Genomic DNA, 72089 nt, shown 5'->3' with positions numbered 1-72089 from the left:
GCCATATCTAACTAACAAAGAATTGTAATTACTGTACATCCAAATTACCTGCAAAATGACATAGTAGCCTTTCTTATGCATTGTATAGATACAAGTGTGCACCTGAAGATTCAGTTTGGATCCAAAAAAGCATGTTTGTGTCATATACAAGTAGTTCTCAACTTACAACTGTTCAGTTAGTACAATGGCACTGAAATAAGTGACCGGTGACCATTTTCCACACTTACAACCATTGCGGCATCCCCATGGTCACATGATCAAAGTTCAACGCTTGGCAACTTGCCCATATTTATGACGGTTGCAGTGTCCCAGCATCATGTAATCACCTTTTGGGACCTTCTGACAAGCAAAGTCAATGGGGAAGCCAGATTGACTTGACAACCAGGTTACTAACTTAACAAATGCAGTGATTCATTTAACAACTGTAGAAGAAAAGGTTGTAAATTGAGCAAAACTCACTTAACAAATGTCTTGCTTAGCAATGGAAATTTTGGGCTTATGTAGTTGTAAGTTGAGGATTTCCTGTACTGTATCAGACTGAATTTCTTCTAGTACTTTTATATTTTGATTTGAGGGAGATGGGCAGTTCAGAAATGTAATGTAATGAAATGTAAATGTAAATAAATAAAATTTCACTGTCATTTAGGATTTCTAGATTCCACATATCTAATGTGGAATGTAAATAGGGCAATTGCCCCTCAGAAAAGAAAGAAGTTACTTCATTATTTGAAAAAAAACCTGGATAAAATTTGTCTATAAGAAAAACATATAAGATTTTTTTAAAAAAATATTTATGAAACTTTGGGGACAAGAATTTATATTTGGCAGAATCAACTAGAAAAAATAGAGTTGTTTTATATGTAAACCCACATTTACAATCAAAATTGTTAATGAATGATGACCATGGCAGATATATAGGGATTGAAATCAGTTATGTATTACATGTGGCAGATGATAAAAATGAATATCCTTTAAGGGACTAATGGAAAAATTGATAGAATTGTCTTATGAAAATTGTTTTTGGGGAGGAGATTGGAATGGTGTGGTTTGCTGACAAAAAAGATAGAATCTCTGTGAAAAGAATTAAATCAACACAAAGTAAATTGTCATTCCCCCCCCAAATTATAAACAACTTTGAGTTTATTTATTTATTTATTTATTTATTTATTTATTTATTTATTTATTTATTTATTTATAGATATACAGTTTATAGATATACAGAGATATATAAATGGTTGGTGATTCTAAAGAATATATGCATTTTTTCTGAATGGCACGGATCTTTCTCAAGCATAGATAGTTTTGGATTTCTAAGAAACTCACTACCTGTACTAATTAAGTGGATATATTACCAAAATATATTTTTCAGATCATAGACTGGTGACTTTAGTATAGAAACCTCACTGCAAAACAGTGGTTTTGCTTTTGTCCAATCTCCTGCCCTTAAAATTTTAAATGTGAACAGTTGATCTTGAGGAAAAGAAGGAAACTTTTTAAAACATCTTTCTTCCCTTTTTGTCATTTGGTTAGCTTGCATGGTAGCTTCATTGCTTTATCCAGTGTAATGGCCCTTGTTAGACAGAAGGGTGCTGTTTCTTCAATAGAATTTTAAAAAGTCCATAAAGAGCCTGTCTGACTGGAAGAATTACTCACCTGAAGCAACTGCCACAGATGGAGCAGACTGCCAGCTGAGTAAAACAGCAGGGGGACCTGCTGTTGGCCAGATTTGACTGTATCGGTGCAGGTGTCACTGCAGTTAATAAGAATTACTATTTTGGCTTGTTTTTAGCAATTTTAGAGACGAGAGTAGCACAGAGGAAATCTTATAAGCCATAAATATAGAGGAAGGGACACTTTTTAAGTCGCAAAGAAAGACATTGGTATGACACACACTTTTATTATCATTTGTGTTTTTCTTTGGCATTTCGGAACTCTAAACACCACAGTAGGAAGATGAATTGTGCCAGAGTAGCGATTTCATTTCTACTCCAGCAATGGAGAAATAGCAAGAAAAATAAAGAAACTTAAGAAAACTCAGACATGGCAGACATGCAACATTTGGTCTGAATCCTTGTAAAGAAGGTGTAGCTTGATTGTTTTAAACTCTGAGTGCAATGGCTTTAGACAACTGGATAATACTGCCGTCAAAAATTGGAATATTTCTAATGTGTGAATAAGGCACATTTTCCTTGGATGTAAACATTTAGGAAAGTATCAAATAGTTTTCACAATACATATTCACATTGAGCATCTGTAACCATGTATATGACCAAATAGCCTATCCCTGACTATAAAATTCTTTGAACAATTAGAAAACAGGATGTTGCAGTAATAAGCATCAGTCTTCCTAACCCTAACAGCCTCATGCTAGCTTCAAGGTTTGATTTGTTGGTGGTTAGTCATTTGCTGTTCTCTGGTCATTTGGGAATACTCCAGTCTTGAGGCTGTCCCTGAAATCCAGCCATAATAGCATGATTGCCTATAAAGCTACTGGTGTATTTTATAGATCACTAAGAAGATTATTTCTCTATAATAACTTATGAAGTGGAGCTGTAAAAAATGAGGATAATGTCGAGCTCTGGACTGAATATATGAATTTTTCCACCAACAGTTCAATGTTTTGTTTTCTATCTAGAGCTTATTTAGAAATTTTAGGAAGACTATCTGTTTTCATGAGAATCTGAATGGATATTATGGCCATTCTGCATAGCCTTTACTGTTTACATTACCAAACACAAAGTCTGTCCAAGAAATGCTGCATTTTTATTCATTATTATCATGGACTATATTAATACAAAACATTGACTTTGCAGCTAAGGAAAATGCAGGTTTTGGAACTACTGCAGCTTTGGGTAAAGAACATATGTGGATTTTGTGTTTGATTCCAACAGACATAATGATTTGATTTTCAAAAGGCTCAAGCACTTCACTTTTTTCTTAAAAAGAATGTTTTATATACATTACATTCCTTCTGCTTGAACCATTCCAAGAAATTCCACAAGTTCTTGGAATGCATTAAGAAAGGATCATGTTTGTTTGTTTATTTATTTCTCCCCTTTATTTTTATAAATAACTCAAGGCAGTGAGCATATCAAATACTCCTTCCTCTTCCTATTTTTCCCACAACAACCCTGTGATGTGCATTGGGTTGATAGAGTGACTGGCTCAAAAGTCACCCAGCTGACTTTCATGCCTAAGGTAGGACTAGAAGTCATGGTTTCCTGGTTCCAGGCTTAGTGCTTTAAACTGGTTCTTTGCATACATTTGAATAGGATTCCCAAAAGCAAAATAAGATAAGTTGTTGTGGCTGAAAAAAAGTAGTTCAGATGGTGGCATGCAATGGATTTCAAGTGGCATTATACGAAAGTGTATTTATTTTAAACCCTGAAAATGTTCCTGTGTTCTGAATGTTTTAGTTGCATATATGGGAAGCATTCATGAAAGTCTGTTCTTATGGTATAAATTCTATCAAAGGTTAATGTCTTAATCACATAAGAACAAATTTAAACTTCTGAAATCCTCCCAAACCAGATTAGATACTTCATATGGCACAGCCTTTAAAGACTATTTGGAGTCAGAACATTACAAACATATGAATTGTGTCAATAAATCTCAAGCCTAGTGTAGAACATCTAATATCATATTCCAAGCTTTTGGATTTCTCTTCACAGGGAAGCCAGTGTGTGTATGTCTGCCATCTAACGCAGCCTAATTAACTCCATAGTTTGTATGATTGTCTTTAGGATAGCCTGTCATAGATTAGATCTTAGTCTTCAGATTCCAAACCATTGGGATTTTGCTTAGAAGATCCTGCTTGAGTGTCTATATATCTATATTTATCATCTATTATCTTTGTCCTCTTATCTTTATCCTTATCTTTATCTTTATCTTATCCTTATCTACAGGATAAGATATTGCTATTCTTAATGTATTATTTATTTCTTCAAATTGTATTTATACAGTAGTAACCAAAGTAGCATTGTTAAAGTTGAACTGTACAATGATACCTCGGTACTCATTGGTAATTGGTTTTGGGGGTTCAAAGAGTACTAAAAATGACCATGTGACTTACCACATGACCCTTTTTTTTGGCCAGGAAGAACTTCCTGCCGGTCCTTTTTCTTATGTCAGCAACCTTCCTGGCATGTCCGACTTCTTGTCTGTTCTCCACAGCTATCTCCCTATTTCTATCACAGTATATCAAATACCAAACAAATGATGAATACTGGGGCAAAATTTTCACATCAAAATGCATTTAGTACCAAATTTGATGAGTTTTAATGTAGTCAAGTACTAAAGTACTATTGTATCAGGTAATATACACATTGAAGGGATGGGGTGGCTCAGTGGGTTAGGATGCTGAGCTTGTCGATCAGGAGATCGGCAGTTTGGCGGGTTGAATCCTGAGTGCCGCATAGCAGAGTGAGTGCCTGTTACTTGTCTCAGCTTCTGCCAACCTAGCAGTTCTAAAGCACGTAAAAATGCAAGTAGAAAAATAGGGACCACTATGGTGGGAAGGTAACAGTGTTCCGTGTGCCTTTGGCATCTAGTCATGCCAGCCACATGACCACGGAGACGTCCTCGGACAAGCGCTGGCTCTTCGGCTTTGAAACGGAGATGAGCACCGGCCCCTAGAGTCGGAAACGACTAGCACGCATGTGCGGAGGAACCTTTACCTTTACCTTTAATATACACATAAATTCACTTCTAGTTGATCTCTTCTAGTCCTTTACCATGCTTTTTTAAAGAAAAATTTACAAAAATGAGCATTTTGGGACAGCTACTATTAGTTATTTGGAAAATATTGTATTGATATAGGACATTTTATGGATTTTTAATTTTAAAATTTTATGTACATTACATAATCTGCATTAAGAAATTTATTTATTGTATCATTTGTAGAATATTAGTAGTAAAAGTTATAGTTTTATTTTACAGACATGTCTGCACTGAATATTCTTGTCTGCACTGAATATTCTTGAGAGGAACAATTAGTGAAAAATCCTTAATGACAATATCGGTGTCATTTGTAGGAATGGTACAAGGGTATCTGGATTCCATTATCAGCAGGAATGTTCACAGGTTCTGATCAAAATAGCCAGTATGGCAATCACAATGGTACAATTGAAACTCTACTGTTTAAAAAAATGTCCATTACATTTTTTTTTACCAGACTCTGTGGATACTACAATGAACATCTTTTGTAGAAAGAGTAATAATACTTCTAATATGTACAGTCTTTCCTGGTCCAAATGATTTAACTCCATTTATAGAATAATTTAGTAAAACTAGATGGAATGGGAGTGGAGATGAGACAGAGGAATTCAGCAAAGCAAAAATAGGATACAGTTCATATTTCCTTTGAGGGCCTTTTTCGGAGGGGAACTTTCAATTCCTATTACTTTCAATTAGTGGGACTAGATAAGAGAAATAACTTACTCTTGTTTATTTTAAAAGAAAATTTAAAAAATCATTCATCTTGATGCTAACTATTAGCTAGAATAGTTTTTTTAAATTGTGTTCTGTGAAAATCTATAGTTCTTCAAGAACTCAGTGAGGTTCTGTGAGAGATTAAGGGCAAAAAGGACAGGGGGGGAAAAAAATTCACTCAAAAGCAGCCAATTTTCTAATGCAGAGCTTGCCTGTTGATTACACATTCCATATATTTTTTAGCTAACAGGCACCATAATTTGAAAAAAAAAATGAAAAACACTGAGATACAACACAAATATACATATTTACCCATCACACTACTAAATGTCACGCTCAGAAAAGGATTAAGAAATAATCAGTGATATGAAGCCGAGCTAGCTAATCTGAAGCAGAAGAGCACCCCTGCCATGTATTTCCAAGTAGAAAATGTAATGTATTTAGGAAAAACTCACAAGGCAAAATCTTGCTGCACCTAAAATCTCTGTGGTGACAAATGTTCCTTTAGAAGCATTTTGCAATGCATATATCTCTTGAAGATTAAAGATGGATCAACTGGGAATTCTAGGATCCTATCTGTAACATGGTTTTAGTTGCATTGTGTTCTTGATGTCTGGAGTTTTTCCAATAGCTAAATGCTTATGTTAGAAACATAGCCGATGCATTGATGGATGAATTGATCAAAACTATACAAGCTGTGAATTCTTCTGCTAGGGGAGTTTCTTGAAGAGAAGAGAAATGTAATTAAATTATTCCTTGGTTTTTTGGGGTTGGGGGGGGGGAGCTAGCCACATATTCTGCGGCTGGTCTTCCGTTTTGCCACCCCCCGCCGTGGGTGTGTGGAACCAGTTAGATGGTACCGCCCCAGACGCTTAATGGATTCCGCGAGATTCCAGGCAGCGCTGGGGTCCCCACCTGCCTCCCCCACTCACAGCTCGGCAGATGCCTTAGTGGAAGCCTGGGAAAGGGCAGCCACTGAGGCTCTTGACCGAGTTGTACCCTTGCGGCCCCTGACCCGATGCAGATCCCGTCGAGCTCCATGGTTCTCCGCGGAGCTCCGGGAGATGAAGCGCCGGAGACGGGGCCTAGAGAGCGGTTGGAGGTCCAGCCGATCCGAATCCGACCGATTGCGACTAAGAACCCATATTAGGTCTTATCTCGCTGCGATAAGGGTGGCGAGGTCTAATCACTTCGCTACCCTTATCGCGTCCGCAGATAATCGCCCGGCCGCTCTGTTTAGGGTGACTCGCTCCCTCCTTAATCAGGAGGTGAGGGAGGAACCCTTGCAGGGTCGTGCCGAGGAGTTTAACAATTATCTGTCGGACAAAATCACTCGGATTCGGACCGGTCTGGACTCCGACTGGGCAGAGTCTGGCGATCAGGACGCGGGTGGTCTTGTCGATATCACTTGGGAGGAGTTTGATTCTGTGACTCCGGAGGAAGTGGACAGGATTATGGGGAGACTGAGCTCCACCACATGTTTATTGGACCCGTGCCCTTCCTGGCTGATTTATGCAGCCCGGGAGAGGACACGCAGCTGGTTCCAGGCAGTTATATCAGCTTCTTTGAGTGAGGGTAGCTTCCCTGCCGTCTTGAAAGAGGCGGTGGTGAGGCCCCTCCTCAAGAAGCCTGCCTTGGACCCAGCTGTATTGAACAACTTTCGTCCGGTCTCCAACCTTCGCTTTCTTGCGAAGGTTGTTGAGAGTGTGGTGGCGCATCAGCTCCCTTTGGTCCTGGATGAAGCGGATTATCTAGACCCGTACCAATCGGGTTTCAGGCCCGGGCACAGCACGGAGACGGCATTGGTCGCGCTGGTGAATGATCTCTGGAGGGCTCGGGACAGGGGTCATTCCTCTGTTCTAGTCCTATTGGACCTCTCAGCGGCTTTCGATACCATCGACCATGGTATCCTGCTGCGGCGTCTCAGGGGATTGGGAGTGGGAGGCACGGTTTTACAGTGGTTCTCCTCCTATCTCCAGGGACGTTCGCAGTCGGTGTTGACAGGAGGGCAGAGGTCGACCGCGAGGTCTCTCGTTTGTGGAGTTCCTCAGGGGTCGGTCCTCTCGCCTCTCCTGTTCAACATCTATATGAAACCGCTGGGCGAGATCATTCGTGGCTTTGGAGTTGGGTATCATCAGTACGCTGATGATACCCAGCTTTTCCTTTCTACCCCAAACCACCCCAGTGATGCCCTCAACGTGATGTCCCGTTGCCTGGAGGCGGTTCGGGTCTGGATGGGGAGGAACAGACTTCAACTCAACCCCGACAAGACCGAGTGGCTCTGCATACCTTCATCCCGGGTCTATTCGGATATTCCATCTCTTTCTATGGGGGGTGAATTATTACCCCCCGTAGATAGGGCTCGCAACTTGGGAGTCCTCCTAGATTCGCGGCTTACCTTGGAAGATCACATGGTGGCCGTGACTAGGGGGGCTTTCGCCCAGGTTCGCCTGGTGCGCCAGTTGCGGCCCTATCTAAGCCGGGATGATTTATGCACGGTCACTCACGCGCTCGTGACCTCTCGTCTAGACTACTGCAACGCTCTCTACATGGGGCTTCCCTTGAGGACCACCCGGAGGCTCCAACTGGTACAGAATGCAGCCGCGAGAGTTGTGTTGGGAGTTTCCCGATACTCCCACGTGACACCTCTGCTCCGTGAGCTGCATTGGTTGCCAGTTGTCTTCCGGGTGAGATTCAAGGTGCTAGTAATGGTGTTCAAAGCCCTCCATGGCATGGGGCCGGAGTACCTCAGGGAACATCTGCTGCCGGCATCAAGCTCCCTGCGCCCTGTGCGTTCCCACAGAGAGGGCCTCCTCAGGGTGCCACCGGTCAGAGAATGCCGTCTGGTGGCCCCCAGGGGGAGATCCTTCTCTGTGGGCGCCCCGGAGCTGTGGAACCAGTTACCGGTTGAGCTCCGGACGGCGCCCGATCTGCGCTCCTTTCGCCGCGATCTGAAAACATACTTGTTTGAGCAAGCCGGCCTGGCCTGAGGGGGGATTGGTGGGGGTTTTTTTATCATTCTTATTGGGTTTTTTTACTATGTATCAATTGTATTTTAATCGGGCATGCATTTAATTATCTTTTAATTTTTGTAAATTTTTGTGTTTTATTCTTGCCCTGTACACCGCCCTGAGTCCTTCGGGAGAAGGGCGGTATAGAAATGATAATAAATTAAATTAAATATTAGAAAAACCCAAAGACTTTAGTAGAAAGACAGACAGACCGGTTGTAATGTTTCTAAGATAAAAAGCAGAAAGGAGAACAAAAACACTGTAACCTTAAATGGTCTTAATATGGAGAAAGCAGGACCAAATAAAGTTTATTATTTGCTTCCAAATAAACTAGTAAAGTTGGATGGTTTAAAAAAGCATACTTTTTAGTAGAAGAATCAGGATCAATTACAATTCTTCAAACTGCCTAAGCTTCTGATGAATCTCATTTATTCATGCTAATTCTGTTGAAGAAACTATGATGACACAACTTCCAGGAAATCAAGTAAATACATCATGTGTGGAAGCATTACAGTGGGAATTTCTAGAATACTTTTCAGACACAGCCTTTCTTAAAAAATGAATGCTGCTGATTTTAATTTTGTAAAAGTTATTTAGGTTTACAAACTGTACCTGCTTATGGATATTATACCACAAACTGTCTAAAAATGCTCTTGAACTAGCACATATTTCCCAATTTGCTTCCTCCAAATGTCTTGGGATCTACATTAGTTCAAACCTTTCTTCCATTTCATTTGAAAATGCAGTTCCCTAAAGCCATTCTGGCTTGTCCAGGTTAACAATAGGACTGTCCCAACAGTTTGAAAGAACTGCTTTGTGACAACATCAGAAGATTTCAGAAGTTATTGTTTGCAGGATTGTTTGCTAGCTATTAAAACCAGAGCAATAGCATTGGAAGAAACTTTGTTATCTGGTACACTCAATCCTCTATGATTGATGGTAACATGGTGAAAAGAATATCCTTGGAATATTATAAACAGTGATGTCTTGAAAGATATCATATACGCTCCAGGAAATTAGTCAGTACTTATGATTATGTTTGCAATCCAGGAGAATGTATTCTACCTTTAAGTAAAATTAAGATATTCTACTAACAGGATTGACATTTGTACAATTTCCAAATGGTCCTAAATTTTTTGGAGACCTCTGGCAAACCCTAGCCTGTCCTTCTGAATTTTTATAGCATTCTATTCTAGTTCCATAAGAGAGACTTAAATTGAAAAGAACAAGTACAATGAAGAATTGTTGGAAGGATTTCATTGGATGTGTGCAATTAGATGTTTCCATATTTTTCCCAACATGTAAAAGAGCATAAACAGTAGAAATCAGTGATTGAAAAATTGATTTAAAATGTCTGAAAGCTCAATAGTTGCTTGTCTCAAGAGCAGCAAGCAAAGCTTTGTTACAGAAAGAAAGAAATCCATGGTTTTCATTATGTAATATCGGTTATTCTGATATTATTAGCTGAGGGACATTATACAGCAACGTTTTGCATTGCCGGAACTGGGGTGGGTGAGGCCTCAACATGATCCAACCGGCCCGCAGGCCGGCAGTGTGACACCCCTGTCACACAAAAAGAGCCTTGGTGGAGCAGTGGGCTAATGCCTCCTTAAGTAACACCAGCTGCTTGCAATTAGTGCTGGTTCGCATCCCACCAGGCTCAAGGTTGACTCAGCCTTCCATCCTTCTGAGGTAGGTAAAATGAGGACCCAGATTGTTGGGGGCAATAAGCTGACTTTGTAATAATGCCGCTTGGGGTGTGTGAAAGCCCTAATAAGCAGGCATATACATAGAATGAAGGCTACTGCTAAGTTTGTAAAGCCGCCCTGAGTCTTCGGAGAAGGGCGGGATATAAATGGAATTAAAATAAATAAAATAAAAAAATAAATACATCCATGAAACATCAAATGCATTACTGTGGAAGTAAATGTAAAAGTATCAGATTTTGAGATGTGCTGCTTTCTGTTTCATAGTAGATATTTTAAAAGAGGGATGCTGTGTAAATGAGTGTTATTTTATTTTTGTACACTTTTCATACATTTTATAGATGTGAGATTGAATTGTTAAGGAAAATTGTTATATTCTTCCAGTATGAATATTTAAATGAGTATATTGGCAAAAACTTCGGTGGGAGTCCATAAAGCTATAGTTTGCTTTCCTTTTCGGGTGGCATAATAGTAGGCTAGGCATGAGGTCTGCTAAGTCTCTTTTTCTGACCTTTTAAAATTGTAACAAGCAAATCTTACATGTAATTCACAAAATAATGTAAAAAGGAGATATGGGTAATATGATGGTTTAATCTGCATGCATGAATCGTCTGTTCATTTATTTCATATATCTGCAGAAGCAACCCATTATTTCTGATACCAATATTTCCAAAGGTTATATATTCCCAGGCTTGTATATTTTGAATAAACCTATCTTTTCCCTCCAGGGAATTTTTAAGGCAGCCTAAATACATGAATGAAGAATGGCACTTACAACGCTTCATACTCTGTGTCCAAAATGAAAGACATTGAACTTTTGATTTTCTTGTGTCAACTTCTTGAACTTCTTGTTGTAACACTTTTGAGCATCCAAGAGCAATGTGGGATATTTAGGAAACATGAACAGAATACCTGGCCTGTCTCACCCATTTCTTTTGTTTTCTGAGGTGTTTTGGTCCAAAAGGATTACAGAAAGTAATTTGCCATACACATTTACTGTGGATAAGGTTTTATTTATCTTAGAAGTTTAAAACTGATACGGGATTCCATTCAAAGGGTTTCATGTTTCACATATCGCAGCATAGGGTGGTGTTATTATTAGACATACCCTTTTCAGATGCTGGGAGCATGGTGAAGATGAAAGGTAAGTTTGCCTAAGGCTACCTGTTGCATGCATGGTTAAGATGAGATTTTAAAGTAGGGGCCCACTGTCTTGTAGCCATTGCACAACAGGAGCCCTCTAATAACAGCACAGTGGCAAAATATCTATAGGCCACGATACAAAACATGTAAGACAGTGCTCTCTGTTTTCCTGCTCCAGCTTCCTGTGAAATGAAATATTGCATTTCATATGAAACATAGTTTATACATGGAGTGGCATTTTGGCGAGGTCTCCCATGAAACATGAGGGGACCTCCACCAGAAGAGAAAGTAGCCCTTTTGTTGCAAGCTAAGCTACAAGAAATTTATTCTATCCAAGAAGAAAGAAGCTTCTAATACTTGTCCTATCTTTGGATGAAACTTCTCAGAATCTCTTTTTCACTTCACTTAGGAAGAAGAAACCATTGGCCTTTCTGCTGTTAAAGAATTATAACTCTCTGTGTCCTTAAGCATTGGTCAAGTTGATTCATGAAAGCCCCAGCCTGGATGAGAATTTAAGAGTTATAAAACAAAAACCTCTGAAAAGTACGACATTGGGAAAAAATGTTTAAGAAATGTAAATAAATGTTGAAAAATTACTTCTTTACATCAATGTTAGAATTAGAAAAATTGATGAGGCCAGCAGTGCTTTACCAGCATAAGTCATAGGTCAGGCATGTCAAACTTGCGATGTCACATGATGTTGTGTGACATATCGGGACTTTTTCCCCATTGCCAGCAATGGGGTGGGCGCGGTTTCAGCATGACGCATCCAGCCCACGCCGGCAGTTTGACATGCCTTTCATAGATAATTCAAAGTTGTAAACTTTCCTACATAAATTTGAATATCTTTGCACAGATTCTGCAAAGCACAGTTCCATAATCCCAGATATAGATATAGATAGATATAGATATTCATCAAAGACTATTTAGTTTGAAGGTGAATTTACATAAGTTTAAATGTTCTTTCCCAATTAAGTAAAAAAACCTGATTGGATTCTTAACATCTGTTTAATATGGTTGATATCATTCCCTTTAGGCTTCAAAAGGCATGAATTTTTTTAGATCTCTCTCTTTCTCTCTGTGCGCGTGTGCATTATGAGATTAAAAAGTACACTATTAATATCAACCAAAAGTGGAGTTGGAAGGGTTAATCCTTTACCAGCAATTACATGTAAAACAATCAGCAACAAAGAAAGAAAGTATAGGTTCCACTATCTCCTTTCAGATTTCCATGAGCAAATACATGTGTGTAAACATTGTCCCTAAGATCCATTCTCTCCTTTAGCAAATTGAGTCCATTGCTTTGCCTGCTGCTGTAAATTGCTTCTGAGGACACCAAATGTGTCAGGTCTGTCTATGTCCTTTCTATTTTCAACAGTCTCCTTTGGGCATATTGAAGGATAATAGGATGAAATTGAGCAAAGAAACATGTGGACTAAACGATGTGGACATTTTCCTAACAGTAAGATATATAGGATGGAGAATGGATCTCCAGAATGTGTAGCTAAGCACCCTATTGCGTGAACAATTTCAATAGGACAGAGCATGCTAAGAAATGTAGTAATACAGCAAAACAGAATCAAAGGAAAACTAACTTGAACCAGACAGGGATTCTGTATGTTCTACAATCCTTTACTAGGCTCACTTTTTGTTCTAGAACAATTAATTAGAAATATTGTTTTGGGTTCCAACATCTTGCTATGGTATCCATATTTCTATTGCTTCTCTTTCATAATTTTTGCTTCAAAACCTGTGCAACACTTCTATGTGATGCTTATTTGTGTTTTTCTACATATTGCTTATTTAGTTAAGGCATGTAGATACCTTTGTGGGATATGCATTAAATTTGTAGAATTCATTTCCATGGCAGAAGAAACATTTCGCTTTTGAGGAATCTTGTGGCTTAATTATGCCCCCAAATTTGTTAAGCATTCTTTCCACAATTCTCATTCAATCTTTTCTCCATTTTCCCAAAGAAGAAGAAAATATCAATGTGTTGTGTATTAAGTTGGGGACTGGAAACTTTTCAAACAATGTAGCCTTCAATGGGCAAAAGATGTCAATTGCATAGAATGTGTCCTAAATGCTTCCCTTATTTTGCTTGGTTAAGAAAGAGGAAAGAATTTCAAATGCATTGTGTTGCAGAAGAAGATCCATTTTGAGAGATTCCAGATGACAAAAGAAAAGAAGACATTTGTACTGATGATAGCTTTCAATCTACGAGGAAGCACACTTGATTTTCTTATAAAGGGGGCTATTTGGACGAGAACAAGAAGCATTGCAAAAGAGTTCTTGGCAGCCCTCAATATTCCATACATTTGATTAAGATGTTATTGGCTGATCATTCCTTGGGATATACTGTAAAGCTATACTTCTTGCTTACTTTCAAATCAATGTTATAGGACAATTATCCACCTAACACATGTAGATTACATCATGGCATTCATTGTTCATAATAGCTTGCTTCCAATCAGCTCAGAATCAGTCATTTCCTCCTGCCAGTGAAGATTTTTAGTTGATTTTTTTCAGATAACTTTTAATTCCAAGTAACACAAGCATGTTCATTAGGGTTTTTTTCCCCCAATGACAATTTATTTCTGGAGAAACCCATCGTATTATAAAGAGGGTGCAGATAATTTGTACTTACTTTTGCTATATGGTGCCTTCCAAGCTTTCTATGATTCAATTAATTCCAAAGGAAGGTTTATGAGTGAGTTCATCCCCATACCCTTCTTGCTCCATTTGTTAAGAACATGTCCTCATGGTGGAACCTCCATCAAAGTGCCAGACAACCATTGAGGCAGACTGAAGTCAATCAAGGACAAAACTAGTGTTTTTCATTGGAAAGAAGGAATATGCCCTCCCTGTATGATCATTCTATGTTGTATGGAAGAGAGGCCTGAGGAAATATTGCAATCTGTAGTGTTTCAGCTGGCCCACTACAAAACCACACTCTCCCGTCTGACTATGTGACACTGTGCCACAATGATTATTTCTATTTTGTCTGCTGGAGGAACAGAACCTCACTTACCAAGGTTGTTGTTATTGTTTTGTCGGAACATTATTAACTTTGTGGAACATTTTCCTGGAGATTGATATTCCCATTAGTATGTACGTGTGTACATGTGTATATGTGCAAATATGCCACAAAAGAAATTCTAGAAAAAATCTACAAATAAGGGAATTAGGGGAAAAAAACTCATCATCTATCTCAGTGTTAATTATTTTCATTGGCTTCATATCACCGAAGAAATGGTTATGTTGCACCATAGTTCTCATAATGTATACAATATTTACATATAAAAACACAATGATACAATTAACATGTTGTTCAGTCTTCAGTTTTGAAATCAGAGCTACAATTAAAGAAGTGTTTAAAAAAGACTTTTCTGCTGTATATTTTGATGCTTTTAAGTTCTGGATTTTGAGGTGACCCTTTTTATCAATTTCTTTAGTAAATTTAAATGATAGCTTGTTTATGTCCTTGTTAATCATTTGATACCATGGCATTTTAACATGTTTCCTCTTAGACCAGTTATTTCTATATGATACCATCAAACATTGATGGACTACAGTTGTTATCACCATTAGATTGATAGGATGCATTATTCAACATATCAAAAAGAAATGCCTCACATATATAGTTAGCCCTTTTCTGTTCAAACTCAGAATAGGAACTGAAAAAACCTTCAAACCATTTTCTTTACAGAGAAGGAGGAAAAAGAACTCCCAGGTTGAATTTATAGTCAGTTCAGTTCAGTTTGGTGTATTCAAATTGTTTTGTGGTATTCACTTAATTATGGCAACATATCTCATGCTCTGAAATCATACATAAAAGACTGAAGCTCAAGAAGCTGAAGACAGTTCTGATAATGAGTCCCTGACAGATGCATGATGTGACATGGAAATACATATTGAATCAGAGACAGAGGGCATTCATTACCACAAGTATTTAACCTTCAACATAAATATGGGCTACCCTACATTTATTCAGCGATTATTGCTGCATTGGCAGCTAATTATCTTAAAGCATCTTGGCCTTAGGTTAGAGATGAGTGATTCCTAACAATCCATAGAATGAGCAAAAGGGGCTTGGATTATCCCTTTGTTAAGTACATGACATTACCTTGGCAACATACCAAGTAGAACAGTAGACTATCATACAGTTAATGTCTTCTTCTTCTTCTTCTTCTTCTTCTTCTTCTTCTTCTTCTTCTTCTTCTTCTTCTTCTTCTTCTTCTTCTTCCTCCTCCTCCTCCTCCTCCCCCTCCTCCTTCTTTTTCAAATCTGCCAATTACAGTCTTGAAAATCTCCCCATTTTCTATTCATGAGAAACCTAGGAGTCCAAATTGATGATACACTTTTCATTAAAAGAAATGCTATTCTCTTTTAATGAATGTTCACAGAGTTCCTCACTACCAAGATGGTCAGCCTCTTAGTTCATGCCAGGTTGTGTGCCTGAATAATTGCAGCAGTTGGTTGATCAGATAACTGAAACATCACCCAGCCTCTTGCTTGTTTTTATCTAGAGTCGGAAACGACTAGCACGGGGGAACCTTTACCTTTACCTATTATTTTTGTAATATTAAAAAGATCCCATTACAAATCATTAGTGTTGACATATTGCATCTTGCATATGTACAGTGAAGAAGATTCTTTCCCAAAGATCATGTAAATTTATAATAGAACCCTCTGTTATCCAATATATACAGTTAGTTACTAAAACATTTGTTTATGCATAGTATTTTTCCCCAAAGCAAAAAATGAAGAAATATAATGACAACACTATTCATTACAGATGGAACCAAAGGTCAACTAATGCAAACCCACTTGCTTGTTTGTGACTTATCCAAACAGGCAAAGTATAGGATAGATGCCCAATCAGTAACAGGAGACCTGTGAAGGCAATTTGTCTTGTTTTGAAGTAATCCATCCAGGATCACTCCATGTGTTGAAATACTCTTTAAAAAAATCACAAGCACAAGACTTTGCATTTATGGAATATATTGTACATGAGGCAAATATAGTGGTATATAGGCAAAAAATAGTGGTTTCAAGAGTGAAGAATTTAAACGAAACATTAATTATTTGCTGCAGTGTTTTGCATCCTATTGTTCTGACATTATTAATGTTCTGCAAAAATATTGCAAGTGTTACCTGATGTTTGGGGATATTACTGAAATTTCAGGAGATCATTAAAACACACATCTTTTTGGTGTTCTTATTCAAAATCTCACATATATTCATTTGAAAACACCAAAATCACATGAGATTTGTTACTCTAAGAAGATTTTTGCCACTTTGACTTTTTCAAAAAAATGTAATTAGGTCCCATGAATATCATCCTGCAGGTACCACATCATTGACCTTTGGTTTATGTAATACTCTTGAAAGTTTTTTGATGTTACAGTGCTCTCTATAAAGGAAACTGGTGGGAACTGCTGTACTATACTTCATAACTCATAGGAATGAACTACATGTATAAATATAAACATATACTGGAATCTTTTTAGTTAGAGATTCATGCAGGAGGGGGATTTTAGGTTAAATCTTTGTAACAGAAAATGGAATAAACTTTTGTTGATGATTTGTTAAATAATTTGTTGATCTACCATAAGTTAATCAGTGATACTAAACATCAATAATTCCCAATTTATCATACATACTCCATTGCATTCAGTCAGCTAATGTGGGATATTGGCAGATCCATAGATTTTCACTATCAATGCAATGTAAATAAGTTTTGGGGCAAAGATTGAAGAAGAGGAAGCATCAGGATGCACATACGGTATTTGTAAATGAATTTCACTACAGCTGAGATAGATCTTTTTTCAGCTTCCCTACTTAGAAAATATTTTCACATTACCTCTCACCTTACTTTTGTCCAAATCAAGGGCAACAGAGCCATGTTTGGATACTTATTTCTAGATGAGATAAGATGAGATAAAATAAAGCTTTTGTGTCTAAATTTGCTTCTACATCCTTGCAATACTGGTATTACAGTATTTGAAAAGAACAAAGAAGTTTTGAATCATGCTTTGTACATCTAATTTCTGAACAATCTGAGTTCATAAACCAATTTCAAACTGTGGTTTAATATAGAGCTACTAATCATAGTTCCTTGGTTCAAATTCCATAGTGTATCACTCAGCACCAAATTTGCATTCAATTTGATAACTGAGATATTAGTTTAAAAATTCATTCAACAGAGAATTTCAAAAATATTACTGAATACATTGAATAATGTTTTTGTACTTACTTAGTAAGTAGCCAAGCAGTGTGTATGAAACTCTTGACTTCTATCATAGAATCAACTCTGCAATCATCTGTGGCCTCCCTGGCATTTTATTCTGATTCTATTGAATCCAAAGGAAAAATATCATGAATTTCTCCCTGACCGCTTTTTAATTGCATTGCTATTATCATTGTCAAGGAGATTCTTATCATTCAGAAATTGTTATAAAAGGTTTCCTTCCCTGGAGAAGTTCATAGAAATAATCTCTTCTCGATTTTGATGGAGAATTTGTAAAGGTCATTTTTGTCCAACTCTAATTTATAGATACATAGATCAAATGTAGACAGCCATGTACCACACACCTATGAAAAACTATTTTCTCCTTTGGGGATTCTCTGAATTTTTGCCAGTGAATATTATCCAACTCCATGTGGTTCCTATTCCTGATTAAACAAATAGTGCCAAAATCTGATTCTTATTTTTTTAATACTTTTCTAGAAAGTCATCACTTTTTCCTGAGCTAAAACAGCTTGCTACAGAGGAATGACTAAAATCCCTAAACTGGAATATGAGAGATGGGAACCAATTGCAATTATTGTATCTCAACTTGTTATTAAATCCAAGGATGCAATAACTTTTTTGATACGTAATCATCACTTTGTTTATATAACAAATAAACAAACCAATAATAATAATAATAATAATAATAATAATAATAATAATAATAATAATAATAATAATAATAATAATAATAATAATAATAATAATAATAATAATAAATAATGTTGGAAGGGACCTTGGAGGTCATCTAGTCCAACCCCCTGCTCAGGCAGGAAACCCTATACCATTTCAGGCAAATGGCTGTCCAGTCTCTTCTTAAAAACCTCCAGTGTTGGAGCATTCACCACCTCTGGAGGCAGGTTGTTCCACTGGTTAATTGTTCTAACTGTCAGGAAGTTTCTCCTTAGTTCTAGGTTGCTTCTCTCCTTGACTAGTTTCCATTCATTGCTTCTTGTCCTGCTTTCAGGTGCTTTGTAGAATAGCTTGACTCCCTCTTCTTTGTGGCAGCCCCTGAGATATTGGAACACTGCTATCATGTCACCCCTCACTCTTCTCTTCGTTAAATTACACATACCCAATTCCAGCAACCGTTCCCTATATGTTTTAGCCTCCAGTCCCCCAATCATCTTTGTTGCTCTTCTCTGTACCCTTTCTAGAGTCTCGACATCTTTTTTACATCGTGGTGACCAAAACTGGATGCAGTATTCCAGGTGTGGCCTTACCAAGCCATTGTAAAGTGGTATTAGTACTTCACTTGATCTTGATTCTATCCCTCTGTTAATGCAGCCTAGCACTGTGTTGGCTTTTTTGGCAGCTGCAGCACACTGCTGGCTCATATTGAAGTGATTGTCTACTAGGACTCCAAGATCCCTCTCACAGTTACTACTATTGAGCAAGGTACCACCTATACTATACCTGTGCATTTGATTTTTCCTGCCTAAATGTAGAACCTTACTTTTTTCACCATTGAATTTCATTTTGTTAGATAGCGCCCAGTGTTCGAGTCTGTCCAGATCCTCCTGTATTTTAAGCCTATCTTCTGGAGTATTGGCTATTCCTGCCAGCTTGGTGTCGTCTGCAAATTTGATGAGTTCCCCATCTATCCCCTTATCCAAATCGTTAATGAAGATATTGAAGAGAACTGGGCCCAGAACAGAGCCCTGGGGCACCCCACTACACACTTCCTTCCATGTAGATGCAGTTCCATTGAGGACCACACGCTGAGTACGGCCTGTCAGCCAGCTACAAATCCATCTGGTGGTGATGCTATCTAACCCACATTTTTCTATCTTATCAAGTAGTAGGTTGTGATCTACTTTATCAAATGCCTTACTGAAGTCCAAGTAAATTATATCTACAGCATTCCACTGGTCCACTAATTTTGTCACTTGGTCAAAGAATGTGATAAGATTTGTCTGGCATGATCTGTTTTTGACAAACCCATGTTGACTTTTAGTGATGACTTTGTTTGCATCTAGGTGTTTGCTGATTTGTTGTTTGATTATCTTTTCCAGAATCTTCCCAAGTATTGAGGTCAGGCTGATAGGTCTGTAGTTTCCAGGATCTACGAAGTAGACAAATAATTTTTCACAACATTGTATATCGATTCTTTATTGTACTAATTTCAATATTCTTATAGCACTTAACAGTCCAGGTTGCCTCTGTAATTCTATAGAATTATCATCTTTAAACTCCTCTTAGCTTCGTTTTACCTTTTTTGTCCTGTTAATTTCATCTGCAGCATGAAGTTACAATAAATAGAAAAAGCAATTAATATGTTAAGCAGAAGGATTCTAATGAGATTCATGTACAGACTTGACTTACTCACATTGCAACAGCATGTCTGGAACAGAATATGCAATTTTGTGGCTTATTCTAGCAGGCAACAGAGTCCCTTGACCTCTCCTATGCTCAAGATACACATAGTCTTCTTTTAATGGCTGAAATGAATCTGAGGCTTTCCCAGTAGAACCAATTTTCACCCTCTGTGAATTGAAGCCTCAGCATCTCTGCAGAGCTTAGTTTGGTGAGAAGCCAGCATAAGAATAAACCTGTGACCTTTTGCTCCAAATGGTATGGTTTTTCACTTCCTGATGAGTGGATCTGCACTTCCAAGAAATTTGGCATCAATGCACATCCTGAACTAATAAAGGCTGATGGGATATTTTGTCAGTGAGAAAAGATGCATCTACTCACAGCTTGTCACCCTGTTGCTGTCTTCTCAAGACTTTCACTGAAAATTTCTTTAAGGAAATCACAAGCATTACAATTCCAGACCATTATTGAAAACACCATCCTGGAAACTCTTGGGCTGAAATATATTTTTGTGTAGCTCTTCTGATCTCCTGCAGAAAGAATCATCATGGATTTAGCCAACTAATATTGCGAACAAGAGTGAACAACCTGTATGGAATTGAAATGTAGTTTAAGTTAAGTTAAAGTAATACTGTACAACTCAACATACATTACACTCTAAGGCTTTTCCAGGTATCTCAGTGGAAAGAGCCCTAATTATGTCTTGCCTGATGTGGTTTTACCAGCCTATAAATAATAGTACAGTATGATCAGTACTTAGAATTTGAAATTGACCTGGCTTTTGTTAGAGAAAAACACCTGGGACTTAAATGCGGAATTGCCTTTAATAATCACCAGGAAATTAAACCAAGCAGCATTCCACTTTTATAAAATGGGCTTCTTCACTTCCACAGGAGAAAGCATTATAAAGGACTCACACAAATGGGATGGGAAATAATAAACATCTCCAAAACAACCGTATCCAATATAATCAGTAAACAGACCCGAGTCTGCTGCTATTCCAATAGCTCTGAATAAATAATTAATAGCCACTGACAAGGTAACATATATAGCACTAGTCAGTTCTTTACTTCTTGTTTTGTACTCTGGGCCTTGATCTTTTCATTTCCATTAGCTGTGGCAGAAAGAAAAATGGGAAGGGAGTGTAGGGACCTTTGCTACTTAATACTAAACGTCCTTGTTTGGGAAGTCATTCTTTAAAAGTGACTCTTGATATGGATTAAAATATCTCCATGATATAATACAGAGTGGCACAAACTAAGTAACTGTTGAACCAGCTGATTAACTACTAACCAAGTTCTTTATCCTGGCAAGGATTGGATTCTTTATGGTGCAATATATTTACCTGGTAAAGCAGTGTAATAAAGGAAGCCTGCAGCTATCTAAAAAGAGAGGGCATGTGTTGGCATGTAACAAAGAGGGACCTGGGAGGGCATTGGACCTTGGCCTTGACATTTATGGGGATCAGGCAACTTGCATTTTAATTTAGCTACTCATAGGAAGAAGACAGACAAGAGAAAATGTACGGAGGACTACGTAGTCTTCATAATTTAATAGTGTTGTTATCCCTTCAGATAAGGCCTGATATTAGATTACTCCCATAGAAGCATAGGGTTTTCATCGTAACTAAACTGGGTAGGCAATTCAAAGGTAAAACTATTCTGTCAGTGGTGAGCATAAACTTCTACTCCGTAATGCTTTGCTTTGGTCAAAGCTGTTGAATAGGAACGGAAGAGGTTTGGGGAATAATTTCCTTGGGAAGGATTAGTGTGAGCAGGTTGACTCCCTACTTCTTCCCTATGAAAAACAAAGCACTCGTGGCCTGCTGTGCTGAATTTTCCTTCCGCAGCTCAAGTCACGGTGCCCCTGGTAATGGTCTGCCATCCAAACGACTGTCACATGTGTTTGTGAGTGTGTGCTGGTTTCTTTCTTTTTGAAATATGACAGTTCCCAAGTGAAAGGACTCTTCCACTCCAATAAAAACTTTCTTTCTATTGTCTGAGTTCTGTTTGTTTTCTGGCAACGCCCTCACTGCCTGTGCATTGTGCGCAGTTGTACATTTCCCACTTCTGTGCGCTGTGGCCAACTTGAATCTTTGGAGGCTTCTCTGTAGCATTGCCTGAAGCAAATGCCACAGCTCAATAGCAATTTAATATTGTAATCAGGGAGCAAACTGTGCAGTTTGGGCACATGGTGATAATTATTAACTAGCTCTATTAGTCTTCAGATTCTAGTAACTAATATTTACAAAAGGTTTTCTGTGAAGGGGAGAAGGGTTCTCATCAGCATTTGACATATTCCTGAGTGATTGTCAGTGGACCTTCAAGTCTCTTTTGGGCTTACAGTTTAAAGATGAAACATCAATAGAGCAAAATCGCACTTCAAAAGCACTATTTCATGAATAATAAATTCTCAAGATGTAAAACTATAACAGGCATCAGAGCATTTTATGAATTTATGAAAAATATATCTATGGAAAAAATATCTGAAATGATTATATATATAGGCAAATCTGTTTATGCACATGCGTGCGCATGCACACACACACACAGACACACACACCAAGTACATACACTAATTTGCTCTTTGCACATTTTTTTCCATGCTTCCAAATAGCATGTAATTCCAATCTCTTAATTTCATAGCTCAGAGATCACAGAGAAGAATAGGCCATGCAACCAAACTGTATTCTCCAACTAACATACTTTTTAAAATACAGAGGCTTTTGAACAATTAAACAATACTACTTTAGATTTTTCTGCCACCTTCCCCCCATTCCTTTTCATCATTTAAGATATCCTGAGGGATATCAGTGCTCTCTGATAAATGAAATATAAAGAAACAGGCACAAATCACTCATGTGTGTGTGTTTGTGTTTAGATGAAGCTTGTAATTACTCGTTCACCAGGTAGGCAGGTAGCAAAAAATCCAGCCAACCAAGTCAATATCTGCTAGGTGGAAATGGAGTTCTTGTTCTTCCCCACCTTCATTAAATCCATATTCTACAAATGACACATGAGAACATATGTGCAGTCATTTATGACAAATATGCAGTTTGTAGCATTAAATAAGTATGACATAGCTTTGTTTATTATTTCATAACTATGAACTACTCCTATTTCCTAGCTGAGTTTTAGGACTAAGGACTCTAAAATATTCTTTACTACTACTGGATTTTTGTATTTAACTCAAAATATTGAAAATTTTCAGGGAAAAAAATCTTGTGGTATATAGATTTTAGTGGCCTGACATGGCCACATTTGTGTTGGTGTGCGTAATGTATTGGGGGTTTTACTTGTACTGATTCACGTGTCTGTTTAAATGCTGCTTAAAGGTTGCTCAGTGGTGTGACTGTGTAATGGTTACTGACTAAGCCAGACTTGTCTCCAAGAAGATCATTGGTAGATTTGGAGCGGGAATGGTTTCCTTTTGGCCGCCTCCTAGTGGCCAACCATATAAGTATCTGTGCAGCAGCCATTGTTTCAGTTCTGTTCTACTTGACTCTAATAAAGCATGTTCCTGTTTGCAACCTTCCGTCTTGCTTATTGCCTGCAAAGAACTGGCTACACAACAGTGTGAGTCAGCAAATGGAGAGAGAACAGAGGGGAAGAGCTCAGCTCTGGTCTTGAAGGGCTGCTGTACTGTGATGACAATTGCTGAGCTGACTGTTAGTCAGGGCTGCTTTTGGAAGATGCCAAGACAGCAGTCCCTTAGTAATTGAGAACTTATTGTGGTGTGACCCAAAATTGAAAAGAGAAAGAGAGAAGAAGGAGAAAAAAAATCCTGAGCAAAATAAAGTGTCTGGAGAGAAAGGTTGAAGAGTGAAGTTACTTGAATGTGTGGAACAGTTGACAGTTTCTGGTCAGAGATGGAGAAGAAAGGTCCATGAGTGGCTCCCCTGGAGGTAGGGAAATGAATCCCAGAAAGATGGCATCTTCATGCATGACCCAAGGTGAGAAGGAGAAGATTGGCTATTGTTGGTAAAGCCCTGGTCTCTGGGGAACAACAAAGCCGAAGACCCAATACAGAGTCTTCCCCCAACAGCAGAAATTGTTTAGCTGAGCAGATCTGTGTTAAGCTGTCCTGAGCACATTACTGTTAATCTAGCCCATTCCTTTCTTTTCACTCTCTATTGTTAAGCCTTAGAAAAAGTTTATGGAGAGGGAATGAAAGGGGCAGGAAGCAGGAATGCTAGAAGGAATAGTCTCTGGAGAGAGATATAGAAGGAAACCTGATGCTGGGCAAATGCTGGAATTGTATATTGCTGTTACAAATACCTGTTGTAAATAGCTTTGCTGTATAGTAAGAAGAAAACATATACACCTCCACTGTCTTGTTCCCTGTGTCAGTTGTCATCCCTGCAAATCAAAATACACAATCAATTCAAAAAGAACACAATCACATTGTGACAAATCTAAAGATTGAAACCAGAATCCACTAATGCTGGATTTTTCCCTAGTAAGAAAATGAGCTATGAATTGATATACCTATCTCCATGCAGCAATTTTTGTGTGTGAAATTCACACAAAAAGCATGCTCAAATTATCAAAGATATATCACTTCTGTAAGATACACTGTTTTCTTTGAGCTATGGAACAACTTATATCATTAGCTTCTAAAGCAAGCTAAGGCCCGGAAAGCATAATCATTTGTTAGTATTCTTAGGAAATTAAATGAAAAAGTGACTAGCAATATTTATTATCTTGGAGCTCCACCAGTGGTGGAATTCAGCCAGTTCACACCAGTTCAGCAGAACCAGCAGCTAATTTTTTGTTTTCCAGGCCCAGAATGGACTTCCGGAAACAGCATCCACACAGAGAACCAGTTGTTCACATATTTGAATCCTACCACTGAGCTCTACCAATTTGTACCTGAGAACAATGTTTCTAAAATTGTTAACAAAAAATATTTGTGATAAAGCATAGATGATATAAAGCACAGGAAGGCACAGGAGGATCCACTATTTTGTCTTTACACTAACCATTAAGGAAAACCTAGGTGAAAAAGGTAGAAAAAAATCAGAAATATTATAGGAAACTGACCACCTAATGCTGTACTTGTAGATTTTAAGGAACATTTAAATTTCAGAAAGTGAATTTTAATAAGCATAGAGCAATGACAGGAGAAATTCATGACTCCAGGATGGTTTTGGAATTGGCAGCCTTCTAAATCAAATCAGTCAATCAATCAAACAATAAAGGGAAAGCGAGCTCAAGGGAGATATTAAAAACACAATTACAAGTAATTCCTATGAGGGGGAAAATGGAGGATAGCAAAAGAAGCCAATAGAATTACATAAAAAGCCAGGTGAAATCAGAAAACAATAAAGGATGTTTATAAGAAATAGACAGCAAAGAAGAATATTCTCTGGTACTCTAAAATATAAATTGTAGAAATGTGCCAAAAGAGTTAAAGCTCACAATGAGCTATAAAAATCATTGTCAGGACTTCTTTAGACGTTTCAAAGTGAAAGAAAAGTAAAGATGGTGAAATGCTAATCAGTAACAAAGAAAAGGTAGAACAACGTAACTTATTTTGGTCAGTTTTCACTAACTGGATAGCTTGTGTTCCAACAGGAAATCACTATCAAAATGGTGAGGTAGGAAGTTTCAGATTCATAGAAGCTTAATTAGTGAATACCTATCTACTATAAATAATTTTAAATCTCCGTGTCTGAATACTGTAAATTGCACTCTAGGATCTGGATGAACTTTTATTATAACCTTTAAGAAATCCTAAAGAATTAACAAGATTAGCCAGACAATTAGAAGAGAGGAAATGTCTTCAAAAATGACGATCTAGACAATTTGACATTGATATCTGAGATTCTAAAGCAGATCGTAAAGTAATTAATGTTGAAAAATCTTGATAAGAAATGTGGCAGTTACATATCTTGTCAGAATAACTGTAGTTCATGTTTTGTTAATTAAGTGTAGGTAGCATAGCAGTGGCTGTTCAGCATGGGGAACACAGCATGGGCTGTGTTGGATAGCACATGGCTGAGCATTTTCCTATATGCCTTTTGACACCTACATAAAATGGTTAAGAAAAGTAATCCATTGGCTGAGATAAAATGTCTCAATATGCTGTTGCTGCCAAATTATATATTCTGGGCCACATCTGGGACCAGTGGACATCCTTAACTGTAATCTGGAGGCTGTGAGGGACTGTCTGGTTCAAAACAAGCTTAAAACTCACTTCATCTGAAGGAGCAGGTTAATGACTTAGAGATATTCCTAGACTGGTGAATGGAAGCCAGCATCAACAAACCCTTTGTTCAGCTTCAGATGGTATCCCACTTGTACTCTTTTTCTGGATCAGGAATCCCTAGTGACAGTGACTCATGGCTTTCTTAGCCTTGAGAACTGAAGTTGGGATAAAGTTGCAATTGACTGATAGTAATTTTGCCAATGCCAATGCTGTTCATACTTACAATGTATGCCAAAACTACATCAGCATTATAAATTCTGCAGCCCTAATCAAAATATTATGTTTTAAGTATTCAGGGTCCTTTCCAAGGAGAAGTAAATAAAATGCTGAGAAATGTTATGTTTACATTTAGGATTATTTTGCTTCTAGTATAGGATTTAGATTTATGAAATATCAGCCTTCAGATTGTATTTTTAACCCTGATAGGAAACACCCATATATGGGTTTATTTCAAATATATCCTGGATTAGAAAAGGAAATGGAAATAAGAGGCCACCATTTTGGAGACCTGATAAATCTTAATTTTGGTGGCAACACTGTGTAGGTTATAAGGCTATCTGGGTTATTTGGCTGTCCACTTGTAAGGCTAAAGTGCAACCATAGGGGTCAGTTGTTTTTAAAGTAGGATCACCAGTCAGGCTTAAGAGAACATGTTTGTCCAATAAATTCTAAATAGGAAGTCTGACTATGAATCATCCTTGCCATTAGATTCTAAATAAGGCATTACTGGTGGACATCTTGTTCAAAAATACTAATTTTACTATTGTTGCTTGTTTTGAAATGTAGCATCCTGGTATGCAATTAAGATGGAAAGAACTGAAGATTTGAAAAATGTAATGTAAAAATGTTAGTAATGAAAAGTTAAAGCAAATATTTATTGGCCATTACTTGGGCCATTGATAGAATGATTAAAGAAAGAATAGAAATAATTTGCATAGATTTTAGTAAATTAAATCTGAGGCTACACTTTAAATAGCTAATTATGCTTAATCATGCAAATTGATGGTGAAGACATTAATTTTAGTGTGATGTGCAGCCCCTCAGTAGACAATTCAGAGTAATTAGTAATTAATTATGATTATTGTTTACAGTCACAATTAAATAGGAGTTGCATATTCACCTTTGCTCTATGTGAAGTGCTCCCACATAGGTTGCTAAACATAATAAAGTAACAAAGCTGTTTTACAATGCCACCATAAAATGTGGTATCATGCTAAACCATGTCCTTTTCACTGATGGGAATAACATATTAGGAAAGTAGTAGTTTTCAAAGAAAGAGATATCTAAGACACCTTTGTTTCCATTTTTTAAAGTGAGTTTGAGATGTCAAGTGAATGAATCACCATTGCTTGTCTTTAAACTGAATGCATTTCTGCCTTAAGATCAGAGTGATCATGCTGGAATGCAATAGTAAAACAAAATTTTTAGAATGAGCCACAATGAGTTATCAGCTTACCGTACTGCCTTATTTGGAGAGGAAGAAGCCAGAGCTTCAGTTTTCATATAATGGTAAACTCACGAGGATTGAAATTTTATGATTTATTGGACAATCCTACTAGAAAAAAGATTGTACTAGGAATGAGATTCAGATGAGAATGAGGAAGTAACATAGAATAGCATGCTGTTTATATATATATATATGTTTTCTGAGGTTTTCGCGGGTGTTTGTATGTGGATCTTTGGTTATTCGGGTTTTTCCCCACGTAGAATTGAAGGTGTAAAAGCAACGTTTCTACGAAATCCCATCCGTCATCATCAGGCTGGTGGCTTCAGCTGAAACGTTGCTTTTACACCTTCAATTCTACGTGGGGAAAAACCCGAATAACCAAAGATCCATATATATATATATATATATATATATACCGGTATATATATATATATATATATATATATATATATATATATATATATATATATATATACATACTTGTTAACTATTTAGATTACCTTGCTAGGCCCCAAACATGGGGCAAATCTTTATTTCCTGTTTCAGCCTATCTTGAAGGCCATCGAACAGGCAGTAGTCACACCGGTGACAGCTCATATATTTATGTAAATTAGATAGGCTGTGGTATCATTATATATATATAATGATACCACATTTTATGGTGGCATTGTAAAACAGCACTGTTACTTTATTATGTTTAGCAACCTATTATCCAAATTTATATATATATATATATATATATATATATATATATATATATATATATATGTGTGTGTGTGTGTGTGTGTGTGTGTGTGTGTGTGTGTGTGTAAATATTTTAGATTGCTAACAAAGAATTAAAGGGAGACTGATATGCATTTCAAACTTATTTGTTTTCAAATAAGTGTGTGTGTGTGTGTGTGTGTGTATAAATTTGGATTGCCAACAAAGAGTTAAAGGGAGACTCTTTGTTGGCAATCCAAATTTAACATAAAAATGATGTCCAGTAGCGACTGCTGCCTGGGGACAGCCCTAGATTGGGGCTGATACAGGCAAAAGCTTTCTTCCCATATTTGGGCTGACCGGGTGCATAAAAAAAAACACCACACACACACACACACACCTTCATACATACATATAATCGTTTTGACATGATCACCATTCAAACTGAGGCCTTTGGCATAACGTCTTACAAGGTTTGAAATTCCTTAGTAATAGTCATTTGGCACCAAATCTGGGCTATGGGGGCCGGTGATCAAATACACCCCAACGGAACTGCTTCAAAAGTTCTTGGGTGCGTCTAGCGATGTGTGGGTGAGCAATATTGTGAACCAACACCATACCGGAAGTCAGCATGCCCTAACGCTTGCTATGGATGGCTCGTCTGATTTTTCATAATGTTTCACAGTAGACTTCTGAATTGATGGTCGAACCACGCTCCATGAACTTCACTAGCACTACTCCTTTGGCATCGTCCCATTTGGCGAGATTTTCTATGGCATCATTTCTGGTGTGGTGTTGGTTCATGATAATGCTTTTGATCAACCCTCCCCTCCCCCGATAGCCCAGATTTGTTGCTGAGTGACTGCTACTAAGGAATTTCAAACTTTGTAAGATGTTATGACAAGTGCCTCAATTTTAATGGCGATTTTGTCAAAAAGTAATGTACTGTTTTAGTTTTCTAATGTGTATATAATGAAAGTTTTGTATCTGCGAGTGTCTGTTAATGATAACCAAACGGACTTTTTTTTCCGAATTGCCCTCGGACTTTATGGTTAATAGATCAGAAAGTTAGTTTTCTTGCTAAAGGAAACAATAGAGGCAGATTCATTAAATATATCTCACAGCCAATTTTACCCACTTGCTCTGCTTTTGCCCAAGTCATTTTTTTGTCTGTCCGTGTGTGTTTTCCAGATTAGGCCAGACGAGATGGCGAGAGACCAGCTCCTCCAAAGTAAATGGTAGAGAGGGCAGGTATGCCTTTTTCAGACTGGGTGAACAGAGTTTATCTGCCTACCAGCTTGCCCAGAATGACAAGATGGTTCATTTCTTTCTTTTGCTTTCCCTATCATTTCCATGATAATCATGACCTATATCACTTTGCCTCAGTATATATTTGTTCCTTCTGGGACATGCTGAAATAAGTTTTAACAAGTTCTGCTCATCATTATATTCTGCTTTCATTGTGGTTTAGCCTGACAGACTGTCCTTTGTGAAGGACTGCAAGCTTCGTAGTGCTGAAAGCTGCAGCAGATCAGGAGTTGGTGCTGAGACACAGGCCCTCAGTCTAAATGATCCCTTTCTCTAATGGATAACCTATAGTTCTACAGAAAAAATACATCTATCATCCATGCAAAGGTGAAAGCAAACCACAAGCATGACATAGATAAAATATTATTTGAGCCACTCACCCTTTCTTATTAAATAAGCCAATACATGGGGTATAGAAATAGAATTTGGACAATTTCTATACAAAGGAAAAGGCTCATGGTGGGAAAATGATATGGAGTAACAGTGGGAAGACATAAAATGGACCATGTCCCATGTGGATTTTCCATTTTTCTGGCTTGGAGGTTATGTGGGATTTTTCTTTCTTTTTCATTCCAAACCTGTCTTGTACTTTAAACAATTATTTTATTGAGAGCTAGAATGCAGCCCTGGGAGCAGAGGTTGCATTCCTCTTCTAAAGGTCTAAAACAAGCTATATGCTTAAAGTATCTTAGAATATGAAAATTTTGTGACTAAAGCATTAAGAGTCCAATTTGTACACTTAATAAAAAATAGAAAATTATCTTCAATAATACAAAACCATTTGCTATATGTATTTTTAATTGAAAGTTAAGAAAGAAATAAACCCTACTTTTTCTTCATCTGCTTCTATCAGAAAAACTTCTATCTGCTTCTATCAAAAGTTTCCAAGGCTCATTATACTCTCTTAAAATGCATGGAATCGAGGCAAGTACATTTTTTTCTAAGTTAAACAAGAACCAATATGACAGATGAGTGCTCCCAAACCAAGATAATCTTTTTACCTGCCACCTTGATAGCTACTGGTTAATTGGCTATAATAATCAATGATGAGAAATGGCTGTAATTTCACATGGTAACATAAGTAAGTTAGAATGACATTTATTGTATAGAAAAATACATTTCAGAACTGGGTTTAGATTTTTAATCTCATCCCTTTTAAAACAGGACATAGCATAATTAAAGAAAAGCACCTACTCAAACACTCTTTATCATTTGGTTGCAGTCTACATGTCGTTGCCCTTGAAAAATAGAAGGAAGCTTCAGCTGATGCAGAATGCAGCAGTGCAGGCAGTTTTGTGTGCCCTTAAAACAGCAAATATTACAATTCTGCTCCACGAGCTGCATTGGTTGCCAGTTTGCTTCCAGTTGCAATTCAGATTGCTGGTTTTGACCTTTCATGGCATGAGACCCAGTTATCTGAGGGATCATCATTCCCCAATTATATCTGCTTGTCCCATCAGATCTGGAAGAAGAGATATGTTGCAGGTCTCATCTACTAAAGAGCTACATCTGGTAGGATCCTGGAAATAGGCCTTTTCTGCCATGGCACCAGCCTTATGGAACATCATCATTCTGAAGTAAACCCGACTCTATTTCTGTTAATTTTTTGCAAGTCCCTCAAGACTTGGTCATCAAACTTGGGGGATCCAAGTGAATGTTGAGTTGTTGAGTTGATCCATTGTTGTTTATATCTGTCATCTCTCCTTGCATTTTATAAATTGTAATATGATTTTTATTTTTTATTTTTTAATTGTGTGCCATCCACACTCACACTTTTTGAGATGGCAATGATGAATAAATTCTAGTAATTGAAATGGTCCTTTTTGTCTCTATGCCATTTTATAAGGGATAACCAAATTTCTCAATAAGTCCAATTATGATGCTCAGGCCTGTGGTTTATGAGAATGGAAATCCCAAGTAACTTGAGGGCAACAGGTTGGCTGAGCCTGTTCTGTTCTGTCTATTATCTGAATTTGAAATGTGTGGTTGGCCATTATGTTTTAATTAAGCAGAGCCTAAATTTATCAAGCTAAGCATTCAAATGGACTTAAGCTGTATGGAAGTCCAGTAGTTATCATATAAGTCCAACTGTGCATGAATTCAGTGGCGTAGCGTGGGGGGTGCAGGGGGGGCCGGCCGCACCAGGCGCAACATCTGGGGGGGGCGCATTAGATGCATTTTACTTTAATTACATCAGTATTTTCATAACAAACAATACATGTGCTTAGGGGGTAAGGGTTTCTTTAACTAATCTAGTGGAAGAGACTCGAGTGCTAAAATCCATGGGTTAGGGGGTGCAAATTACTTGCCTTGCCCCGGGTGCTGACAACCCACGCTACGCCACTGCATGAATTTACTACTTTTAAGTGATGTCTCTTTGGTTTTCAGTCTTAATAAATCAAGTCTATTCTGGGTAATAGTAACAAGAAAGACAAGTTAGCCAAACTTTAGTATTCTCCATAAGAGTGATTAAAGGAGATGTCAGGTGACATGGATAATGTGTATACACTGGGCATCACACTGCTCTCTGAGTAGTTTCTATGGTAACAGAGACAGGAATGAAGCAGCGCTAAAGAAAAGCTATCCTGAAAGTAGAGGTTATTGATTAAATGTACAGAATTTTTTTGGCTTTTTTTTTTAACTGCTAAAGTTGAAATGGATATACCTGCTCTAGCACGGAAGGTATGTTAGGAACTATTGACTAAATCTGACACACCATTTTCCCTGGAATTCCATCATTTCTGATTCTTCAGGCTTTTTTCTCTGTTGAGCCTCTGGTGCTCTACTATCTCTGTTGTTAAGGAATATAACATTGTTTGATAGGGAGATACTGCATGTCTTTGGCAATCTTCACAACTTAAGCTGGATTTGTTTGTTTTTGTGTCACCTGTTTCTGATTTAATCATTTGGTGAGTGGATAAATACAGCACCTGTTCACCTGTTCCCTAGGCAAAATAATGGAGGAGTATACTTTCCCAGATTATCCAAAATGATTTTCATTTTTCGTGGTGTGTTCTCTTCAAACCACAGGGATTCATTGGCTGGTTAGTTGGTATGAACATTTTTTTTAAAAGAAACAGTTGTTGTAATATCAATTATTTGGATCCTGACCCCAGATGAAGATGCAATGACCTTCCTATAATAATGGGTACCCATCACTCCCAAGCTTTATGACCTTTCCTTTTTTCTTTTTGGTTCTCCTACTTTCTTCCCCCGAGAAAAAAGCAGCACAACACAATGCCATCCTCTGCCAGCAGATTTGTTTCAAAAAGAACTCATGCATCTTGAAGATGCATTATTAATGCCTGGACAAATCACATCAGGTGGAGCTCAGCAAGTCCCTGGCACTGAAAAAAAGGAACAAAGGCCAGTTCTACAAGAGAGTGAAGGATGAGACAAATTATAACAGCTGGATGTTCCTTGTAAGGAAGATGGAATAAAAACAGGATAGCTCAAATTGTTTGCACATAATGTAAGTTCATATGCACATTGATAAAACTGAATTACTCACTGCACTAAAGTAAAATAATTTTGTAAGTAACAAGCATCCATCCATTCCTGAACCTCTTGAAGTAACATGGCAAATTGGGCTGGCTTGCTGGTCCTCAAATTGCTTCCAAGATGCAAAAGTTTAAAGAGTCTCTGAAGTTGAACTCAACTCTTAGTAACTTCATGGATGTCTTGGTAATTGTGCTGAAGAAGTTCATGATTGCTTTGGTAAAAAAAAATAACTGAAATAAAAGGAAACATTTCCAAATATCATTAATAGACAGCGGATGGATGTTTCAGTGTCAGGCTTATCTGAAAAAGACAATTAGACTTTGAATTTGGCAATCTGGAAAAAAAAGGACCTCACTTAACGAGTTTACTCATAAATGAAGATGGGACTTTTGCTTGTTCCGTTTCTAAGTTTCTAGACAGTTATTACTTGACACAAAACCTTAATAAGAACAAATTGTGTGATTTCTCCCTGCTCATATTCTGCTGTTAGGAGCTTGACAGCCTTCTTTCAAGATATTTTATTCAACTTCCCAGATCAGCATAAAACCATGAGATTTTCTCCCATCCAAGGACTAGATGACCTCCAAGGTCCCTTCCAACATTATTATTGTTGTTATTAAAGTCTTAATCAAATCTGACTGTGCTTTGACTTTTTTTTAGATAGACAAACTAGGTGTTGCCAGCATTTTGACTCCAAAAGAAGCAGCACAAGTTTATTTACCACTAGGTAACCTATGAGTCACTAGGCTATCCTTTGAGAGAAAGAAAGTGCAATGTGATGTAAAATTAAATTTTCCAATTCAATTTTTTTCTCTCTCTTCCTTTTTGCCACTTTCCAATGATGTTTGGTGTCATGTCTTAACCCTTTATTTCTATGCAGCATAATTAGACTGACCATTTATTTTTATCCCAATGCTGGACATTCCCATCATCATCTCAGAAGAGTATTTGTATGACATGACCACAATGATACCAGAAATTGGGGAATAAAAACTGGTTTGAATATAGTGGAACTTTCAATTCCACAGGAACTGAGGGGGTCCCAGATTTTTTATTCATTTAGTTAATAGGTTTGAAGTACCTTAGTTCAAAAGTCATTGCAATATAATATACCAGGAATGGGAGTAACTTCTGACTTTCTGCCAGCTTCCCCATTGACTTTGCTTGTGGGAAATTGGCAGGTACTATCAGAATCATGAGACAATGGATGACCACAGTAGCAACCAGAGGTTTGTAAAATTGACTGGTCTGAATATCCTTGAAATTTCAGTTCCGTTGGGTCCCAGATTTTGTATGCATTCATTAAGCTAGCACATTTGAGATTCCCATTATGTAAAAATGGTTGCCCCATGATGCATCTTTTCAGCTAACAGGCAAACAGAAGAGTTTTAGTAGTATTTGGGCAGGCAAGTGGTTCCTGAAGTAAGTGGATTCTCTAGCAAAGAACTTAAGGCAAACCCTATGCAACATGGATTGGCAAACTTGGGAACTGGGGGGGGGTCAGAAACAAATATCTAAATATCTTAGAAAGCAAGGCAATGGTACAGATGGCTAGGTGAAGATTTTCTGTTTTTTCTCTCTATAAGAGGGGGTATTTTGTGCCCTTTTGATTTGGTGTAATTGATTTAGGATTTGCTGTATTGTTAAAAACAATGTGGATTGTGTCACCTATTTCTGGCAACTATAGTTAGCAAGAAAGCATGTGAGGGTAGAGTGGTCCTGAGCTTCAGGATGCCTTTCCTGGTACCTATGTTTAGAATTAAGATCTTAAATTAAATTGAACAAAGAAATGTGTTGGGCTGACAGAACTTTATGTGAATTCAGGCCTGTCTACATGAGAAAAGCAATGAGTTATTCCATTCTATATGTCCCTCTAAAGGACAGAATATATAGAATGCTCATTTGATAAGAGTAAAATAACTCCCAAACACATCAAAACCATTATTTCCCAGAGTTCTGATCTTTGTGAGATAATCTGCTAATAGCACATGTAAGAAATTCAAAGTTTCATTACTGTATATTAAGGCCTGAAATGAGTTGTGTATAATTAAGGGATATTCATAAAATTGCACTAAAAATAACGCATAGATTTTAAGACATTTTTAAGATAAGTGCTCTAAATTCATTTTTCATTTTTCTTTATTGTATTTCTTTATACAATTTTTTTGAAGTAAGTAAAAAGTTAAATGGATACAAAAACAAATTTGCATGAATTAAGAAGCCAATTACATCCAAATTCTGAAGCAAAGGCATATTATATGACAGTGATGGCAAACCTTTTAGAGACCGAGTGCCCGAACTGCAACCCAAACCCCACTTATGTATCATCAGATGCCAAGTGGGCATGGCCCATTGGGTGGGTGTGGCCCACTGGGTGGGCGTGGCTGCGGTGGTAACAGCAGACTGGGTGGGACTAAAAAGTTCAATCCATCAATTCCAACTTTGCAAGATCTATTTTTTCCCCGTGAGAAGTTGAAATTGATTGATTGATTGAACTTTTTTTTGCACATAGCAGCAGAGGCCTAAAGCGAAAAGGTTTTTTAAAACCTAGCTGAAGGCCTAGGACTGGGGCGACAGTCTGCGTGCCCACAGAGAGGGCTCTGCATGCCACCTGTGGCATGCGTGCCAGAGGTTCGCCACCATGGTTATATGACAATAGTAACAACATGTTTTTATGATAAGTTAAAGGGTATGGAAAATAAGCATATCCAAATATGCTTTGTAAAGATATTTATATATATTTAAGCAGATGCAGCTTTCCATGAGTCAGATGAGCTAAGAAAAGGGCATTGAGAAAAGATGGGCCATTATTGAAGAGGTTATGAGATTGAGAAAAACCTGCTTCAGCCTAGTACATGCCAGAGAAGTTGGGGACTGCATGCCTTGCTGTGTTTGACTGTACAGCAAACAGAGGCAGGAATCAAAGAATCCATAGGAGAGCTAGATGCCATGTAACATTGACAAGCTTTCTAACCACATGGGACAACTTTATAGAAACCCAAGTTCTACTCCTGGAACAGTGGGGGGAAAAATAGTATTTTGCAGCATTGGATTTACAGGATAAGGAGAAAGGGACTACATAATGAAATGCATGCACATGATGTTATACTGCTGTCCAAAAATGTTAGCCTTTTTCACCTGATGCGATAACATAAAATGAAATTAGATTGTTCACAAATAAAAAAATTCAAAACATGAATGTTTTTTTTCTAGAGGCATTGCTACAGGATCAACATTCATTAAATAAGAGTCCTTCTGGAATCTTAAAGAAAATGGCAATCTGTTTAAACGTATTACCTGCTGATCTGCAAGTAACAGAAGCTAGCAGTGTTTGGATATGTGAACATGCTTTGTAGCTCTTGGGTAATGTTACTTGCATTTTTTTTCCTTTACAGAGAATCACTTTTCCCTGTACATTCAACAACCAACATGAAACCACATAATTATATTTTTATAATCATGATTAAAAACCATCTAAATTATCCTGCCTGATGTATTCAAAGAGTACTTTGATTGCTTTTTCAGGGTGTATTATGGCTTTTTGTTCAGCCACATCAAATGCTCTGCTCTAAATTTTAAAAAGTATCCATGTTATACATATATTGGAATTCAAAAAAATACATATATATATATAATTTATAAGCTGCTAATTAGACATCACAACCAACTCTATTCAACAGCCATTCAATAATAACCATTCAATAGCTAGCAAAGGCTGCTTACCTATTAAAGTACATTAATTTCCACTTTATGGTTTTCTTTTGCCAATTATCAATACAGCTTACTCTAATTCTGATAAAAGTTCTTAGGTCTGGAACCTTGCAGTCTTGGAAATTGTTTTTTTACCCTCACATCGAGGGCCAGCTTATGTTTTAAATGATGGAATACTTTTTAAAAAAAATATGGAAAGGATAAGTACTGTATTGTAATGAGCAGTTTTAAAATAAAGTATGTTTTCAGCATAATAAATTAAAAAACAAATCATTTTATATTTTTAATAAAATGAATTAAATATTACAATTAAAGGGAGAAAGCTAATTCAAAGTAAAGAAAAGAGAAAAAAATAGAAAATACAGAAAAGAGAAAAATAGACAAAGGTGAAAAGAAGAATACACCAAAGAAAAAGAAAAGAAATATATTTAAAACAACAAGTTTAACCAAAGTCATCACCTTCTCTTAAAATTCAGCCAATAATTTCTTCTTCCTATATCTTATCTCTTATCTATAAATGAGTTCTTAAAATTTCCTTGGTCAGTTCTGGTCAGAAAAATCCATTAAGGATCACCAGAGATAATAAATATCTATTTTAACCTTTATCAAATAAACTAACTTTCCTCTCTTTTATTTTTAACAATCTAGATCTTTAATCCCATCGAATAATGTCCTATAACTTTATTTATTTATTTTTTAAAAAATCTGTCTATTGTTCAAGATCCTTCAAAAATTTAATAAGGGGTGGGTTTTTTTTGTAAATCCAGTGTAGGAAAATTATCCAGGCCATGGATAATGGCAGTGCACACACTCTGGAAATTTAGGATTGGGAATTTAGGATGTGCAAATTGAGAAAGCAGTTTGTCACCCAGGGTTTTCCAGTAAGAAGACTGGAAGATTTCCCATGCCTTATCTTTTTAATGAATATGTTTTCCTGAACATGGCATTTAATATTATTTTATTATTTATGTTATTTGTATTGTAAACCACCTCAAAATGCTCCAGGATATAAAGCGATAAGTAGCAAATTCAGCCTAAAGGCCAAAAAAACTGATAAGTAAAGTATTTTTTTTACCATTCTAATGCCTTTTACTATTTTTATTGTTTTAATTTTTTTTAAAAAAATAATAATTACTCTGAGCTTTGAACTCTGAGCCGCCCAGAGTCATTTGCTGAGATGGTTGGCTATAGAAAGCAAATAAATAAACAAAATAATAAATAAGTGAATAACTCTTGGATACTAATGTTTAGAATACATATTTTGTCCACTATGTCCATGACTCTAGGCCAGTCTTCCTCAATCTTGGCAACTTTAAGATATGTGGACTTCAACTCCCAGAATTCCCCAGCCAGCAGAGAAGTTCAAGTCCATACATCTTAAAGTTGCCAAGGTTGAGAAATGCTGTAATTATAGGGAACAATGGCCATGATTACACCATTGTAAGCTGAAAGGTAGAATTATGGCACCTTGTAATAAACAGTATTCTGGAAAAACAAATAAATACTTCAAATAAAATTTGGTATCTTGTAAAATATTGCTGAAGAAAGAAAAGCTTTTCTTCATGTGGATGAATCTTGTGCTTTTTCAGTTTCATAATACAAGACGGATTTCTATCATCCATACAGGATGGGCAAATCTGGTAGCTGAGGGCTGCCCTTAATGATTTTTGGGAAACCTGAAGGTTGGAGTGAGCAGAGGAGTGAAGTAAATATAGTGTCAGAAATGTTGGGGAGATGATAGGTTTTTCATTTTTGCTCCATTTTGGGTCGGTCATTCTTTTACAATTCTCTTATGGCTCTTTTAGGCTTCCTACTTTATGCAATAGAACAGGGCTTTTCAACCTTTTCACCCATTGTACCACTTTTAGGATATGGCAACATCCGAGTACCACCAGTCGCCTAGCAAGGTGTCAAAAACTTGATGACCAAAAAAAAAAAAAGGAAAAAAGTGATGAAGTACAGGTAGTCCTTGACTTACAACAGTTTGCTTAGTGACTGTTTGAAGTTACAATGGCACTGAAAAAAGTGCCCCCCAAGCCACAGCCGAGCAAGACGCCTGCCTGCCCGCCCAGCGGCGCTCTTCCTCCTGTCTGAGGTTTTCATTGTTGTGAGCATTTCTGTTGATGATTGGCAGCAGGGGTAGGGTGGGGGTTGGTTTTTATTCCCCCCATCTGCTGGATGGTTGCAGCAGGTTTTGGTCACTTCACATGACCCTGGGACACTGTGACCATCATAAATATGAATCAGTTGCCAAGAATCTGAATGTAAATCACAAGACCCTGGAGATGCTGTGACATTCTAGCTGATTGGTGCTTCTTCTGGGCTCAGAAGCTCCAGGATCAGCGTCAACCTCCAGCTGGAGCCTGGCACTGATCCTGGCACTTCCTGCAGCTCCAGCCATCTCTCGCTCAGGCTTGTGCAATGCTGCCATCGGTTCAACTCATTCCTCTCCCCCGCTACCACTTTTCTAGGATGGCCGCATACCACCTGCCAGGTGCCAATGTACTACAGGTGATACCCATACCACTGGTTGAAAAGCCCTGCAATAGAAGGAAGAAATGCAAATGAAGGAATGCACTTGGGAGAGCCGTGAGATACAAAAGAACTAGGTGTTTCTACTACCTGATCTAATGAATAGGGCAGTCTTTCCCATCTTGTGATGCAGGTACAATTTGAAAGATCCTCAACCGGGGTTGACTTGATAAAAGACTGCTGCAGGCATATACAGTAGATTCTATGCAATAAATGGCTATTAAAAGATTTATGCAATATGATGCAGCCAATTTCAAGAACATTCAACTTTCCTTAATTCTTAAGTTGGATCTGGGAGTCCAAGCATATTTTTTTTAATCTACTGTATATGTTTCCATTCTAACTTTCAGTAAATGTTTAATGGATCTTCTTCAATTACTGAACCAAATGTTGTTTGACAAGATGCAGCCTTCTTGATTATTAGCACTTAGGTAGGAATGTGCTAATCATGGCTATGGTATTTGTGAATGGAATTTAAAGTTGATTTTAATGGCCCCATTAAAAAATCTTGTTCAAGACTTTTTCTACTACCCTTTTTCCTTACTTCATGCATCAGGATAAAGATGGGTTGGGGTTTTTTTTGCCTCACAGAAGCTTTCCTCTGTGCTCAGATGACACTCCACTGTTATCAAGGGAAAGAAAAGCTATAGCTTATAGTGAACCAAGATAAAATATGTTGCCATGTTAAGAGGGCAATAATATGGCTCCCCCCTTTCTTATGGCATAACATGAAGATGTCAAAGCTATCATGAAACAGCACTGTTCACCAAATATGAACTTTTAGTTTAAAGCAAGCCAAAGTATTTTCAATATATAATTACTACTCATTGATTCTTGTTCACTATTCTGCCACTATACTGTGCAATGCAGCAGAATATTCATTCTGGAGTGTCAACTAAGCTGGCTGAATGTCTGCTCAGTACAAGGACTTTCATGACACAGTTGATCTAAGGGTGTTGGTCGTGTGGATTTAACTATGATTTTGTTATGTGGGAAAAATCTCATGAATGCTTTGCCATGTGCCATGTTTAGAAGATATTTGAAACTTGATTTCAGAACTTGGAGCACTATCATTTGGAATATATTGAGTAAGAACAAGACTCACAAACATTTGATCATTAATTGATTAATTCTGGACCATAAGGTCAGTGCCAATTCTTAGTGACCACATTGATAGCCCTTGTCCAGGTTGGCATCCCATTAAACACTTTATATATTTTTAACTCACATTTTAAAGCATTGGCTAAACTGGCTATGTGAGTTTTCAAGTTAAAATTAGATCTTTTGGAACTGTTATTATTCATTATCATGACACTTCTAATTAGTCACTATTCCTTCTCCTTAATTTAGGGTAGAAGAGGTTACTATTATAGACATGTATATTTTAAAAAACTGTCAAAATAGAAATGCCAGATTTCAACTAGTATTTACTGGAATAGTTCAAATGTGTTAATGTAACTCCATCTCTGATGAATCCTGTTTATTTCATTTTAATTTTCATGATTCTGTTTAAAGAATTTTAAGAATTATAGTTTATTAACACCTAAAAATTTATAACTATGACAAACTATAATTCCTTAACTCAAATTGTGCCAATACTCTGTTTAGTCTCCCTGTTAGAATGATACTATATTAAGGCACTGGAATATGTTTTCTTTTGAAATGATAAATTCTTTCTTTTAGCTGTGACTGTTATTCTTCGCATTAATTAAAGAAAAATACTTTTTTTGGCTTTGAATTAGTTATAAGTATGAAATTATTTTTCTCTTTTAGGCATGATTGAACATTTTCTATGAATGAAGATATTGAACTCATCTCTAGCATTGTAATTGTCCATATTGTCTTCTTGCAGAGAAAAATAGTTGGTGTGTATGCCTGAGAGTTTGTTATTTTGAAAGTGATAAAAGTGATAAAATAGCTTTCAGGGAAATAATTAAGCCATCTCTTTCCCCTTAGTTTGTGAAATGTTTTGTCATAGCATCCTCTGCTGGGTCCCATCCTTTGCTAGTATATCCTTACAATCTTACCTGTCAGCAGGTAAGGATATCAGCAAAAGCCGTGATAGATGCTGAATCTAGCCCTCATTTAAAATTCTCACGTAATATTGTGGCAACTTTGAATGACAGCTATCTATCTACTTCTGCTTAAAATATTGATTTGGCAACATTCACTGAATTCCATTGCAAAAGAACTGGCTAACAATTTCATTGTGATGGAAGAATAAAATGGCTGAAGTGACACTTAATCATAGGATTTGATCTTGTCCCAATACTGCTCTGTTTTGGTTACTAATTATATGTTTGTTAATGATGTTACAAAGATGCATACATTTTAAAGGTTCTGAATGATGTATAAAAAGTTTGGAAATTAACATATAACTCTATTAAGAGTTGTGGAATTAGCAAAAAGGAACTATCTTGGAAAGAAAGTAAGCACATATCAGTGATCAAGGACTATAAACATTCCTTTCACTTTTTTCATCCATGTTATTAATAAAAATATTGAAGTGCACCAGTTCCCAGGACTGAGCTCTGTAGGACTCTACTTGAACCTCTCTCTAGCTTGATTAGGAATTACTGATCTGTTTCTAGCAAGTCAACTGTGAATTCACATAATAAAGATACTATCCATCTATACTTAACTACTGTAATTTCGGACTACCATATGATGTTTTTCAAAAATTTGCTGAAATAAGCATTACTATTGAGCAAGGTATTTGAGCAAGGTATCCAAGATATACCTAGTTTGACAAGATTTGTTCTTGACAGATTCATGCTAATGTCTGCATTGGTTCCAAAATGCTTTTTGAACAGTCACTTTTTCTTTTCTAGAATCAGTCAAGATATTAGTGAAACTGAATAAAGTAGTTTCTTGGTTTCTCATTTTACGTTTTTCTGAAGATAAGCTTTTCCTGAATAACATTTTGTATTCCTCCATCTGTTATTCATCTATTTCTCAGATTAAGAGATAGAAACTCACTCATTCCATTAATAATTTCCATCAGTAACCAAGGATACAATCCATCAACCTCTGATGTGATCTCATTCAAAGAAGGTATTCTTTGATTATAGTTTTAATAAATCAAGTGTGAGATATAATTGTACTGTTTCATCCAGGTTTTCTTATTTGCCTTTTCTCTTTTCAAGAAGATCAAGCCAAGATAGTAAATAAATTTATTATTTATGTTAATCTTTGCCATCTTATCTGAGCATTTAAAATATTAACTGGTGGGAAGTGATCGTGAAACAGAGCTATCACTGTCTTGGCCAAATTTTGTGAGCTTCCTATTTGGCTACTACATGATACAGATATTTATAACCTTGAGAATGTAAAGCTCCTCCACAAATATAAAAGGAAATAAAGTTTGTTATTGTAAATATGGACTATGTAGGCAATCAAGTGAGAGTATATAGGTTAAAATGCCATGATCTTGACTTTTTTTCTTGTATGTTTTTTTCTGAGAATTCACTATGTATGAGATAAACTTATGCACTATATTAAGGAGTTTTAGAAATGAAGCACTTGATAATCCCTATAATAGTTATATCACAGCATGAACTAAGCAGTATTGCTTTATGATTATTTTTACACATTTACCATTGTTGCAAATTTTGTAGACACTTTGTAACAATTAATTATCAGCACAAAGGCACAATATTTCTGGCCTAGTTTGTTTAGAACAAAGTTTATCCTTGAAAAAAGAAAGCCCAGATTTTGAAAACCAACACCAAATTGTAACAGAAAATCCTAAAATTACAAACACTGTGGATTTAGATTGACCCTAATAATGGCTTTCATTATTTGAAAGCAATAAAAATTCAAATGAATGTGGTAATTAGTAAAATCTCTTGTTTAGAGAGAGATTGAAGGCTTTTCGGTTATATTGTGTGAATGCCAATTGAGACAAAAAATGCACACTTTAGCATTTGCCAAAGAACATTAATGATAGGTATATCACCCTCTGCCGCCAGCTGTGTCTACATAAGATCACTCACAAATTATGTATTTAGGTTTGGGGATTTGTGATATTTTTGTAATTCTACTCATACAATAACTTATGAGATCCTTCATGGCAACTAATCTGCATCACTATGACCTGCCAAAACAAATTCAGACTACCAGTTCTTCACAGCAGACAAAAGGATAAATATTCCCTTATTCCGGAATTGGAGAAATAAGATTATCAAGCATTTTACTGCCCCTGTAGATATATTTAGTTTTGTATATGTAAGTGACAGGCAATATACATTTCAGAGTTCTGCCACTAACCATAAAAATCTGCCACTGCCATAAAATTTTTGTTGATGGAATGAGAGAAAAAAAATATTTTTCTCCAATTCCCTTTCCTTCCTGTAGTCTCCACACTTATTAAAATTTGCTTAATTATGAACAACCCTTTCTCAGCCTAGTGGGAAAAGCCAATTAAATATTAACATGGAAGCTTGCATAAGATGAAATACATTGTATAGCTGTAATCATTGTGTCTCCTTCAAATTTGCTTCATGTATTTATTTATTTATTTTTAGTCTTTTAGATGCAGCCCCCTTCCTTTGAGGATTTTAGTATCACTGAAGCTAGGGGTCAGTTTAAATAAGTTATATGCATATAATCTCTAAACATTTCATTCACTTTAGGGATCATACACTAAATTCTGAAAATATATATATTTTTAAAAATCACAAAAATCCAAGTAAATTTACCGTTCGTATCAATTAGAGTATCAGATTTCCTTTGCTCTGGTTTACAGATTCTATATATTCAATGCATTTGTTTTAAATAGGCCAAATCTCTTACAAAGTCCAATTCTATATAAATTTAGGAGGAGCCCTTCTATTTTACCACCTCTTATCTTGTTTGACAACACAATATCAACCATAGAGTCCTGCAAATTTTTGGATTATATAATTTCCCAGGTCTTGAAATGGACACTTAACAATAGAACTACCATTAAAAAGACACAACAAAAATGTTCTTCCTGTGTCAACTTAGGAAGTTCAGACCTTCTCAGGAGTTGCTGATACAGTTTTACAGAGGAATGATTGAATCTGTCATTTGTACTTCTATAACTATTTGGTTTGCTACAGCAACCAAACTGAACAGATATAGACTCCAATGGATGGTTAAGACTACAAAAAGAACAATTGCAACAAGCCTACCTTCCCTAGAAGATATGTACATTGTGTGGATCAAAAGGAGGGCTGTAAACCCCTCACATCCTGTACATAAACTGTCTCAACTCCTCATTGCAGGACACAGGGACAGCTTTTTCCCCCTCAAGCCATCACACTACTGAATACCCAATTCTCACAGTGCTGTCTAATGTCTATGTGTATTTACCATGTAGTATGGCTGTTGTATTATTATTATTTATCCTTATTATCTTTCTTACTTCCCCCTCTTATTGATATTATGATGATGATTATCATTATTGCATTGCTTTGTATGTGCACTGACAGCTTCTGTACTGGAGACAAATTCCTTGTGTATAATCACACTTTGCCAAATAAAGTAGTCAGTTCAATTCAACTCAACTCAACTCAACTCAATTCAATTCAAATCAATTCCCAAATGCAGAAGTTCTTCCTTGTCATTTATATTTGTATGGCCTCTGATAGATATTTTATCATAAAGTTTCTGCCACAAGTCTTGCTTGTATCGATCAAATATCTGAGGACTTTTATGAAAAGTTGATTAAAATGTTAATAAACAAACAAGCCTATTATTAATCCATCATCCCTAAGGTATGTATTTACATTCAGTACTAAGATGCCCCATTTGTAGTGCATGCGTGCTCGTGGACCTGTGCACGCATGCATGCATGTAAAATGCTTCCCCCTCCCTTTTCTTCCAGTCCACTAATCAACAATGGTTGGTGACCTCTGCTCTGCCACCTCTACTCGAGCTGGTTAGTTGGCCTCTTCGCCTCCTTTGTGCTGGGCAGGGCTCCTGCTGCTGGTGGCGATAGTGAGCGTGTTAACAGAGAGAGCTCTGAGTGCTGCCTCTGGCACCCGTCAGACACAACTGGACAGGGAAACCTTTACCTATTTCTATAACAATAGAAATAGGCCATCTTAATCTAGCATTTTGTTTTTACATTGGCCAGCTGGATGTCTTTGAGATGCTTTCTACCAGAAGAATATGGAGAAATACTCTTCCCCATCATTGCTTCCCAACTGATTTTTGAAAGCATGCTATTGCCAGCCCAGAACTTACATGACATCTTCAAAACTAATAAACCTTGACCTTTATTTTATGTTATTCCTTTTTGAATCCATCACAAATTAATTGCCATTCTCACATCTGTGGATGATGAATTCCATAGGTTAATTTTGTGCTCTATGAAAAGATATTTTATATATATAATTGTATTGATTTTAAAAAGTATAAGATTAAAAGATAAACAAAGGGAAAAAATAAAGAAAAACTCAAGAAAGAGACCATATAGAAGGGCAAAAAAGAAGAAGAGTAAGATAGAAAAAGAGTGGCTTCTGACTTTCTTTGATATAGATAAGAGTAAAGAAAATACATCCAACTCTTATTCTAAGGTTAGTGCTCTTTGAAAAGATATTTTCTATTTTGTCTGTTCTAAACCTTCTTCCTGACAAATTTATTAGATGATTTCTGGTCAAAATACTTTGTGTTTTCACTCCGGTTCTGCAGAGGTTGGAAAAGAGAATAGCAGACCTAGCTTGCAAGAGTATATCATACAATAATTCCCAGACCTACCAGCCGCTCTGATTGGAGAGTGAGCATATGGTTTCTTTCTGTCTTTACCTTGTGTACCAGTTCTGCCTCTGCTTCTTCCAGATGTCAGGGGTAGGCACAAGGGATTATTGCATGGAACTACATCAAGAGAACACAAGCTTGGGGAGGGCTGATCTGAGCCTATGTGCTTTGGAGTTCATATGCATTCTCCTGGGGTAGGCAATATTTTCTGTTGGGTGCACATTTGAAAGTTAAAAGCACAGGTAAATACATTCTCAAAATGGCTGCCATGATCCGTCACAGAAAATACATGTATCAGACTAACTTTGTAAAATGCTTTCTACAATCCCTGTTGGATCTCTAATGTAAGAGTTCTTCCATCATGCTATTAATAGGACAAATTATCTTGATTTTATAATGCTTTAAATATTCATCCTTAAAATTCAATCTTTGGACAGTTTTTATCCCAGCTCACATGCATATGTGCATATAGCTATACATATATCCAAACTACACAAACACAGAGACGCATATTTACACTCGTGTGTTTTACCCTGGCTGATGTTCCACTCCCTGCAATGACAAACATTACAAATGATCAGGTTCCTTGAGAATTTATGTGATCCTTAAATCAAAGTTACCCTTTTGTAATTAGTTATCTATAACTAGCTCCTCTGCCTCTGTGATTCCATTGTTATTTCAGGAAATACAACATGAAAGGAGAAAAAGCAAGAGAAAGCATAGCTGAGAAGAGACATAGAACTCCACAAGGACCTGGATGCACTTTCTTTCTTGGTTAGGGAGTCTCGTAGAGAAAGCCAGAGATTTATTTTTTAAAGGCATTTTAGTCTGATTGACAATCAGTCGTTGTTAAAGGAAGTATCCCCACTGGTGTCATTGGCATAGCACTAAGGAACTTCTTTAAATCCCCTTGGATGTTTTAGAAAATTCAAGCTTAGTAAAAAGCCCTCCTCTCTCTGGTAACTCCACTTCATCTGCTGTCATTTTTCTCCACCACTGCTGGCCATACTGTGCCTTATATTTCATAGAATATTAAATCACTAGCATGAAAATTTCCTTTTCAGCTATGCTGCTTGCCATTATTAAATGTTATAATAATGTACGGCTCTGGATTGAGGGAAGGAGACATCACAATTTACTTGAAATCAAGAGTAAGGAAGTGTACAGTCAGATTTTATAAGAAGTTAATAAAATTATTGCATGTGAGATATACTTACTCAATAGTTCTATTCTTATTAGATCAGACTATGATGGAAATAATGCATAAAAGCAAGTACTATATAAAAGAGGTGAATCTGAAGTACTATAAGGTCCTGTTCCCACCGTCACAATAAGCCAGATAAAACCCCTGACTTTTGTCCTGGAGAAAAACGATGATGATTGTTGTGTACTGGGTTCGTTGCACAGGAATGAAGACAAGGCGAGTGAGTTCAGCAAAGATCATGGTTTATTGCTTGCAGGATCTGAACTGGAGAACAGGGCTGCAGATGCAGCAATTTATACCCTGGTCCCTAGGTGGCAGCCAATAGGTTTGAAGCAACCTATTGCTGCCCTAGGGGCAACCAATAGCAGCACTGGAGACGGGTTGTCTGAGGAGCTGGGAGCTGTTAACTAGCTTCCCTGCTCAAACAGCCTTCCAGCAATTACCACATGGTGTTCTCCTAACAAAGCAAGCCCAATACATTACACCCCTCCCCCCTAGAATGAACATTATAGCAACAAGAGAAAGTAATTACAGCAATACAAATTACAAAGGTTTAACAATGGTGTGAAAACAGGTTTCCACTTAGCAGCTCAATAAGGCACTTTACAACATCATAGCTTCATTGTTCAGGACAATCTTGTAGGTCCACAGGCATTACAAAAGTTATATACAACATTATAGCTTTATTATTTCAGGACATAATCTTGCAGATAAGCAGGAGGTTTGCAAGCCCTTGTGGAATGCCTGGGGGACCCAGGCACTTCCTGGTCTATCAGCTTGCCTGCTGGGCTGGGTAGACCAGTGTCTCTTAGTTCACACGAATCTGGATGGCTCGGTGCTCTCTGGCTGGCCTTTCCAGGTTGGCCCACCCCAGAGTCAGTTTGTTCAGCAGAGTTAGCACAGCGGCTGTATAACTCAGGTTGGTTTTTTCCGTCAGGGGACCCATGTTACACTTCCGGGCTCTCCCCCTCTATGGCCAACTCCCCATTGCTTTGGCTGTTTAAGCCTTCAGAGTCTATGTCTGGATCGGCCTGGCTGTCGGTTTGCGGCCCTGGGTATGGACTTATGATGAAGTCCTCACTTTGTGGCCGTTTTGGGAACGCTTCCTAAGCTGATCGATGTGGCGCCGGACAACTCGCCCACCCTCTAGGCCCACTTCATAGGAGAGAGGGCCTGTCGTTTTAGTGATTTTTCCTGGCACCCACAAATTCCCATACCCATAGTTCCTGGCCCATACCCCATCACCCACTTGCAGACCCCTTGGGGGTTTTGGACGAGAGGCTTCTGCTACCACCCAATCTGGGTGCAACCTGTCCAGTTTCGTGATCAATCGCCTCCCCCAGCGCAGCTCTGCTGGGCTTTTCCCTGTAGCCGTGCATGGCGTGGAATGTTGGCAAAGCAAAAAATCTGCCAGTCTGTGGTGCCAGTCCCCAGTCACTATATGCTTCAGTGACTCTTCTGTGGTACAAACCATGCGTTCGGCTTGACCATTAGTAGAAGGGTGAAACGGGGCCGACATTGCATGCCTAATTAGGTTCGCTCTCAGAAATGCCTGAAATTCCGCCGCAGTAAATTGGACTCTGTTGTCAGATACTATGACGTCTGGCAGCCCGTGTGTGGCAAAGAGTTTTCTAAGCACCTGGATGGTCCTAGCAGTAGTCATGTTTGCAACTGGTATTACTTCAAGCCATTTAGAGTGGCTGTCGACCACTATAAGGAAGAGCTGTCCCTGAAAGGGCCCAGCAAAGTCTATGTGAATTCTAGACCAGGGAGTGTGAGTCTCCTCTCACCTGTGAACTGGAGCGTGTGGCATTTCAGGCCTTGATTGCTGGCATGTATAACATCCATGCACCTGGGCCTCAATGGCCTTATCTAATCCTGGCCACCATAAGTAGCTTCTAGCTAAAGCTTTCATACGGACAATACCCGGATGGCCTTCATGCAGTGATTGTAAAACCCTGTCTCTTAGTGAGGTAGGAACTATGACCCTGTTCCCCCAAAGAATACAACCCTTATGAGCTGATAGCTCATGTCTTTTTGTAAAAAATCTCTGAAATTCAGGTCCTGGGCTTTTATACAGCCACCCTGTGTGTACCCTAGAAAGCAGTGTCTTGTCAGATGCTGTTTCTGCAGCTATGTCCCCTGCATGGAGGGGAAACTCTGGCAAGTCCTGAATGGACAAAATGCGGGCCGCTTTGGCCGGATCTGGTTCGAATTGCGGTAGTGGAAGCCTGCTCAGGCCATCTGCATGGCCCATCTCTTTGCCGGGTTTGTGAATCAGCTTATACGTATAAGCCGATAAAAAAAAGAGACCATCTCAGCATTCTAGAGGATAATATGTGGGATAATATGCCAATGCCTCTTTGTCAATTTGAGCGTAATTATGCTCAGCAGAGGACAGTGTCCTTGAATAAAAAGCAATGGGAACTTGAGTTCCATCTTTCTCTAAGTGATTCAAGACTGCACCCACCTCGTATGGGGACGCGTCACATGCTAAGTAAACTGGTTTAGACTCCTTGAAATGAGTGATAGTGGAACTGACCAACAGAAGTGCCTTCAGGTCCTGAAAACTTTTTTTGTGAATGCTAGTTCACTTCCAGGAAGCTTTTTTATCTAGGAGCCTGTGAAGTGGCTCTGCCACTGCAGCCTTGTTAGGAAGGAATGCATGGTAGAAGTTGAGGAGGCCCAAGAATGCTTGCAGCTCTCCTTTTGTTTTAGGGCTAGGTGCCATCTAAATGGCTTTTATTTTGGACTCAGCAGGGTGGATGCCATCAGTATCAATGCGAAACCCCAAAAATTCAGTTGAAGGGACCCCAATACTGCACTTGCTATTTTTTAGTTTGAGGCCTGCTTCATGCTTGATGTTAAATTCTCGCAGCCTTCTGACCTTGGGCATTCTGCTGGTCTTCACGGCTGGATCTCAGCGTCTTCGAATCCTGCCTCTCCGTTGCTCAGGGACTGGTCCTCTGAGCGTGTGGCCGCTAGTGTGGCTTAGCTAGCCCACCATAGTGGGGGGGAATTGCTTTCCCGCCAGGCGTGCACTGCCTCTCCCCTAGTGACTTTCAGCTTCGACGGAGAAGCAGGATCCCACCTTCATCGCCAGTGTTGTGTACTGGGTTCGTTGCGCAGGAATGAAGATGAGGCGAGTGAGTTCAGCAAAGATCATGGTTTATTGCTTGCAGGATCTGAACTGGAGAACAGGGCAGAAGATGCAGCAATTTATACCCTGGTCCCTAGGCGGCGGCCAGTAGGTTTGAAGCAACCTATCGCCGCCCTAGGGGCAACCAATAGTAGCACTGGAGATGGGTTGTCTGAGGAGCTGGGAGCCGTTAGCTAGCTTCCCTGCTCAAACAGGCTTCCAGCAATTACCACGTGGTGTTCTCCTAACAAAGCAAGCCCAATACATTACAATGATAATGATGATGATAGAGTCACTGGTCACTTTCTCTAGGAATAATTCACAGTATCTTGAAGGTACTCATAAGGCTTCAGAACATCAAGTCCTTGTATGTTGTTCAGGCAAATAGCAATAGGTGTGGCATAATCACTGCAACCAACTAGTATCTGGGAGAAATGTTTTGACCTGACAGGTCTGGACAATGAGATCTCTAAAGTGTGGTTTACCTCTTAGCCACAATTTCTGTTCAACTTTTTTTCATGGATAAATCTTATGCAAAACAGGTCAATGGATTGGGCTTACAGTATAATTGACTAAGTGGTATTTGCTTTATGCTGTTTAATGACTAAGTCTGTTTGGTGTTAAATTTTATCGTTTGACATAGCAAATCATCCCCCTCATCTTGCTGTATCTGGGAACAATGAGAATAAATCAGTGTTATATAATAACTAGTTTTCCCCCATGAAGGAGAACTGTAATCTAGAAAATAAAAATATGTCAGTTCATTTTAAAAATTAAATCCAACTCGGTTTTCTTTTTAATTAAGCCATTGAATTATATTTCCAACAAAATCTATTATTTTAAACTCAGCAAGTGGCAGCATTGGGGTGATCTTGTCTGGACTTGGAAGCTGACCAGGATCAGGCCTAGTTACTACTTGGGTGGAGATTCCCAGGAAATCAAAGTAAGCAAAACTAATCCCCAGAGATATGTAGTCCTTGTGGCCAAAGAAATGAGCAATGTGATGCAGTGCTTTTAGTGCAGCCCTTATGATATTGCTTACATTCAAAGAGTGATGTTAATATCACAATGTTCTTTTTTTTATTTTGGTGCAACTGTTGAATTCTGAGCTTGAATTGAAGGACACTATGTATTTATTTCTTGCTTGCTTCTTGGAGAACTAAATTCCATTTTCAATATTTATAAGGTATATATGATTTTATTCTTAACAGTAATTTCTCATAATAAATAGTAAAACATTCTACTATATCAGAAGCATTTTAGGAGGATTATATCAATTTTTCCTTTAGCTGGGTGTAAATTTTATTGATTTCCCCCCCATAAGTCGATCCATTGATCCATTCTTATTGCTTCTTTGAAATATTGCATTCATTTTATCTTACATTTTCTTATTTCTGCTTCCATATTATATTTAAATAGCAATTTGCAAATATGTCCTAATAAACTATCTTGTTTCTATATAAATATTTAAATTCTGTCATCTTTCTCAAAATTCCTTCTTCTGTAAGATTGCTTTATTTTCCCAATTCTATGCAAATACATAAACCATGTACAGCTCTTCCTCCATTTAGCAATAATTGTTTTTTGTTTATTTTTGTGTCTGTGTTGCAAGTCCCATTAGAACTCCTTGCACACTATAGAAATCTATTACTACAGGATCCCAAACACATGATCATCTGACCTGTACCTAGTGAAGTAAAATCCAACTGTGTCCAAGAAAATTTGTTATATTATTGAACAGCTCTTACTGTTAGGGAATTTTTTTCTAGTTTTCAACCAAAACTGATTTGTAATTAAAATACAATGATATTTACAATAATAGCTTAAATTTCTTGGGCCATTTCAGAACAATTCTACCCCATTTCTTATATGACAGCTCTTTGGATTCTTAACAATAGCTATTGTGTCTCTTCACAGCAGAACATAACAGGGTTTCTCATAACAGCATATATGAATATGACATTTTATAAAACAATTTCAGTACTGAGTGACCATATTTCATTGTAATCATCCAAATATAGTCTACATATGTAAGCAACTTATTCATGTCACAAATACTAGCCGGTCTTCAATCTTCTAAGTAACTGCAGCCATAAATATATTTTTCCATTATTAAAGGCAAGTCTTTTAGCAACAAATCTACTTTTGCCAGCAGTTATACTATCAAGTCCATTCCTTCCTTTTTATCCTACCAATATATAGCTAAAAAGCAATATTGTTTTTAGCTTCTAAATTCTTCTTATCCTTTAACCTTATAAACTTTCTGCAGATACTTGCAATTTATTGATACACTAGACTGGGTTATTGGGAAAAGGACAGTGTGGAAGATGACAATAACAATGACAAACCTCTTCCATTCCGCTACCAGGAAAGCTTCATGGATGTTTCCTAGAAACTGAGTTTGTCTCAAATATTTCTTCAGTTGTAGATATTGATATCAATAGACATGTTTTCTCTTTCCCATCTTCAGAGTGCTCACCCAATATTCCATCTAAGCATTCTTTTAATTCTCTATTGTCCCATGATTCTGTTTGCATTTGTGTATTTTGCTTTTTTCATAACTATAAAATATGTGGCACATAAGAGAGAGAAAGGCCTGGAAATAATGTTAAAAACTCATGTTATTTCATTAATACAGATGCATCATAAGAAAGGCTTTCAATGCAAGGATCTCACAAGAATAAATATCTGCCTTATAGTCTAGAGCATTACAATATGAAAAAACCCTGCAAATTAGCATTCCATCAACTATAAATTTAATAACATTATGCAGAGCTTTTAAGGATGCATTCTGTGGTCAGGGATTCCATATTGGGTTACAACCTAAAGTGAATAAATACAGTAGAAATGAATTTGTCTACATATGAAATTATCTACATTTGTTTTTAGATACTTTACCTAGGATGTTCTTTGATTGAATTGACAATACACTTTTTTAAAAAAATCTCATTTATATCCCGCCCTTCTCCGAAGACTTAGGGCGGCTGACAATTTAAAGCACAAATCAATGTGCTTAGCAACACTTACAACATAACCTTGTACTTGTCTACTCAGAAGTAAGTCCATGGGGTTTAGTTTCAGATAATTATATCAAATTTCATATATTTATAAAAAATATACTATAGTAGGAAATGCAAGACAAATCCTATTTTATTTACTTACTTTATTATGGAATCAAATACATATTTACCTGGAACTTTGTGTTATGTGATCACAGGATAAAATATTGGCTGTTTTTCAACACTAATATTTTTCTAAAATAACACCATTTAACAAATAACATCTGAAAAATAAAATGAATTACAAGTAACAGGCAATTAACAAAATAAGAATTTAGGTAACCTAACCAAATAACACAAATTAGTAGCATAGAGAACATTTGTAGGAAAAGAAATTATCAATCCAAAAGATGTATGTAACACTTTTTATATTATATTTAATATTATACAGCAAAAGTTCTATAGAGTAAATATTTTGCTCTTTTTACTGAATTTAATTCTTTCTTTTCAGTTGTGAGGATGAAATTTCCCAATATTGAATTATATGTGAAATTTGTTAATTGATATTTTATTTCTGCTTTATTACTTTGTGATTTTGTTCAGTAGAATGTTATGAGAAACTCTAAACATCCCTCTAATCTTGTAACATTAAATTTCATAGGCATGAAGTCAAACCTTTTAGTAGCACCGGTTGTTTAGTTTAAAGAAAAAATACCAAGGCACTGTGTATATGTGTCTGTATGTGTGTTTTATTTTTTTTCCTACAGTGCATAAGGCATTTGTTTAAGAAAAAAATAAAGTGGGCTATTGTATTAAAATGAGGTAAGGCTCAGATTTTACTATCTTACATTTCCACGCCCAAATTTCTACCTGTGCAGTTACCTAAGTGCCCAGTTGATCTCACTAAATCAAGTTATGTATACAACACCGAGGAGGTCTTTGGACACTAAGCCACCAACTATTTGATTTTGCTCTGTAATGCTTGGATGGTAAGATTGTCAGGCTAGTAGGATTAAAGAAGCTTATCTCCCCACTGAGAACTGAACTGGCCCCAATCTGCATGTCTCCAAATCTTCTTTTGAATAGTTGTGAGCCTAGGTCCTATAAATAAGCTACAATTGACTGAGTTCACACAAGATGTCATAAACCATGATATACAAATCAGAGACTCTTAACATTTCAGCAAGCCGATAAATCACAGTCAATTGTGAAAAATAGATCAGAGCATTAAGAAGCACCTTTATATGTCAGGGAGTGTTGATTGTTCTTGAACAATGAAATTTCACTTTAGAGAAACCAAATAAGAGGAGTCTTAGCTGACAACTGTCTGTCAGAAATTTTACTTAGACAATCTCTATAACAGGCAGATTGTCAGCAGGCTGCAAATAGCAGGGATTTCTCAGCAGCAAGTTTTCCCTAAGATGCTTTCACATGATTTCAGGAAATGCTCTCAGTTGTGCCACTTTTCATATTCTTACAATATTTAAGAAAGCATTATATTTCTCCTGACTATTTTGCTTTGCTGCCAACATATCTTCTAGAATTGTGTTTCCCAGTACTAGGAATATTACATAAATGGTCTATTTACAGAGTATGAATGAAACTGAGCAAACAGGATAGCAGGAGTAAGCTACCATATGTTATAATCTCATTCAGGGTCAGCCTCCTACTTCAAATTACTCTGGAATGAGATTAATTATGGCCTTTCTACTATAAGTTGAAGACTGTTTCAGTGGAATTGGTTGGCATCTTCTACACATGGTGGTAGCTTCACATCAAAAAGTAATTGATTAGTAGAACTTAGAACAGGATGGAAAAAGCATATTCTGATTTATTAGTAGATTTCTAAGTCATTTATAGTAGAACAATAAGAGTTTCTCATTTATAATGAGGTAAGAAACAATCTACTGACACTGGTCTTGTGTTAAATGTTGATATCTCTGCTCTAATTTGCTTCTGGAGTTTTGTATTGAAACCCCTGATTTATAGTTATACAGGCCTGGATTTGATACGTATATATGCAGATCAGAGTAGCCTGTAATATAAAGTATAACAGCCTATAGTAGAACTTCTAGATTCAGCTTTTTACTGTAGGCCTTGTTCTCAACTAGATTTCTTCCTATGGTAGTTTTGAATAATGGTTCTGGGGTTCTGTGGGAGCCCAATCCCCAAAGCAGGAAGGGCACAACTTAAGGATCCTCTTCTATTCATGGTCATTGCTAGATGAACTGTTGAAGGCTATGGCCAAGGGAACTTTGGCCAACTCCAGCTGTGGGCTTATCTGTGGTAGGAAGATCTAATGGTAATTCCTGCCTTCAGCATTATATTTATATTAGCGGCACAGTCTTCTGATTGTTTTCTAGGTAACATTGAAAATGCTATCTTTAAATTTGGTACCTCATTGCCTTGGTACCTCCAGAATGCTTGTCCATACAATTGACCTGTCCTATACGTTGAGCAAGGGCTCAGAGACACTATTTTTCAGTGTTGGCACACATCTGGTGAAGTTTTTCCCTAGAAATCTGATTATCCCTCTTGGTGGTAGCCTTCCAGAACTGAAAACAGAATGCTTCTAGAAGAAAATTTGAGACTTAGAAGGGTTGATGCTACCTCTAATTTATTGTTTCATTTGTAGTCCATTTTATAATCTTTATGTTCTTATTAACAATGAAATAAATCAAAACTGAACTCTGCTGAATAAAAAAATTGCTTGAATGTTTATTTTCTGGCAGTGAAGTCATTAAAGAAATCTTCTTCATACTCACACAGTTGCATTTATTTAAATAGCTACAGAATATCTGAATGTTACTCACAGTTCCTAGGTAATTTATAGCATTTAATAGAGATGCCAGACAATTTTGATGATCGTATCTGCTCCAATTTTCAGCTATATCATTGTTTTTGAGTTGATAATATTGTCTGACTGAATATTGATTCAGTTTCGTATTTCAATAAAAAGACGAATACTTGATTATACATGATACATTCTTGATTTCTATTATGGCTGACATCGACATGCTAAAAGAAACAATTGGTATGTTTGATAGATATGATAATTTCTCATAATTCTAGTTTATAGCTCTATAGTAGGAACCACTTATTGCCCTCTTGTAGATGTGCCTGGTTTAAAAATTGTGATTTAAATGCATTTGAATTGCAATGTCACTTGAATTGACTCCATTCAATATATTACAGAGGGGAAAAATATTACATATAGTATTTGACAGACTTTAATGGTAATTATTTTTATTGGAAATTTAACCCTCTGGATGTTGCTGCCACAAGTATGTACATGGGCACAAATGCTAAGGGTGAAACTATACATTACTTCAATCATTGAGTTTCCTGTTCCTTTTTGGAAGATATATGCAAGAGAATTGATAGACAAGAAAAAGCTCATCATTTCTGAAGACTTCCGGTTTTGACGTTGCGGCGATGCAGATGCAGGAAGATGGGGCTCCATCTTTTGCGTTTGCTTTTGCCCTGCTGGGGGACCCTGGAAAGGGTTGAAAGTCGCCCCGTAGAGGCGGCAAGCAAGGAGGGGACTCTCGTTGATCACAGGAGGGGGGGCTAGAGCCCTCCCATTTGATCTGAGGAAGCCCTCCAAACCCGTGGGGGAAAGACTGGCTGCATGCATGTAGACAGTCCGAAGTTGCTGACAACAGAAGTCAACAAGCAGTACCAAGCAACTTTAGAAGCAATGTGGATGAAACTGGGTGAGACCAGATCCTTTCTTTATGATTTTAAGACCTCTTCCTGAAAAACTGCCCAAAGCACTTCCTCCGATAAAAGAGGGAAAGGGAATTTCCACCCCATTCCCTTAGAAAAGAAAAGCACAGATTAATTATTTGGGAAAATGGCAAAACCCATAAGACCTATTTAGAATTAATATATACATACAGCTCTGGGGACTAAAAGTGTTTTAAGACCTTTTTTTTTTTAAAGAAAAAGACTTGAAAAGTTTACAATATAAGTTCTGGATCTAAAAACTGAAAAGCGGCATTGATGACATCTAGTGATGAATTATGGCACTACAACTTATTTATGCCTAAAAGAAACCTGGCTTGAAGCCCAGAATTAGATAAGACTTTGGCTGGCCTTAGAAGCTTCTACTACTGAGAATTTCAGATGAGAAAAAAGAAAAAGGCTTGGGAGCTGCTTATCTGTGTGGCAGAGATGATAAATATTCTAAATTTGGCCTGTCTGAATTTTGAACATAAATACTGATTTTCAGAACTGTATTGTGGAATTATATTCTTGTAGAAGAAACATATGGAACAATTTGGATTATAAATCTTGATTGTTGAACAACCTTCAATGTTTTTTTTTCTCCCTGCACAGAAAGGATATATTTCTTACTGGACAGAAAAATTTGAATTTTACCTATATCTGCTTAGGGGAGACTCAGGAATGGACAGTTGGTTGGATAAATCTATAAAGACTACTTATAAATAAAAATAAAATAAAATGGATGTTCCATACTCAGCATTAAATAGTAAAACAGCCTTAAGTTACCATATCACAAAAAAATCCTGATGAAACACAGAACGAAATTCTCTCCATGATGAAATTAATACAAAAAACAATTACTTTAGCAGGTTAATAATAACACAAAGGAAATAAAAGAACAATTTTCTAACCTAAATCTACAAACTCAGAAAACAACTACAAAGAAGGAACCAGAAACCCAGAAAATAGAAGAAAAACTAGAGAATGCTTACACAAACATCGACGATCTAAAGGAAGAAACTAATGACCAGATTCAGATAAATGAAAATTCAGAAGACACAACAATAATACTGGAAACAGAAAAGACATTTTATAAACCAAGGAAAGAAAGCTGATGGAATGGAAGATAAAGTTGTTAACAGTACTGTGGGGAATTGGAGAAGGAGGGAGGTGGTTTAATGAATATCAATGGGCTAGTTCTTCCAAAAATACTTTAACCAAATTGTTTCTCTTGTATCAAATAATATATACAAAAATAGAGAAAGAATTATTTAATGATCTAAATGCACTGACTTGGAAAGTTAGTTGGCAAAGAAAGAAAGCTAGAATAAGATTGAAGGACACAGAAACTTTGACATATTAGAGGGGATGCCATATTATTAATTAGAGGTTTGAATATGGTTAAGAATAGATTGTTAGAAATAGAAGTATTTTTATAACTAGATAGTTAAGATTTGTAATCAGAATATTATATCTTGGTATGAAAAGGGAAATAAGAATATGTTAAGAATTTTGAACAAGAGATGCTTTTGGTTGCCCAAATACAACTTGTTTCAAAATTATAAATGTGTTGTGGCCCCGACCCCCGAGCCTGTCCTACCCAAGGAAGAGGACTCCGAGGATGATGGGAAGGAACTGGCAAGGCCTCCCTCTCTGGAACCCTCCCCTCTGGCAAGGCCTCCATCTCCATCTGAAGGCCGACAGGAGCAGCCTGTGATTAGCCAGGCTGGGAGTGAGCCAGAGCAGCTGCAGCAGATGGAGAGTAGTGGAGATGAATCATGGCTAGATCCCCAAGAACAGCACAGAGCCAAGTGTTTACAGCAGCGTAGGAAGAGTAGGAGGGTCAGGGATGAGCCACACCCCACAAGGTACAAAAGGGGGTGTGGCTGCTCTCAGGACTTTGTGACGAACAATAATTTAATCAACTTCTGGTCACATCTTCAGAATTCTGTTGGATTTACTACCTGTTTGAAACCCTGGCCTGAATTCTTGACAACGCTTCTGTACTTTTGTTTCTGGACTGTTTGCTTGTTTGCTTGGACTCATTTTGAGTAATTGTTTGGAAGTTATCTCATTCCAGTGGACGCTTGAGGTAACGAGCCTATTTTGGCTGACTGTTTGTATTCTGCTGCCAAGGTCTTATCAGAAGGCAGTTACTAAAGCCTGAGGAATTAACCCTTGCTAGTCATGCCTGCTTGTCTGTCTGTTTGTACCCTGGGGGGGGGGGAACAGAACAAAATGATTGGGATACTTTGAGCATGGATAGGAAATTAAAATTGGAAAAAGCGAAAATAGGATATGAATTAAATGTGGAAATTGAGTGCAAATGCAATTAAGATATGCTTTGGCTAGAAAAGATATGCAGTGGCAGCTCATATTTGTGTAAATTTTTTTGGCTTGCTAACAAAGAATAAAGGGAGACCGATATGATCATTTCAAACTTATTTGTTCTCATCAGTCAGCCATACCCTTCTGAGATTTGAACCTGGGCCGACTGCGTCTTAAGCAGTTGTTTTAACCCCTAGGCCACAGGCTCTCTCTCTCTCTTTGTTAGCTGAGAAGCAAGGAAGATATGTGTTAATGTTTGTTAAGCATTCAGAATACACTTGCTTAGTCCCAGACACGGGAAAAATCTTATTTCCTGTTTCAGCCTAGCCCAAGGCCATCATGTCCCTTGTATGTACACACACACACACACACACACACACACACACACACACACACACATATACACATACTTATACATATACAAATACATACATATATAGGGACGTGGTGGCTCAGTGGGTTAGGACGCTGATCTTGTCAATCAGAAGGTTGGCAGTTTGGCAGGTCGAATCCCGAGTGCCACGTAACAGAGTGAGTGCCTGTTACTTGTCCCAGCTTCTGCCAACCTAGCAGTTCGAAAGCATGTAAAAATGCAAGTAGAAAAATAGGGACCACTACGGTGGGAAGGTAACAGTGTTCCGTGCACCTTTGGCATCTAGTCATGCAGGCCACATGACCACGGAGACGTCCTCGGACAAGCGCTGGCTCTTCGGCTTTGAAACGGAGACGAGCACCGGCCCCTAGAGTCGGAAACAACTACCAAGCATGTGTGGGGGAACCTTTACCTACCTTTATACATACATACATACATACACATATATACATATACATATACATATACACATACACATACACATACACATACACATACACATACACATACACATACACATACACATACATACATATATTGGTGGAGCAGTGGGCTAATGCCTCCTTAAGTAACACCAGCTGCCTGCAATTAGTGCAGGTTCGAGTCCCACCAGGCTCAAGGTTGACTCAGCCTTCCATCCTTCCGAGGTAGGTAAAATGAGGACCCAGATTGTTGGGGGCAATTAAGCTGACTTTGTAATAATGCCGCTTGGTGTGTGTGTGAAAGCCCTAATAAGCAGGCATATACATAGAATGAAGGCTACTGCTAAGCTTGTAAGCCGCCCTGAGTCTTCGGAGAAGGGCGGGATATAAATGGAATTAAAATAAAAATAAATAAAAAAAATATACATATACATATACATATACATATACATATACATACACATACACATACACATATACATACACACACACACACACACACACACATAAATTGAGGCCTTTGAACTATGGTGCTGGAGAAGACTCCTGCGAGTTCCTTGGACTGCACGGCAATCAAACCGGTCAGCCCTAGAGGAGATCAACCCTGACTGCTCTTTAGAAGGCCAGATCCTGAAGTTGAAACTCAAATACTTTGGCCACCTAATGAGAAGGAAGGACTCACTGGAGAAGAGCCTAATACTGGGAAAGGTTGAGGGCAAGAGAAGAATGGGATGACAGAGAATGAGATGGCTGGATGGAGTCATTGAAGCAGTAGGCGTGAGCCTAAATGGACTCCAGATGATGGTAGAGGACAGGAAGGCCTGGAGGAACGTTGTCCATGGGGTTGCGATGGGTCAGACATGACTTCGTAACTAACAACAAATTGCTAAACACCTATGCACAGGAATCTACTCAACTAATGGTTAGCATCTGGTTAGAGTCAGATAAGGGTCAATAGGACGTAAGGTGGGTTTGGACCTAAGTCACTTGGGTCTACATAGAGATTCTAGGCTGATCCCCCTTTTTATTCTGCCTCTAGATTTTGTCATTCCTTCTCTTGCAATTTCCAAGGGTCCTAGGAACAGCTGTGTGGAATACTTGGGGTGATCTCAAGTTTTCTCCTAGCCCGAAGAGAAAGTATTGAAAAGCCAGTTTACACACTGGCTTTTCATTTTGCCAGGCTCATCAGTTTTGCTTTTCGCAGAGCTGTCTGCAATCCGTCATCCCTTCCCTTGGAAGGCCCAGGTATTCATTTTTCATGGTGTTTTGGTTAAAAATATGATGGTTGGCTTACCTATACATGGGCTTTTATACAAGTCTATATGATCTATATGGTACCATAAACCTCAGGAAATTCACTATTATGTAAACCTATGTCTATTCCTTTATGGTGCTTTCTGGAATGTTCATTACTGTTTGCAGTGTTGGTTATGTTAGTGATTTAGGCATAAGTAATTTGGAAGCAGAAGGCCCTGGTTTGTAAACATGATTTAAGAATTATTTGAAAGAAGGAGTAAATAGCAAGGGATACAAAGCAATTTTAAGCCTTAATTGTATTCCAGATGGGCCCATCCTAGTGTGAATTTGCTAGATCTCCCTACGATATCATTCTGGAATCCACCTTCAGGCTATTCAGAATTTTGTTTTGACTTTCTCTGTCACTGAAAATCTCAGCCAAAATGTGGCATTAATTCAACCACATAGACTCTTAAACAATTTGCCCAACTTTTATTCTGTCCTATTTCATATGCCAGAAAAGGAAACTGCTCCTGCTGGGCACATATGTCCAGTATCGGCTGCTTCTACCTAATACAGTCAGCAGTTAGACTGCTCTAATGATAAAAAAGTGCTGTTAGCGAGTGAGTTCCAAGGACTTAGCAGTTTGTGTATGTATGTTTAATAACAAGTTTCATATTTTCCTTTTCTGCTTGAACCAATACAGTTGAACATCTAAGTTAATTTTGTACATTTAGGTTGCAAGAAGCTCCCAAAAAAGAAATAAGCTATAACTGACGCATGCAGCTTAGGGGTTAAGATAGCAGATCAGAACTGGGAAGAACTAGATATGAGTGTGAAAGCCACATTCATCCAAAAAATCTTTCGGTCAGATATTACATCTGAGCCTGAACCTAACAAGACTGTTGTGCAAAAAAAGAAAGAAAGAAAGAAAAAAAGTGCTGAATATGTTGCTTGAACCTCTTTGAAGAAAAACAGGACGTTACTCAAATATAATGTTTCAAATTCAATTCCAAAGAGATTCTTTGGAGTGGAGGGACATGAATGAAGTGTCTGTCAGCTCTTCAATAAATTAATCATGTCTTTTTTCTAAGATTGTATGGCTGCAGCATAAGCTTCCCCATAACAGCAACTAAATCCTGAAAAAAGGATATAGCTGCTTTAATGAATCACAAAGGCTTCATTTGTGTTCTCATATGCTACAGATAATGTCTTCTGACTCAAATCCAAAGCAGTCCTGATAAATAACAACTACATGCCTTTTTACTTTAAGTGTAAAATATATGCAACCAAGAACTGCATAGCTTACAAAACATCGCTTGATTGCTTGTCCATGTTAGATTGAAGAACTGTATGATTTTTTTGGCAGGAAACCTTAAGTCACAAACAACGGGAAACCATTAGATAACAGATTTAGCTGCTGAAAGTAGACAGATTGTTGCTTGTCATAAAGGTCCTTTGGGAAACCAGCTCATCATGGATGGTGTTGATCTTCTAATGCTATGAACTTATGTCCCTCTAGCTTGGCCAAGCATACCATTTTGAAAGCCTACTTTCTTACAATCCATGCTACCCTGTAAACATTTACTACTTTTAGCAGCTGTCAAATGAGCTATTGGTCCCCTGCTAACTATTACTATTTCTACAATGATTTGATATTTATTTAGCACAATGTGCAAAGAACTATGTGAGACCATGGCCAATAGCTTATCATCTACGGGCAGGATAGGATAAAGGGAGTTGCTGTGATGGTGGCCTTGGCAATGAAACAAGAACTGCATTTTGAATGAAAGTGTGTCTGTCAATGGAGTAAAGACCTTGTTGACTATATAGACCATATACTCTTGAGGATTTTCAATACATAAATTTTTTAAAATTCCAATTGAAGTTTTTTAGTGAGTCTATTGCAATAAATTTTAAACTCTGCAGTTGAAACACCATTACAATTTTTGGTATAGGATAATTTATAGACTTGGCAAAGAGATTTTAGCAGTGGCTATTGTCAGAAGGCAGTATGCCTGATTTGGGGATAAGTGGCAAAGTATTAATCAGAGTATTTGTTTAAACTTTTCACATTACCTAATAATCTGTGATGAACACTGTGGTTTCTCAACATGCATCTTAGACTCATTGGTTAAGGGTAGAAGACTAAATGAAGGCTGAGTGAACCAACCACAGGTACATTGTCATAGTGACATTTTGGAAAGCCTTTAAAATAAAATATTTTAATAATTTAAGCAACACAAATAAAAATATTTTAAATTAAAAACACATTTATTTCTTGGATTAAAAAACCCTAGCCAACTCTTAAGTTTCCTCTAGTTATTCAAGGCAGAAGCTAACTAATTTGAATAATATTTCTCCTGATTATAAAATGAAGAGAATTGAGAGTTTTCATTCTTTGGTCCTACCTGCAGACATGCCTTGTCAGCAATGACTTCCCAAGTGGGGGGTGGGTGTCATAGTGAGAGCAGCTGTCAGGCTTTGTAGTGAAAAGGTGAGGAGATTATCTACTCTCCTACTTTCCCCTGGTCTGCAAAATCATCCTTAGCTTTTTCTTGTTCCAGGAACTGTCCAACCGTATAATAAGTTGAGTTCCACTGAATTGGAACCTCTTGTTTCAGGTGATGTGTCAGCAAGTTGTTGTTTTCATGTACTGACTTGGTCACAAGATTTTCTTTTCTTTTAAAAATAAATAAATAAAAATAAACCTTTGACAGAATGGTTGAATTGTTTTGCTCTTTTGTGTCATTTCACAGGATATTTATAGGAATTGTATTATGAAGGTAGAAAGTCAATGATGAACAAGTTTAAGGAATACACGAAGCATGGTACAAAATCATCATTTGTTACAGCAGATACAAAACGAAGCTGTGGAGAAAAAGGAGGGGAGAAAACATTTTACTTCCTTTCAGCAATACAGGAAGAGATGGAGGTGGAAGGCGAGAACAGAATCTTGAATAAGCGCTCTCTCTAACACACATATCTAATGTTTTTCAAACATCCAAGAAACTGATTGTTCCCTTGATCTCCTTGAGAGGAAGATAGTAAGAGATGATAATCAATTAAAAAAAACACTGAAGTGTAATAATTGTTTCTTTTTAACATTAAAAAAACTATGTGTTTTTTCTGTTGGTTGTAATTGTATCTCTCTCTTCAATGCTGAGGTCTCTTGCTTTCTTAAATAACTTGACATTTTCTTTCTTACTGTGTCTCATACAAAAATTGTCTCTTAAACTGCTTGAAATATCCTCTCTTCCATAAAAGTGTGTGTGTGTGTGTGTGTGTGTGTGTGTGTGTGTGTATGTATGTATGTATGTGATTTCTGTGTTTGGAGACCTCTGAAATCTTAACCTCAATTAGGCCTGCCTGATCTCCAGATAAAAGTTCAGACTGCCAGGAAAAAGTGTTTTCTATATTTCTTGGTTACCAACTACTGGTCTTCCAAGCTTTTGATGCTTCCCCCTTGCCAGTTTTTTTCTTCAGTTTAAATAGTATGGAAGTTTGTAAATTATTATTTTGTCATCAGTCTTGCCTGGCATATTTCCCCTTTTATAAATGTATAGTGCAATTAATGTATGCTAATTGTGTAAACCAAAACTGTGTAAAATATTGTATGCATCTGAAAAGAGAATAATTAATGATTAATATCCCACATGAAGGAAACACCCATATAAAGAATAATACATTAATTATTTATTTAGAGAATAATAAAACTGTTAGAGGCTAATTCTCTTATTTCACTAATTAATAAAAACATTTTTAAGGGAAATATCTTTATGTTGTTGCCTCATCCCCAGCAACTTTGAAAGACAACTCGAAGTTGTGTTTAGTTGCTTTGTTATATGGAGTTTCCCCCTTTCTTCTAACTCAGATTTTGGTGTACATTAGGCATAAGAGACCAGGACCTCAGATAAAGTTGCAATTAAACTTATTTATTAGTACTGATGCCTATGCACAAGAATATACTCAATTTACAGTTAACACTATTTTGGCACTAGGTAAGAATCAACCAAATTCAAGAGGGATAGGATTGTTCTTGTTCTCCTATCAAGAGGGGTTGGACAGTCTGTGGCTATGTTGCGACTCTAGGCTGATTCCTCTTTTGACTCCATGCCCAGATTCTGCTACTCCTTCTCCTACACCGTATGAATAATCTACAATGCCTTGTTAATGAGTCTGGCAATGCCATGTTTAGGCCCAGCTCCTGGTCTTTTAAGTCTGCTGTGCTCATGTCCTCTCCCCATCCAGTTGCCTAGCACTGTCCCCAATGACTTGCCTACTGATTGGCTTGTTTGGACAGCAGAATATTGGTGTTGTGGAAAATCAACATTTTATAATCCTTTTTTTCTTTTCAAATTGGAACATTGAACACCACCATCCTGGATGTGGACAGCCCTCCAACTGATGGTTGTGGGCTTATTTACCCATCAGCACCTTTCCCAAAATAACTGGGAGATTTTGTGAGAATGAAGTTTTAACTTTTGTATGTCTTCTCTATCTCTTCACAATGTCAAGTACCATTTAATATGATTAAAATAAATCATTCAAGACACTAAGTAAAAAGGATCCTTTCAATGTACAAGTGACTTCTTTGAAAAACCTAAATCCAGCTGTTAACTCTAAGAAAACATGATGGTTCCTGATGCCTAAGGGAGCCCTCGGGAGTATGTCTGAGGTCACTACATCATAGGGCCAGTCTTTCTTACTCCTGTGACATCCTCTGGATCTGGGAGGCTAGTAAATAGTGGCCAGCAAAGAGTCCCTTGCTGAGCAGCTGCTGAAGAGTAGCCTGCAGATAGGCTGCTTGCTGAGAACCAGACCACAGGTATTCCTCTTGCTGTGAGTTGCACACCGTGATGAACAGAAAGTTGTTTGCAGCTCAGAAGTTCTACAGGGGTCTTTGTTGCCCAGTATTTCTTCAAATAATTGGAGGTTATAGGACTTACTTGGTAGCTTTTATACTGCATCTGCATGGCACCTATTTTACATCGTATTATTGGCTTCTGAAAAGTGGTTTATATCTGGGGGATTTAATTTCATTTTTAAGAATGTTTGTTAAAAGCCTTAATTTAAATATATTTCATCTTAATCCTTTAGATATAATAGTCATTTAGAAATACTTTACCTTTTTCAAGCTATATTTTGCTTATGTTCATTGTTTGAATTGTAATTAACCGCAAGTAGGAATATTTTAATCTCATCCTTTCTGGCATTTTAATAACTGAAAACTGAAATAATAATAATAAAGTTGTGATCAGACTTGTCCAATCTAACACTGTGTAACTGGGGTTATAGTTCCTAGAATTGTAGGCACAACTATGTGCTAACAGTTCTGGGAATTATCATTGGAATGCATTTGTAGCACAACAGTTTAGGGCACAGGAATATTATTAATCTGAATATTTAGCCGACTGAGTGGAGACACCATGGGTTTGGCATTCTTTATTTGTTCCCTGCTTTTCTCCTGAAATTACTGATCATGTTAAGTAATTTTCCACCAGTATTGTGGAGTATTTATCCTAATGCTACATTAGTTGACAACATTATTCTACTTTGGAATAATTAACCAATAGTAGCCACTTTACGGATTTATACACTAATCCCTAGTCAACAGGTCCCGAATAAGTGCATTGCAAATGGGCATTGCAAATGGGCACAACACAGTCTATTACTGGCAGCTTGTTTAAAAGAGCATATTTTTGTTGTTTAAGGTGTTAGATTTATATCTCGCTTTTTCTCCAGAGCTCAAGGTAGCTTACATGGGGATTATCCTCTATTTTTATGATGGAAGAATACTGCTATCAGGAGCTATAGCAATTGCTCTGACATTTACAGAAATGTCAGAACAGAAAGTGCTATTTAACTTTTTTTTTAGAAAAAGTTAAAATTATGAAAATTTGAACAGTTGGAGAAATTAATCAGAAGTGTCATTCTTTACTGATGTGCTGACATTTCCCCCACTTTCATAAGAAACAATTAGGCCTTCTGAAAAGAGATAAAATATTGTCCTCTTCTATCATTTTGGCTTCAGCCACATCTTGGTCTATCAGAAAAAAGTTGTTGCAATAATGACATTTGTCACTAAAGCATCTGTGTTCTACTAAGGGTGGTGTTAATAATCAGGGAACCATTACAGCTAATACCTCTGTCCAACAACTTCCAGGCGTCCTGAGAATGCAGGATGAATGCCATTGTACAGCTAGTTAGTGGGCTGGAAAGCTAGTAGCAGTAGAATTGTCTGCAACATTTGGTTAGTAGTGCCAGCACCATTTCCATGAGCAGTTGGGCAGTGAAGAGTGAACACTGCCCTTGGCAGTAGTGCATTGGAGGGGTCTCTTCTGTCTGTGGCCAAGAAAAGAATGGAGAAAATGCTTCCAACTGCATTTGGCTCTAGAGCCTGAAGCAGAGGTGGCAGCCGTTCTCTCTGCAAGCGTTTGGCCTGTGGACCATGACATTGTGCTTATCCTAGAGCTTTCATTTTAAAGAGTAGCAGGATGGTTATGGCTCCAAACAACTTCAAGCTTCGTAGAGCAGCCATATCTAGTTGGCTTCAGGAGCACTTTCTGCTTTGTTTTTTAGGACTCTCTCTTTGAGGGCAGCAATTTTCTACTCGTTTTGCAATCTGATTTCTTCCTTCCCCTTCTTTTGTCTCTTATTGTTATTCTTCTTCATTAAGTTCTAAAAGATGCGCTAGCATTGGAAATGCTTCATGTGCTCTTTGCATGAGAGAGAGCATTATTTTTAACATTATGGAAATGATAGATACAGACAATAGAAAGAAAGACATTTATAGTCTCAGAACCTGTTCAATGGTTACAATCATTTTAAGAATGCCCTTCCTGTACAACAAAATGTACATGTGCTTAAGGCTCTGTGTTGGTTTCTTCAGGGGAAATACTTTTCAACTGTAACCCTTTAAGAATGAATTCACATAGCATGTGTTCCTTTATTATTATTTTATTGAAATGACAATAGCCAAATGAATGTTAAATGAAGAGCGAGCTATACAAGGATTCAATCTCCTGGATTATTTGACTCCAGTATACAGTACATTATTTTTTAAAAAAGTAGCAGTAATCTTTGACTTTGTGTTCTTGCGTGCTTGAACAAAGGGAAATCCTGATCTGCAACAATTAATTAATAGATTAAGTGATTCCATTAGGAATCAGGTGCTACGATAAAACCAATACAATGGTCAGAATCATTCAAGGTCCTATTATTTGAAAGCCCAAGGCTGTGTCAAAAGATACAACCTCAAGATACCCAGAAAACTAAATTTAATAAAATGCTAGTCAATGCTGCTTCTTTCTGAACAGACATGCATAGAATTACTGTATATTCTTGAAAATTTAGCATATCAACAATTTACCTAGCATACTTCTTTAACTCTGAATGACAACGGCTCTCAAAGACAGGCAAACATGTTCCTCATAATATCTGTCTTGATCTTGATAAGAACATGAGAAGGATTTAACTTAGAAACACCCACAATAGTGTTTCTGATGGTCTATGAGTGCCTACAAAATCAGTATAGAAAGCCTGCAAATTTCTTTCTATGACAGGAGAACCTGCCAATGTTATGCATTGATCACACTAATTTATTCTGTCATTGACACAGCATTATTTTCACTTTCACCTGTTTAAGAGAATATGGCATAATCTGGATATTTTGCATTTAGAATAGATTAATACATATCTATGGCCACCCACATTGACTATTAATTGTCAATCAGTGCTTTTAGGTTTTAATTTTTTTAGATGTAGATTTATTTTAGGTCCTTCAAATATTCTCTTGGGTAGGAATTAAATAATTATAATAAATAACAATTACAAATTAGTTAACTAAAGAAACACTGCATGTCTTCCTTTTGTATATAGTCTCTCTCATAACAATGAGATAAATGGAAAATCAAGGGTAGTAAGCTATCAAGTAGAAGACACTGCTGAACCAGGAATCTATAACAGTGATGCTCCCACATGCAGAGGTAAAGCTGTAATGGTGTTTGTTTATCAAGATAAACCATATTTAGATTACTTAAAAGCAAAAATGTAATGTTACTGAGGTGTGTTGTCATGGTTACTTTTTCAGTTCTCCCAAGTCACAACAGTAGCATCCCTGGGAGACATCTTTCTACTTCATGCATATACATGAATGTTGCAGGTGCTCTGGCACTTTTATTTTATTTTTTTAAGGCTAATTGGCAAGCATTTTTTTTTTAAAAATGCAGTAAGTAAATCCAGAAAATAAATAGTCTTTGGAAAAACAGAAATAGAGGATGGGTGTATTTCTGAACCATAAAAGTAACTTTTGAGTAGGTCTATTTTGCTGGTCCAGGAAAAAAAATAGTCTTCAAAATAACATCATGAAGACTACTGATAGTTAAAAAATAGTCTAAAGTATTTGTTTAGTATTTTCATTTTTAATAGTTTCTCTTGATGTCTTAGATATCTTGTGAAAATTCAATGGTAGAAGATACACACAGAAAGAAATCCATTAATTTAATTTGCTAATAATAGAACTGGATATTGTAAGGGATGGCAAACAGGAGACTAACCAATAATTTGCTGTCACACTTGCAACTCTACATTTTAATCAAGATATGTCAAAAAGAAAAAAAGTCACATTGCCTTGTAAGAAAGTGAATCCAATAGGGACCACAGGAGCCTATCTTTAGCCATGTCAGTTTATTCTTACATTCACTGTCTACCCTGGTCCTTCAAATGTTTAGATTCAGTTATTATCTCCCAGTAAGAACATCATGAAGAAAGGTTGATATATGCTTACTGGCAAGAGTTTTCCAGAATTTCAAATGAGGTTGTTTCCTAGTTGTGCTTGGAAAACCAAGACTTAACCTGAATTTTTTATTATCCAAAATTTGTGTCTTACCATTGAACAAATGCTAATGAAAGTTGCAAGAAGAAGATGTATTTGTATTGAGGAAGACAGCTGTAATGATGAGAAGGTTTAACTGGTGTCTTCCATTTTTCCCCTGTGCTTTCTCATTTCTTCTGATTATTTTATGTAGAATGACAATTTAAAGCTTTCAAGGCTGATCGTTCAAAGGATTCTGTAACTGTCCACCCAACTCTGAAAATTAAGTGATAATTTTCTCACACAATTTAACTCAGGCATTGTTTTTTTAAAGAAGTGCTTTGCCAAGATCAGGTGCTGGTAGATAATGCAATATGGATGAGTTTGCATTATCTTACATACATTTTTTATAACCACTAGGCAAAAGGTATAAATAACACATATCCTAAACTGCATTTAGTTCAACATCTGGAGAAGGAAAGATAAATGTAAATCAATAATGATATCTTACTTGAAAAAATCATTGGTAATAATCCTTGAGTTTGGGTTTTGTCTAAGCTAAATGACCCACCAAACTATCTCCAGGGGTTGTGTTAATAATAACCCATATATTTGGTAAATGGAAAAAGAAAGGAGATGCTTCCAAATATTTTAAGCCTCCAAATAGACCTATTCTGGAAGTTATTACATAGTAGCTAGAACATCCATAACTTTTAGAAAAACAATACTATATATATATATATTTATAACTTAACACTACAGATTTTGGGTTGTTTCCTATATAATAATGGCAAGAAACTGTATTATTGACTGCAATGAAATATAGATGGCATTACATAGGAAGCAAGAAAAAAATGGGAGTTGGCTGGTTTGCATATTACCATGTGCAAGAGAGAAAGTTAAACACCTTTCATATGCGCTGTCTCTGACATATTCTTGGCATCACCTGGCATGACAAAGTTCCAAATAGCACAGTCCTGGAATGTGCTGGAATTTCTAGCATGTATACACTATTGAAACAGCGACTTCTACGCTGGCTTCAGCATGTCGTGAGAATGGCTGATGGTCAGATTCTGAAAGATCTCCTGTATGGAGAACTAGTGCAAGGAAAGTGCCCCAGAGGGAGACCAGAGTTGCAATATAAGGATATCTGCAAGAGGGATCTAAAGGCCTTGGGAATGGACATTAACAGCTGGGAAACCTTGACCTCTGATCGCTCTGCTTGGAGGCTAAAGACGCAGCATGGCCTTCTCCAATTCGAAGAGACACTTGTGCGGCAGGCTGAGGCAAAGAGGCAGTCCCAGAACCAGCAAAATCTGGGGGCTAGACACGGGACAGATTGTATCTGCCCTCAGTGTGGAAGGGACTGCCACTCTCGAATTGGCCTTTTTAGCCACACCACGTGCTGCTTTAGGACCTCTTTCCAGAGCATGATACCATAGTCTCTCGAGACTGAAAGATGCCAATGATGATGATATGTGCAAGAGGTTTTTATGTCTTGATTCTCCTTACATAATGACTACATTTACACATCAAGACCTCATACATTCTTCAGAATTCTCAGTTACTTTGAATGAGCAGTGGACTAGTTTTCTTTGAGATCTTTTAAAGTGGATTTTTCTTTTAAAAAAAACTAAACTAAACTAAAAATTGCACATATCACTTATGCTTAGCTCCCCACAACACTTACAATCACCCTTATACTATTTGATTATGCTTTACATGGCATTCTGGCTTGTTACTTTCTTAACAAGCCAAAGTCAGAGGTCAAGTAAAGCAGGAATCCTGATTTGTAGACTTGAGTTG

This window comes from Vipera berus (genome assembly GCF_964194415.1).
Source record: "Vipera berus genome assembly, chromosome: 3".
Classification (NCBI taxonomy): Eukaryota; Metazoa; Chordata; class Lepidosauria; order Squamata; family Viperidae; genus Vipera; species Vipera berus.
The sequence above is the reverse complement of the archived record's forward strand: the minus strand, read 5'-3'. Positions refer to the sequence as shown.